Consider the following 72,089-nt stretch of genomic DNA (forward strand, 5'->3'; position numbering starts at 1 on the left):
TACTCACCAAATAATTGGTATCCGCGCAAGGGTAGATACAATAGATGGCGAAGTATTAATGCTGAACAAGCCGAACCCCAGGGGCAACCACGCCAGAATAGAAGTAGCTGCCCTGATTCTGAGGGAACCCAATGGTCCAGGAATCATTATTATGGGGCATCAAGAGATAGGCCCAGGGGTAGAGGCAACTTGTACAATCAGGTAGATATGCTTTTTACCCAGTTAAATCGGTTGCAATTCGCTAATATGAGTCAACCTTTTACGGCTCAGCAACCGAACAATACTTTTTTAGGGGTACAGCCAGTGGTCAGCAGTGGACCACAGGCACAGTTATAAATACTGCAGTATCACCTGAAAGGGAGGGGAGAGATATACAAAATGTAATGATAAATGTCAATGATACTAATCATGTTCTCTCCCCACGGACCGGAAACGGACGATTTAGCTGTGATGACGAGCAACCTCGACCTGAAAGCATTAACCAATCTTTCCCTTTGCAGTATTCTCTTAACCTTATTTCCACAGATGCAGTACACAAGAATCCAGCCGACCCTGTCATAAAGGAGAAATTTCTTCTGCATCGGAAAACATGGCGAATTCAGGTAACACGTGACGAAGCCCACAGATGTATAATAACGCCAATTTTATTTATGTAATGGTAGAAACTGCAGGGAGATATTATGTATTAGCTGAGCTGCAAGATTCAGTCTCCAACCCTATCATGGGATTAATTGATACTGGGTCTCAGGCAACTATTCTATCCTACAGGTACTACACACAGCTAAATGAGCTAACACCCCACAAACCTAAAATAAAAGAATTTGATGGTTCTCTAATAGGTGTTGGGGGTGATTCTCTAAAAGTCTACGGTACTGCCTGGTTAAAATTTAAATTGGGGAACAGGGTCATAAGACACCCTGTCATTATAGTGGATCTGCCAACTGATCGTTTAATTATTGGTAGTGATTTCCTGAAGCGATTAAGCACCATAATTGATTGCATAAATGACGTAATTTGGTCACAAGTTAAAAGGCCTATCAATTATGAGAAATCTGGTATATCTCGCCCCCGACATAACTGTCACGTGGTGGAAGAGAAACCAGATGCTGTGGAGATTCATTTCAGGAATAACTCTGTACCTGAAATCACTATTTTACAAATAGATGATCAGACTCCTTTAAGTGGCTCTGATGGTAATACTTTTAAAATTTCGCCTGGAAAGATAGCGAATATTTCCTTAGACGGCGATGTATTAACCATATCTCTCCACAAGGGGGATCATAAAATCCCTAAGGGGGGGGGGGGGTCACGCTCAATACCTTGCAGGGATTGAGAGAGTTAAAGAGGATCTATTTATCCCTATACAAGTGCATGACCTTGGTACAACAAAATATGCCAAATTGAACATAAAACAGGAAGCTAGCTATATAAGCGAAGGCTTATTAGCACAGATAGCGGAACCTAAAGGCAGTGGCGTCACTAGGGTTGGTGTCACCCGGTGCGGTAAGTTATGGTGTCACCCCCCCCCCAGAAAGCAGACACACACAAAAACACAGGCACACACACATACAAACACTCAGACACACTTAAAAACACACTCAGATGCACACACAAACACTCAGACACACACACAAAAACACACACATGCAAACACTGAGACACACACACACAAAAACACTGAGACACGCACCCACACATACAAAATATGTAAACTGCACTGCATTAATTATAAAGCTCATGCCTAGAGCTGCTCCCTGGCTCAGCAGAGCATCAAATGAAAGATAAACAGAGCACTCTAAAATAATTTACTGAAGAAAAGGTTTAGGCGTGCAAACTATGAAAATTCTGCTCTCTGACTCTGTTTCAAGTCTGTCAGTGCACAGCCCCGGGCCGCGTGCCTACTGCTTCTTATGGTCAATCACCTCTGCACTCTGCCCAACACCAGACCCCCGCCCACCCTCCCCTCCTACCTCTTCAGTGTGCACTTAGTGTACCGTAACCGTACCCCCGTACCGGTCTAGTGGGCATCATACGTGGCTCCACCTTAGAGATAGTGTCAGACAGTCATGCGGTCAGGTGCCAGGCATCCCCCTCACGATTTCCCAGTTCCCATTTAAAGAGACAGCACAGCAGTGAGTGACTCCACTGCTCCACAAGTCACTGAGCAGTGAGCGCAGATAGGCAGGCAGGTTTAGGCTAGCAGCGCAAGCAAAGCAGCCAGGAAAATTATTTGTTGAAATTGCAGTGCTGGCTCAAGGGGCAGAAAAATTAAGTGTCTACAACTTCCCCAGTACTACTAATGTTGATAAATGCCGGCCCCTCTAATAAAAAGAAATCTATGCATCTCTACATTGCATTTCATTGAATTTCAATAAAATGTAAAAAAAAAAAAATTTTTTGTCTTGTCACCCCCTTTAGGGTGTCACCCCCCTAGTGATGCCATTGCCTAAAGGGATTAAATATCTTTCTCTCCGAGACCACTGGGTCAACAGCCTGGATGACAGGTTTGAAAGCTATAACATCACAGGTAAGTGCTTATTATCTGTCTCTATAGGTAATAAGTCAGTGAAGCACCTGTTTTTAGTTTTAAATACTCCCCATAATCAAATATACATTGGCAATGATATCTTACATAGATATGCCATACAAATAGATTTGATTAACTCTTGCCTCTGGAGCAGGTTAAAGGGGGACCCTGAAGTATTTCAGGATGAAAATGCAGCCCTGAAATCAAACCAGCAATTGCCATATGCTGTGAATATGCAGGTGTCTAACGATGTTATAATTCCTGCCGGGGCTGATAAATTTCTTTTACCCTTACAGGTAAAAAGAGGTCAGAAATTAAAAACTTCTGAAACACTAATTTGCCTCTCCCATAGAATACAGAATCTGGGTGTCACAATGGCCTACACTCATTTGGTGAATATTGGAACTATTCCAATACATGTTATTGTACATAACATGACTCCACAGGATATAACATTATCCAAGAGGACTACCATAGGATACACGCTGGAATCAAGTTATTACACTTTTGGATTCCAGAATAATGTAATTGGGCTAATACCTGAAGGATACTTAACTGAAGAACAATTAATAGAACAATCCTTTACATCTATGCCAGAGGGTCTATTTAATATTCAGTCTATTTATCCCTTCAGCTCAGAGGAAGGCATCTGTAATTGAAGAAACCTCTCTAGTGTTTGATCAGCCGATCAAACAGCAAGATTACCCCAATACCCAGAGTCATGGGGGCAATGTAAACTATAATCAAGGGGATCTCACATCTAGGTTGGAAGAAGCCTATGAAATAGGACAGCCTGAAATCTTTCCAGGATTTCAGCAAATAGTCGAAGAGCAAATATCCTTAGCTAATGGCTGTTCCAGTGATGATGAACGCCAACAGCTGCGAGAACTCCTAATGGAGTAAAAGGATATTTTTGCTAGGGATTCTTATGACTGTGGGACTAAAGACTTGCACATCGCAAGAATACAAACAGATCCCAATACACCACCTGTCTTTGTTAAACAATACAGACTTCCTTTAGCCTCATATGATTCTCTTGCAGAAATCATAAGGAACTTGGAAGAAAGAGGTATTATCAGACAGGTGCACAGCTCTTATAATAATCCTATTCTAGGTGTTCTTAAACCCAATGGACAATGGCGTTTGTGTGCTGATTTAAGACAGCTAAACAAATTAGTGTACATGTCTGGCTGGCCTGTGCGATATATTGACCAGTGCCTAGCACAAATGCATGGATCCAAAATATTCACTGCCATTTATTGCGCACAGGGATATTGGACCATAAAAGTACACGAGGAGGACCAGTATAAGCTGGCATTCTCATTCCAAAAGGTCCAATATGCATTTCAGAGACTTCCTTTTGGATACATAAATTCTGGACATGAATTTGCTGTATTCATGCATAAGGCTATGTCTGATGCACTGGAAAGGGGGACCTTATCTTATGTTGATGATGTTCTGATCAAAAGCACAGACTTTGAAAAACACATCGCAGAGCTCAAACACGTCCTCAGCCAACTTAAATGGGCAGGTGTCAAATTATCCCTACAAAAAGCTCAATGGTGCCGCACTAGTGTAAACTTCTTGGGACATGAAGTTACTTCTGAAGGACTAAATCCTCAGAAGAAAAAAGGTGGAAGCTATAGTAAATTCTAAAGTCCTAACTAACTTAAAGGAATTGAGATCATTCCTGGGTATGACGAATTATTCTCGCAAATTCATTGACAATTATGCAAACAGAATAAAAAGAATCCAGTCGCACAGGGGCTTGCTGAGCTCCACGACTGTACTGCTAAAGATCCTGGGGAAGAATTGTCAGAAGATGATTTCCTGGAGGAACAATTGCTTTCCCCATATAAAATGTACAATGAGGACAATTCCCAAACATTACCTTGGGTGTATGTTGATGGTTGTTCTTACCATGCCACTATTGATAATGAGCGCAGATTAGTCACTGGCATTGGTATAACTTGGGCAAATGGATTCTCAAATATATCTGTAGGTTTCAACATTGGACCAAGATCCAGTCAAGTTGCAGAACTAACTGCTGTTCTAAAAACCATTGAAATGGCTATTGAACATAGTATTCATGAATTTGTGATCATAACTGACTCAAATTATGTGTGTGACAGTTTTGTTGAATACCTGCCAACTTGGAAAAGAAATGGCATGCATAAAAGCAATAGCAAACCAGTCAAGCATGACAAGTTGTTCTGCAAGATTGATAATCTGGTGGTATCCAATGATTTAACCATCCACTGGAAAAAGACCAAGGGTCATTCCAGGGTTCTAGGTCCTGATAAGGAAGGCAATGATCTTGCGGATTCATTAGCCAAACAAGGAGCCATAACTGGAGAACTCCTTAATATTGAACACTTAATGGGTGCAATTCAGATAGAAGCCATTACCAGAAACCAGGCAAAACAACAGAGTGAGCCTAACCTGGTGCAATGGAGTCAGGATTCTCCTAGCGAGGACCTGATCACTAGTCAAAAAGAAGACCCCATTGTAGGCATCTTCTATAAACACATAGAAGATCCTGAAAACAACCCCATCTCAAAAGTTAATTGTATTGGCAAAGAAGATCTTAGAATCTTAATGAAATCCCGATCACAATTCAACAATGGATAGTACCCACCAAATTCTGAGGTCTAATGCTTCAACATGCCCATGATGCTCCCACATCTGGTCATCGTGGTGCCAAACTCACATATGAAATATTGCGTGACTATGCTTTTTGGCCACACATGTTGAAAGATGTTCAAACCTACTGTCAAGGGTGTCTAATCTGTCCACTGCACCAACGCTTAAAGCGCCATTGCAGAAAAGGGGGATGGTAATGCCATGGTCAGATACACAAATTGATTTTATTGGTCCAGTAACAAGGTCATCAAGAGGTAACAAATACATGTTAACAGTGACATGCCTGTTCACTAAATGGGTAGAGTGCAACAGTGCACCTAACAATAGTGCTGAAACATGTGCAGCATTACTCATCAACCACGTGTTTTCCAGATTTGGTTTACCCCAAAGAATCGAATCAGATCGGAGAACCCACTTCACTAGGGAAGTGATGACACAATTTGGAAAATACTAGGGGTAAAAAGAAAGCTCCATATTGCTTATAGAGCTGCCTCAAGTGGTGGTATAGAGCATTACAACCAGTCCATTGTTAAAATCCTCAAAATGTTTGTGAGTGAAACGGGTAAAGACTGGGATGTAAAACTACCTCTAGTTTTAATGGCATTAAGAGCAACTCCAAGTAGTGCTACCAAGATGTCACCTTTTGAACTGATGACTGGTAGAAGAATGGTTCTACCTCAGCATCTGCTGTACCGTACATCAGACCAAAACTTGATAAATGCTGCCAATACACATCAATATGTGGAGAACCTAAGGAATCACCTGCAATATGCCTTTGCATTTGCTCAAAGGAATTTAGAGAAAGCGGCAACTGCCACTAAAAAAACTATTATGATATCAAAACGTCCAAAAAGGAATATGAAATAAATTATAAAGTTTATCTTTATAACTTTGGAAGAGATTAGGTTAGGGAGAAGACATGTCTTCCCTCATGGAAAGGTCCTTTTGTCATTACTGACAAAATATCTAGAGTGGTCTATAAAATACGGATCCCCAAAAATGAAAGTTTCCTAGATAAATGGGTCCATATCAATCAATTGCGAGCGTGTCATCCTAGGTCCCAACTACAAGTCATAGAGGGAGAATGAAGTGTCATATCCCCAAATGCACTAAAGACATACTGTAGTTTAAAGATGCCTCGCTGATGAACATGAAGGCTCAAAAATGACGGACTCTCTGCATTAGAGACTGTCTATGATGTATACGGCCAACATCCTCACCGAGTACCACTGACTTTGATCCAATTCAAATACATGTGCGCTACGTATATTTGAATTTGAAAGGGGGAATTATGTCAGGGTACGGGTGAATGACATTATATATATATATATATATACAGGGAGTGCAGAATTATTAGGCAAGTTGTATTTTTGAGGATTAATTTTATTATTGAACAACAACCATGTTCTCAATGAACCCAAAAAACTCATTAATATCAAAGCTGAATAGTTTTGGAAGTAGTTTTTAGTTTGTTTTTAGTTATAGCTATTTTAGGGGGATATCTGTGTGTGCAGGTGACTATTACTGTGCATAATTATTAGGCAACTTAACAAAAAACAAATATATACCCATTTCAATTATTTATTTTTACCAGTGAAACCAATATAACATCTCAACATTCACAAATATACATTTCTGACATTCAAAAACAAAACAAAAACAAATCAGTGACCAATATAGCCACCTTTCTTTGCAAGGACACTCAAAAGCCTGCCATCCATGGATTCTGTCAGTGTTTTGATCTGTTCACCATCAACATTGCGTGCAGCAGCAACCACAGCCTCCCAGACACTGTTCAGAGAGGTGTACTGTTTTCCTTCCTTGTAAATCTCACATTTGATGATGGACCACAGGTTCTCAAAGGGGTTCAGATCAGGTGAACAAGGAGGCCATGTCATTAGATTTTCTTCTTTTATACCCTTTCTTGCCAGCCACGCTGTGGAGTACTTGGACGCGTGTGATGGAGCATTGTCCTGCATGAAAATCATGTTTTTCTTGAAGGATGCAGACTTCTTCCTGTACCACTGCTTGAAGAAGGTGTCTTCCAGAAACTGGCAGTAGGACTGGGAGTTGAGCTTGACTCCATCCTCAACCCGAAAAGGCCCCACAAGCTCATCTTTGATGATACCAGCCCAAACCAGTACTCCACCTCCACCTTGCTGGCGTCTGAGTCGGACTGGAGCTCTCTGCCCTTTACCAATCCACCCACGGGCCCATCCATCTGGCCCATCAAGACTCACTCTCATTTCATCAGTCCATAAAACCTTAGAAAAATCAGTCTTGAGATATTTCTTGGCCCAGTCTTGACGTTTCAGCTTGTGTGTCTTGTTCAGTGGTGGTCGTCTTACAGCCTTTCTTACCTTGGCCATGTCTCTGAGTATTGCACACCTTGTGCTTTTGGGCACTCCAGTGATGTTGCAGCTCTGAAATATGGCCAAACTGGTGGCAAGTGGCATCTTGGCAGCTGCACGCTTGACTTTTCTCAGTTCATGGGCAGTTATTTTGCGCCTTGGTTTTTCCACACGCTTCTTGCGACCCTGTTGACTATTTTGAATGAAACGCTTGATTGTTCGATGATCACGCTTCAGAAGCTTTGCAATTTTAAGAGTGCTGCATCCCTCTGCAAGATATCTCACTATTTTTGACTTTTCTGAGCCTGTCAAGTCCTTCTTTTGACCCATTTTGCCAAAGGAAAGGAAGTTGCCTAATAATTATGCACACCTGATATAGGGTGTTGATGTCATTAGACCACACCCCTTCTCATTACAGAGATGCACATCACCTAATATGCTTAATTGGTAGTAGGCTTTCGAGCCTATACAGCTTGGAGTAAGACAACATGCATAAAGAGGATGATGTGGTCAAAATACTCATTTGCCTAATACTTCTGCACTCCCTGTATATATATATATATATATATATATATATATATATATATATATATATATATATATATCTATATATATATATATATATATCAGTCTCTGGTGAACTCTGCACTCACTTTGTGTTACATCCGCCCAGGGTGCATCCAAACAACATTCAGTAATAGCGACAAAAAAAAAGCACTCACTGGGTCTATCATTGATATAGCATAAAAATGCTTTTTATTTGTACAGGTAACGTTTCGGGGAATCCCCGAAACATTACCTGTACAAATAAAAAGCATTGTTATGCTATATCAATGATAGACCCAGTGAGTGCTCTTTTTTGTCGCTATATATATATATATATATATATATATATATATATATATATATATATATATATATATATATATATATATATATGAATAGGACAGGGGAATGTGTTTATGCATGAAACCATATTTTTATCAGATATTACTAAAATAGGGTTGCAATTCTGATGTCAGGATTTGATTCAAAACCCCCATAATTTGAATACACATCTAAAGACTTGAATACAGGCAGGATGTCTAAAGAAATTTCAAAAGGCAACATTTGCTCCTAAATTAGGAAGTGCAAACTTCAGAGCACTCTTTACCCCATGCAGTGAGTGAAGACGAAGTGTCTGGAAATTTTCTTTAAGGTAGGATGAGATTTGGGGGGAGGAGCAGTGTTGGTTGAAGAAATGACTGTTAACAGCCATGTGTAAATGATCTCCTGTGAAGTCTCCATGTGCAGGGAACAGACAAATTAACATTTACTATCCCTGTATAGCATAAATAAAAATATATTATTCTTGAAAAAGGAATGATGCAAATTTTTCATGTGTGTGTTTGAAATAATTAAAATAACCCATATATGTATATATATTGAGCCGGGACATATTATATTAAAGGGGTAATCACTGTATTGAATATATAGATCTGGAAAATAAATTCAAATCTGTAATAGATTGAATGGAAATTGTAATAATCCCATGTTTGAAAAAAAAAAAAATATATATATATATATAACAGGTTTTTCTGTTTTTCCAGATGGAGCTAAAAGATGATAAATACAAGATACTGCATTGAAATGAATGTGTGTGTATATATATATATATATATATATATATATATATATATATATATATATATATATATATATATATATAATATTATTTTAAAGCATAAAATAAAATGTCTTAGCATCTGTATTGTTTACAAATATTTGTGGACCTAAAAAGAAATGATTAATAACACTTATTTTTATTTCAGATGGACCATAGACAAGATTCATGCATGCAGAATTTGTTGGAGATGTAGAGCATGCTGTATTTGTGTGAATACATATATAACAGATGTATAAATGCCATTAATTTCAGAATAATTAACAGTATTAATTTGCTTTAATATAGTATGATGTTGGGGACACATGATGTTTCATATTGAAATAATCAGAGAAATGATATGATGCTGCCCCATCTATAATTAATATTGTGAATGATTGATGCAGGAAGTTATGATCCAATGAATAACCATTTCATAGAAATAATGAATTGTTAAAAATGTAGGATAGTAAATGTATTGCTGTGTTTGTCACGCTGCCCCCCGGTGTTATGATGTGAGAATTACAGCCAGAAGGCTTTTTGGCTGTTAAAAATGAAATTCCCAGGTAACCAATGGGATGAACAGATCCGTAAGGGCCAATAACAAAGCAGGTTTTCTGAAAAGGGCCTCCCATATTCTCACCCATGATGGAAACACATATAAGCTTAAAGTGTCAGTAAACCTTAACAATAATGTTATATAATTCTGCACATATTAGCGCAAACATTATAAAACATAATTTCCCCTTTGAACACAGACAGAGCAGGAGCGAGCTGCACTTAGTGCTATGGCGCGGTCGGGCCAGGCTGTGACTATACAGCTGGCCCGATGCGCTGTTTGAAAAAAACAGACCCGCTCAGAAGATCACAGAGAGCGGGTCTGTAAAACAGCATTTTTTTAAAAAAAATCAAAGGGGAAATTATGTTTTATAATGTTTGCGCTAATATAATGTTATATAATTCTGCACTATGTGCAGAATTATAATGCATTATTTTTAAGGGTTACTGTCCCTTTAATGCAAGATAGGAGAAGGACAGATTCTGCTGAGCTGACTTGTAACTGGTTGTTGGGCGTGAAGTACCATTACTCTAGCAAAGCTGGTCTACCTTTTCTCATTGATTACAAAATTATACTTATTGGTCTTCTGAGGTGAGATTAAACCTGCTGAGAGATATTGGATATCGATTGGTGTTCATCCTGGTAAAGTATTAAAAGATTGTTCATAGATTAAAGAGAGCAGTTTGTATTTCAAGCTAGTATTTCATAGCCTGTGTATTGTTAAACATATATCCTTGATACTAAATAATTCATCTGTGCAAAATATAGAATATATATATAGATATATCTTGGAATTGATTTTAATTATAAGTAACTAAAAATTTCTTCCAGTTTAAATAAATAGACATTTTAAAGTAACGGTTTACAGTAAGAATATATGTATTTTTAGTGTCCCAATTAGAATTGTATTATAATCAATTGCATCTAAATAGCTGAATATATATATATTGCCCTATTATTTATTAGCACTGTTAATTGTATTGCTGAATATTAGTAACTGTTATCTTAAGTCTCTCTGTGATATTTTAAATGCAACTCTGAATGAAAGGCTTAAGGCCAGTTCTAAAGGTAAACGTGTATGAACTCTGCATAGCATATTTTAATAGTTTTTAAACGTGTATAGTATTGACTCACATTCTGATCCATACAAATATATTAGATATTAACTAATAAAAATAATTCAGGTATTTATATTAATTTTGTGGTTTCTAGTAGATGCATATTGATTGAGGGTTTATTTTTAAAGGATAATTATTAAATATGTTGTATTATAACCCTGCCATGACATATTATTTGGAGAGCAGTACTGAGATTCTTATAAATATACTGACAGTAGGTTTGGTGCACACAGGTGAAATAAAAAAAAAAATACAAGCACTAATGCTGAAGGTTAAAAAATTGGATACAAAATAAAAATCTTCCAATTGATAGAAACAGTATTAGTTATTAAAACAAGCACACTTTGTATCAAAAAAATATAAAGAAAAATGTGTACTCATATAGAATGAATAAAGAATGTTACAATTAGGTTTCAGTTTTCTTTGTAGTATGGTGTGAAAAAGAGATTTAAAATTGTTTTCTTTTAGTAGTACACAGAGAGGTAGGCATATGAAAAAGTACCCCATGCCCACAATTAAATATGGTGTTGGCTCTTTAATTTTTTTGGATCTGTTTTTCTGCCAGAGGTCCTGGCCATTTTTTTAGGATACATGGCATCATGAACTCTATCAAATATCAACAAATATTAAATTAACACCTATAAGGCTAAAGTGATTTTACAGAAACATAAAAATAATTTAAAAACATAAACAATTTATTATACAGATCTATGTTACAAACAAAAAGTAGCACCAGGGTACCCTAATGTGAAAAAAAAAATAAAAAAAACATAATTTATGTAAGAACTTACCTGATAAATTAATTTCTTTCATATTAGCAAGAGTCCATGAGCTAGTGACGTATGGGATATACATTCCTACCAGGAGGGGCAAAGTTTCCCAAACTTCAAAATGCCTATAAATACACCCCTCACCACACCCACAAATCAGTTTAACGAATAGCCAAGAAGTGGGGTGATAAGAAAAAGTGCGAAAGCATAAAAAACAAGGAATTGGAATAATTGTGCTTTATACAAAAAAATCATAACCACCACAAAAAAGGGTGGGCCTCATGGACTCTTGCTAATATGAAAGAAATGAATTTATCAGGTAAGTTCTTACTTAAATTATGTTTTCTTTCATGTAATTAGCAAGCGTCCATGAGCTAGTGACGTATGGGATAATGACTACCCAAGATGTGGATCTTCCATGCAAGAGTCACTAGAGAGGGAGGGATAAAATAAAGACAGCCAATTCCGCTGAAAAATAATCCACACCCAAAATAAAGTTTAAATCTTATAATGAAGAAAACTGAAATTATAAGCAGAAGAATCAAACTGAAACAGCTGCCTGAAGTATTTTTCTACCAAAAACTGCTTCAGAAGAAGAATACACATCAAAATGGTAGAATTTAGTAAAAGTATGCAAAGAAGACCAAGTTGCTGCTTTGCAAATCTGATCAATCGAAGCTTCATTCCTAAACGCCCAGGAAGTAGAAACTGACCTAGTAGAATGAGCTGTAATCCTTTGAGGCGGAGATTTACCCGACTCGACATAAGCATGATGAATTAAAGATTTCAACCAAGATGCCAAAGAAATGTCAGAGGCCTTCTGACCTTTCCTAGAACCGGAAAAGATAACAAATAGACTAGAAGTCTTTCGGAAATTCTTAGTAGCTTCAACATAATATTTCAAAGCTCTAACTACATCCAAAGAATGCAATGATCTCTCCTTAGAATTCTTAGGATTAGGACATAATGAAGGAACCACAATTTCTCTACTAATGTTGTTAGAATTCACAACCTTAGACAAAAATTTAAAAGAAGTTTGCAACACCGCCTTATCCTGATTGAAAATCAGAAAAGGAGATTCACAAGAAAGAGCAGATAATTCAGAAACTCTTCTAGCAGAAGAGATGGCCAAAAGAAAACAAAACTTTCCAAGAAGTAATTTAATGTCCAGTGAATGCATAGGTTCAAACGGAAGAGCTTGAAGAGCCCCCAGAACCAAATTCAAACTCCAAGGAGGAGAAATTGACTTAATGACAGGTTTTATATGAACCAAAGCTTGTACAAAACAATGAATATCAGGAAGAATAGCAATCCTTCTGTGAAAAAGAACAGAAAGAGCAGAGATTTGTCCTTTCAAGGAACTTGCAGATAAACCTTTATCCAAACCATCCTGAAGAAACTGAAAAATTCTCGGAATTCTAAAAGAATGCCAGGAAAAATGATGAGAAAGACACCAAGAAATGTAAGTCTTCCAGACTCGATAATATATCTTCCTAGATACAGATCTACGAGCCTGTAACATAGTATTAATCACAGAGTCAGAGAAACCTCTTTGACTAAGAATCAAGCGTTCAATCTCCATACCTTTAAATTTAAGGATTTGAGATCCTGATGGTAAAAAAGGACCTTGTGACAGAAGGACTGGTCTTAAAGGAAGAGTCCACGGTTGGCAAGAAGCCATGCGGACAAGATCCGTATACCAAAACCTGTGAGACCATGCTGGAGCCACCAGCAGAAAAAACGAGCATTCCTTCAGAATCTTGGAGATTGCTCTTGGAAGAAGAACTAGAGGCGGAAAGATATAGGCAGGATGATACTTCCAAGGAAGTGACAATGCATCCACTGCTTCCGCCTGAGGATCCCTGGATCTGGACAGATACCTGGGAAGTTTCTTGTTTAGATGAGAAGCCATCAGATCTATTTCTGGAAGTCCCCACATTTGAACAATCTGAAGAAACACCTCTGGGTGAAGAGACCATTCGCCCGGATGTAACGTTTGGCGACTGAGATAATCCGCTTTCCAATTGTCAATACCTGGGATATGAACCGCAGAGATTAGACAGGAGCTGGATTACGCCCATACCAGTATTCGAGATACTTCTTTCATAGCCAGAGGACTGTGAGTCCCTCCTTGATGATTGACATATGCCACAGTTGTGACATTGTCTGTCTGAAAACAAATGAACGATTCTCTCTTTAGAAGAGGCCATGACTGAAGAGCTTCTGAAAATTGCACGGAGTTCCAAAATATTGATTGGTAATCTCACCTCCTGAGATTTCCCAAACCCCTTGTGCTGTCAGAAACCCCCATACAGCTCCCCAACCTGTCAGACTAGCACCTGTTGAGATCACAGTCCAGGTTGGAAGAAAAAAGAAGCCCCCTGAACTAAACGATGGTGGTCTGTACCACGTCAGAGGGTGTCGAACAATCAGTTTTAAAGATATTAAATGAGATATCTTTGTATAATCCCGGCACCACTGGTTCAGCATACAGAGCTGAAGAGGTTGCATGTGAAAATGAGCAAAGGGGAACACGTCCAATGCAGCAGTCATAAGAACCTAGAATTTCCATGCATAAGGCTACCGAAGGGAATGATTGAGACTGAAGGTTTCGATAAGCTGAAACCAATTTCAGACGTCTCCTGACCAACAGAGACAGAGTCATGGACACTGAATCTATCCGGAAATCTAAAAAAGGTTACTCTTGTCTGAGGAATCAACAAACTGATTTGATACTCCAACCATGTTCTTGAAGAAACAACACTCATAAAAAGCTGGAAAGGATCTTTCCATTGAAAATGAGCAAAGGGAATTGAATCCAATGCTGTTAAAACTTCTATGTATATATAGCAACTGAAGGAAATAATAGAGACTAAAGGTACCGACAGACGGAACCCAATACAAATTGTCCCTTGTCTGATAGAGACAAAGATAGTGACATAAACCATCTGGAAACCTAAAAAAAGGTGACCCTTGTATGAGGAATTAAGAGCTTTTGAAAAAAGATCCTCTAACTATGTCCTGAAGAGCAAGTGAAATATATGAGAATCCGCATCCTCAGGAAATAATCTGAATGAAAACAGAAAAATGAAGAATACGCATTTATTGTATCTAAAGAAAACAAATAATGCTATCAATGACCACAAAAAGGCAAAATAGTTTGAATAAAACTCCAAAACCCAGTTCCTAGAAAAGGAACTGGAATAAAAACCCCAGAAGATTCCAGGTCTGAGCAGCGCTTGAACCCCATGGGTACCCAGCCATGCCTCAACAGTATCCAAAATATATAGGACAGAAACACACTGAAAGAAAGTGTTAGCCTTACTGGAATAAAATCAAAGAAATTTGGACAAAATAGAACAAAATAAATTTCAAAGAAGTCTTAACCTGCCCCTTACCAGCCAAGCTGGAATACGGCATGTGCATCGCAACATTAGGGAGCTAATTTCGAACCCCAATTAAAAACATGTTACTTGGGAAAGAACTCAGGATTCGTTACTTAATAAGAACAACCAAACTAGTATAAGCTTAAAGTTTTAGTCTTGGAACTCAATCTTGAAGCCCATAGTAACAGTTAAGAATTGAATCCAATTATAATTGATTATCTTAGAACAAAAGAAATATGGATTTTCTTTTTTTTTTTTTTTTTTTTTTTTTAAAAATCACAGAATTCTTCTAGCTAAAATAGCTAACGACATAGATTAACCCTCATTTGCGAATATATTCAATAAAATGAAGACACAAATGAAATCATTAGCATGATAGTCCAGTTTAAAGGACCAGTCAAAACAGAGGACTTGCAAAATGCAAAACAACAAGACAAATGCAACGGCACCTAGTCTAGTAAATGTTGTCCCTTAACAATGCTAAAATAAATCATGATCTAATACTTGATCTTAAAGTAAACAGAAAAAATGAAGCAATTGCAATATCACAGGACCAAGAAAAGTACCTGAAACTAAATAATTTTCCAAAAATAAGATACAACTATATAAAGGAAAATAAATACTATTTTGCTATAAAAACAATAGCATAATTAGTAGGAGTAGAGATAGCTCCAATAAATTGGAGAACCCTCCAAATTGAATTTAACTGCTGACAAAGAATATAGTTTAAAAATAAAAGACAATTCTCAGCCTATTCCATTCCCTAGTATGGGGAATTGGAAAGAAAACCTCTGAAATCACAGAAGAAATAAAAAGGCAGAAATAGTGTCAGCTAGTCTTAAAGAACTAGTTACCTTAATATCCAAAATAATCAACGCCTCTTCAACAAAGAACAAATGTACTTTAATAATAAAAAAAAATATATAAAAAAGTAGATTTTTTAGTGTCAATATCTGATGAAGAGAATTTCTGAAAGAGAAAAAAACATCATCAGAGAAGGATAAATCAGTATGTTGTTGGTCATTTGAAACTTCAATATTAAAAAAGAAGTGAAAAAGACCTAAAAATCGTATTAGAAGGCACGAAGTCAGACATAGCCTTAATCAGAAAAAATATTTCTTATAAATCTTCTAAACATTTCTTGTACTTCAGAATGGAAATGTATAAAGCATAAATACTAATGGAATCTGCATGTAAAAGTATATCATAATAACTTATTACAAACCATAGCTAGAGATAAACATTTATAACATTTAAAATAAATGAACTTCGCTTTGGTAGAACTGAAACTCAGTTAAGCATTTTTCCAGAAGTGGCTTCTGACTCAGGGACAAACGGAGACATCTTGCAATATGTAATAGAAAAAACAACATATAAAACAAAATTGATCAAATTCCTTAAATGACAGTTTCAGGAATGGGAAAAAAAATGCCAGTGAACAAGCTTCTAGCAACCAGAAGCAATAAATAATGAGACTTAAATAATGTGTAGACAATAGTGACGCCCATATTTTTTAGCGCCAAAAAGACGCCCACATTATTTGGCGCCTAAATGCTTTTGGCGCCAAAAATGACGTCACATCCGGAACGCCGACACTTTTGGCGAAAAAAAAAACGTAAAAAAAAATGACGCAACTTCCGGCGACACGTATGACGCCGGAAACAGAAATTTTTTTTTGCGCCAAAAAAGTCCGCGCCAAGAATGACGCAATAAAATGAAGCATTTTCAGCCCCCGCGAGCCTAATAGCCCACAGGAAAAAAGTCAAATTTTAAGGTAAGAAAAAAATTGATTAATTCATATGCATTATCCCAAATATGAAACTGACTGTCTGAAATAAGGAATGTTGAACATCCTGAGTCAAGGCAAATAAATGTTTGAACACATATATTTAGAACTTTATATAAAAGTGCCCAACCATAGCTTAGAGTGTCACAGAAAATAAGACTTACTTACCCCAGGACACTCATCTACATGTTGTAGAAAGCCAAACCAGTACTGAAACGAAAATCAGCAGAGGTAATGGTATATAAATAAGAGTATATCGTCGATCTGAAAAGGGAGGTAAGAGATGAATCTCTATGACCGATAACAGAGAACCTATGAAATAGACCCCGTAGAAGGAGATCATTGAATTCAAATAGGCAATACTCTCCTCACATCCCTCTGACATTCACTGCATGCTGAGAGGAAAACCGGGCTCCAACCTGCTGCGGAGCGCATATCAACGTAGAATCTAGCACAAACTTACTTCACCACCTCCATAGGAGGCAAAGTTTGTAAAAACTGATTTGTGGGTGTGGTGAGGGGTGTATTTATAGGCATTTTGAGGTTTGGGAAACTTTGCCCCTCCTGGTAGGAATGTATATCCCATACGACACTAGCTCATGGACTCTTGCTAATTACATGAAAGAAAATATATCTATAGAACGTCCAAAAATGTTTTCTGAAAATAGTATCCCAAAAAAATCCAATTTGAAGGAATGAATCCTGTGATTCAATATGATAAGGAAAAAAAGTTCCAAAAGGACATATACAGTATCCCACAAAAGTGAATACACCCCTCACATTTTTTTAAATATTTTATTTTATCTTTTCATGTGACAACACTGAATAAATGACACTTTGCTACAATATAAAGTAGTGAGTATACAGCCTGTATAACAGTGTAAATTTGATGTCCCCTCAAAATAACTCAACACATAGCCATTAATGTCTAAACCGTTGACAACAAAAGGGAGTACACCCCTAAGTGGAAATGTCCAAATTCAGCCCAAAGTGTCAATATTTTGTGTGGCCACCATTATTTTCCAGCACTGCCTTAACCCTCTTGGGCATGGAGTTCACCAGAGCTTCACAGGTTGCCACTGGAGTCCTCTTCCAGTCCTCCATGACGACATCATGGAGCTGGTGGATGTTAGAGACCTTGCGCTCCCCCACCTTCCATTTGAGAATGCCCAATAGATGCTTGGCCAGTCCATCACCTTTACCCTAAGCTTTTTTAGCAAGGCAGTGGTCGTCTGGGAGGTGTGTTGTTATCATGTTGGAATACTGCCCTGCGGCCCAGTCTCCGTAGGGAGGGGATCATGCTTCAGTATGTCACAGTACATGTTGGCATTCATGGTTCCCTCAATGAACTGTAGCTCTCCAGTGCTGGCAGCACTCATGCAGGCCCAGACCATTACACTCCCACAACCATGCTTGACTGTAGACATGACACACTTGTCTTTGTACTCCTCACCTGGTTGCCGCCACACACGCTTGACACCATCTGAACCAAATAAGTTTATCTTTGTCCCATCGGACCACAGGACATGGTTCCAGTAATCCATGTCCTTAGTCTGCTTGTCTTTAGCAAACTGTTTGCGGGCTTTCTTCTGCATCATCTTTAGAAGAGGCTTCCTCTTGGGATGACAGCCATGCAGACCAATTTGATGCAGTGTGTGGCGTATGGTCTGAGCACAGACATGCTGACCCCCCACCCCTTCAACCTCTGCAGCAATGCTAGTAGCACTCATACGTCTATTTCCCAAAGACAACCTCTGGATATGATGCTGAGCATGTGCACTCAACTACTTTGGTCGACCATGGCAAGACCTGTTCTGAGTGGAACCTGTCCTGTGAAACCGCTGTATGGTCTTGCCCACCGTGCTGCAGCTCCATTTAAGGGTCTTGGCAATCTTCTTATAGCCTAGGCCATCTTTATATAGAGCAACAATTCTTTTTTTCAGATCCTCAGAGAGTTCTTTGCCATGAGGTGCCATGTTGAACTTCCAGTGACCAGTATGAGAGAGTGTGAGAGTGATAACACCAAATTTAACACACCTGCTCCCCATTAACACCTGAGACCTTGTAGCACTAACAAGCACATGACACCGGGGAGGGAAAATGGCTTATTGGGCCCAATTTGGACATTTCCACTTAGGGGTGTACTTAATTTTGTTGCCAACGGTTTAGACATTAATGGCTGTGTGTTGAGTTATTTTGAGGGGACAGCAAATTTACACTGTTATACAGGCTGTACACTCACTACTCACTACTATTTTTTCAGTGTTGTCACATGAAAAATTACAATAAAATATTTACAAAACTGTGAGGGGAGTACTCACTTTTGTGGGATGCTGTGTGTATATATATATATATATATATATATATATATATATATACAAAATTTGTTTTTTTAGCACACCTTACAAAAAGTTTAAATCCACATCTGGGACTTGGGTGGGGTGCTTAAAGTGACTGACCATCTCCCATTGGTTTAAGCACCCCACCCAAGTTCAGGTGTGCTCATAACAGTGTAATAGAGTTGTGAATAAAAAGCCAGGGAGTCTCATTCTATTATGAAGAGTAAAAGCAGGAATGATTCAGCCCTCTGTGGCAAAAGGACTGTAGTGTTAGGACCAGTCGAATTGGGGCACCTTGTAAGTGGTGACTAGCTAAGCAAAATATGGCCATATTGTGTGACTAAGTTCCCAATATTTAAAAGGAATAGTTGTCTCTTGATGTATTTGCAGGCAATTTTTTGCAGCAGTTTAAAAAATATATGTTGTGCTTTTCAAAATGGATGTGCGCTGATACCTTTTTGTTTGTGTAATTACTGGGTCATATTGGCAGTACTCCCAGATGTGGATTTAAACTTTTTGTAAGGTGTGCTAAAAAAACAAATTTTGGATTTAACATAACCAGGGAGACTGACCATATCCCATTGGTTTAAGCACCCCACCCAAGTTCAGGTCTGCTCATAACAGTGTAATAGAGTTGTAAATAAAAAGCCAGGGAGTCTCATTCTATTATGAAGAGTAAAAGCAGGAATGATTCAGCCCTCTGTGGCAAAAGGACTGTAGTGTTAGGACCAGTCGAATTGGGGCACCTTGGAAGTGGTGACTGGCTAAGCAAAATATGGCCATATTGTGTGACTATGTTATTTGATGTATTTGCAGGCAATTTATTGCAGCAGTTCAAAAAATATGTTGTGCTTTTGAAAATGGATGTGCGCTGATACCTTTTTGTTTGTGTGTATATATATGTATGTATATATATATATATGTATTTGTGAAACAATTATATAAATGTGAAAAATTTAAAATTATAGTGATTCCAAAAGACTATAATTCGTTGAGGTATAAGTGAAGACCTATAAGAAAAAATGTACCCAGTTCAGGGCCGGAACGCATTGATAAAGAACAGCTCAAGCTTCCAGGACACACTTATTGTATTATTTAAGTTCTAATCTCTCTGATTTATGCAATATTGCTAAGGGAGATAGTTACGTAGCAATGCTACTTTTTGCAAATACAATGTTTATATATGATGTTTAGTTACGATGTTAAGAGTATTCATGTTTTTGCAAAAACCCGAAGTGGCGTTATTGCACTTCCGGTTTCACGGAATGGTAGAATGCAAGTTTCCATTCCAATACAGTTGTCTGGCGCCACACTAACTGGAGGGGGGTAGGTACTGTGTTATTTGAGTGATTATGAGCACTATATATTTGTGTATTGCATACACTATTGTTATTCTAATGAAGCAGAGTTGACCCCCGAAAACGTTCAATAAATTGTGTGTTTTTTCTTGTGAAAGCCCTGAGAGTGCATTCTATGGAGGATATATATTTATAGTCCTTTTGGGACTTTTCACTGGATATTATTATTTAACCACGTCAACATCATATGGATTAAGGATGGACACATTTAATTAGAATCTTTTTTTTTCTTTATCATATCATTGGTATTGGACACATTCTTTTCACAGGATTCATTACTTCAAATTGTTTTTTTTGGGATACTATTTTCAGGATATTGTTTTGGACATTCTATACATTTTTTATTTTTTCACATTAGGGTGACCTAGTGCTACTTTTTGTTTGTAACATATCTGTATAATAAACTGTTTTTAAAAGATTTTTATGTTTCTGTAAAATCACTTTAGCCTTATAGGTGCTCCCTATTTGCATATTTAGCTTTCTTCATTTAGGTTTTTTAGGGGACCTTTATGGGAGTTTGTGATAACCAAGGTGTAGGTGCTTTAATATTTGCATATCTTTAAATGAACACCTGCCAGAAAGCTTAAAATGGACCATGATTGGATCTTCCTGCAGGACAATGATACAAAACATACATCAAAATCAACACAAAAATGGTTTACTAACCACAAAATCAAGGATCTGCCATGGCTATCCCAGTCCCCTAACTTGAACCCCATAGAAAACCTGTGGGATGAACTGAAGAGGAGAGTCCACCAGCGTCAACCTTGAAATATGAAGGATCTGGAGAGATTCTGTATAGAGGAATAGTCTCAGATCCCTTTGCATGTATTCTCCATCCTCATCAGGCATTATAGAAAACTCAGAGCTGTTATTTTGTCAAAGTGAGGTAGCACAAAAACAAAATTTATGCTTACCTGATAAATTTATTTCTCTTGTGGTGTATCCAGTCCACGGGTTCATCCATTACTTGTGGGATATTCTCCTTCCCAACTGGAAGTTGTAAGAGGACACCCACAGCAGAGCTGTCTATATAGCTCCTCCCCTAACTGCCACCCCCAGTCATTCGACCGAAGACAAGCAAGAAAAAAGGAGAAACTATAGGGTGCAGTGGTGACTGTAGTTTAAAAATAAAAAACACCTGCCTTAAAATGACAGGGCGGGCCGTGGACTGGATACACCACAAGAGAAATAAATTTATCAGGTAAGCAGAAATTTTGTTTGCTCTTGTAAAGGTGTATCCAGTCCACGGGTTCATCCATTACTTGTGGGATACCAATATCAAAGCTTTAGGACACGGATGAAGGGAGGGACAAGGCAGGAACTTAAACAGAAGGCACCACTGCCTGTAAGACCTTTCTCCCAAAATTAGCCTCCGAAGAAGCAAAAGTATCAAATTTGTAGAATTTAGAAAAAGTATGAAGCGAAGACCAAGTCGCCGCCTTACAAATCTGTTCAACAGAGGCCTCATTTTTAAAAGCCCATGTGGAAGCCACCGCTCTAGTGGAATGAGCTGTAATTCTTTCAGGAGGCTGCTGGCCAGCAGTCTCATAAGATAAGCAGATTATGCTTCTCAGCCAAAAAGAAAGAGAAGTTGCCGAAGCCTTTTGGCCTCTCCTCTGTCCAGAGTAGACAACAAACAAAGCAGATGTTTGATGAAAATCCTTTGTAGCTTGTAAATAAAACTTTAAAGCACGAACCACATCAAGATTGTGTAAAAGACGTTCCTTCTTTGAGGAAGGATTAGGACGTAATGAAGGAACAACAATCTCCTGATTAATATTCTTATTAGATACTACCTTAGGAAAAAAACCCAGGTTTGGTATGCAAAACTAGCTTATCTGCATGGAAAATCAGATAAGGGGAATCACACTGTAAAGCAGATAACTCCGAAACTCTACGAGCCGAGGAGATAGCTACTAAAAACAGAACTTTCCAAGATAAAAGTTTAATATCTATGGAATGCAAAGTTTCAAACGGAACCCCTTGAAGAACTTTAAGAACTAAATTTAAACTCCATGGCGGAGCAACAGGTTTAAACACAGGCTTGATTCTAACTAAAGCCTGACAAAACGCCTGAACGTCTGGAACCTCAGCCAGACGTTTGTGCAAAAGAATAGACAGAGCAGAAATCTGTCCCTTTAAGGAATTAGCAGACAATCCTTTCTCCAATCCCTCTTGGAGAAAGGATAAGATTCTAGGAATCCTGACTTTACTCCATGAGTAACCCTTGGATTCACACCAATGAGGATATTTACACCATATTTTATGATAGATTTTCCTGGTGACAGGCTTTCGAGCCTGAATTAAGGTATCAATGACCGACTCGGAAAAAACACGCTTTGATAGAATCAAGCGTTCAATCTCCAAGCAGTCAGACGCAGAGAAATTAGATTTGGATGTTTGAAAGGACCTTGAAGTAGAAGGTCCTGCCTTAACGGCAGAGTCCATGGTGGAAAGGATGACATGTCCACCAGATCTGCATACCAAGTCCTGCGTGGCCACGCAGGAGCTATCAAAATCACCGAAGCTCTCTCCTGCTTGATCTTGGCAATCAGACGAGGGAGCAGAGGAAACGGTGAAAACACATAAGCCAGGCTGAAGGACCAGGGCACTGCTAGAGCATCTATCAGCGCTGCCTTGGGATCCCTGGACCCGTAACGAGGAAGCTTGGCGTTCTGACGAGACGCCATGAGATCCAGTTCTGGTTTGCTCCATAGTTGAATCAACTGGGCAAATACCTCCGGATGGAGCTCCCACTCCCCCGGATGAAAAGTCTGCCGACTTAGGAAATCCGCCTCCCAGTTCTCTACTCCTGGGATATGGATAGCTGAGAGATGGCAAGAGTGAACCTCTGCCCATAGAATTATCTTTGAAACCTCCAACATTGCCAGGGGGCTCCTTGTACCCCCCTGATGGTTGATATAGGCTACAGTCGTGATGTTGTCCAACTGAAATCTGATGAACCTGACCGCAGCTAGCTGAGGCCAAGCCTGAAGAGCATTGAATATCGCTCTTAGTTCCAGAATGTTTATCGGAAGGAGGGCTTACTCCTGAGTCCATGAACCCTGAGCCTTCAGGGAGTTCCAGACTGCGCCCGAGCCCAGAAGGCTGGCATCTGTCGTCACTATAGTCCATTCTGGCCTGCGGAAACTCATTCCCCTGGACAGATGGACCCGAGATAGCCACCAGAGAAGAGAATCCCTGGTCTCTTGATCCAGATTTAGCAGAGGGGACAAATCTGTGTAATCCCCATTCCACTGATTGAGCATGCAAAGTTGCAGTGGTCTGAGATGGGCAAACGGAACTATGTCTATTGCCGCTACCATTAGGCCGATTACTTCCATACACTGAGCCACTGACGGCTGAGAAGTGGAATAAAGAGCACGGCAGGAAGTTAGAAGCTTTGACAACCTGACCTCTGTCAGAAAAATCTTCATTTCTACTGATTCTATCAGAGTTCCTAAGAAGGAAACTCTTGTGAGAGGGGAGAGAGAACTCTTTTCTTCGTTCATCTTCCACCCGTGAGACCTCAGGAATGCCAGAACAATGTCCGTATGGGACTTGGCGATTTGAAAATTTTACGCCTGTATCAGAATGTCGTCTAGGTAAGGAGCCACCGCTATGCCTCGTGGCCTTAGAACCGCCAGTAGGGACCCTAGAACCTTCGTAAAGATTCTTGGTGCTGTGGCTAACCCGAAGGGAAGAGCCACAAACTGGTAATGCCTGTCTAGGAAGGCAAACCTGAGAAACCGATGATGATCTCTGTGTATCGGAATGTGGAGATAAGCATCCTTTAAGTCCACGGTAGTCATATATTGACCCTCTTGGATCATAGGTAGGATGGTTCGAATAGTCTCCATCTTGAAGGATGGGACCCTGAGAATTTTGTTTAGGATCTTGAGATCCAAGATTGGTCTGAAATTTCCCTCTTTTTTGGGAACTATAAACAGATTTGAATAGAATCCCTGCCCCTGTTCCTCCCTTGGAACTGGGTGGATCACTCCCATAACCAGAAGGTCTTGAACGCAACGTAAGAATGCCTCTCTCTTTATCTGGTTTGCAGATAATTGTGAGAGATGAAATCTCCCCATTGGAGATGAGGCTTTGAAATCCAGAAGATATCCCTGGGAAACAATCTCCAGAGCCCAGGGATCCTGGACGGCTCTTGCCCAAGCCTGGGCGAAGAGAGAAAGTCTGCCCCCAACTAGATCCGGTCCCGGATCGGGGGCTACTCCTTCATGCTGTCTTAGAGGCAGCAGCAGGTTTTTTGGCCTGCTTTCCCTTGTTCCAAGCCTGGTTAGGTCTCCAGACTGGCTTGGACTGGGCAAAATTTCCTTCTTGTTTTGCAGTAGAGGAAGTTGAAGCTGCGCCACTCTTGAAGTTTTGAAAGGAACGAAAATTAGTCTGTTTGGTCCTTAATTTGTTGGACCTATCCTGGGGAAGGGCGTGGCCTTTTCCTCCAGTAATATCAGAAATGATCTCCTTCAATCCAGGCCCGAATAGAGTCTGCCCTTTGAAGGGGATGTTGAGAAGCTTAGACTTTGAAGTAACGTCAGCTGACCAGGATTTAAGCCATAGCGCCCTACGCGCCTGAATGGCAAAACCTGAATTCTTAGCCGTTAGCTTTGTTAAATGAAAAACGGCATCAGAAATAAATAAATTGGCTAACTTAAGAGCTTTAAGCCTGTCTATGATATCATCCAATGGGGTCTCCACCTGTAGAGCCTCTTCAAGAGACCAGAAAGCCACTGCAGCAGTGACTGGGGCAATGCATGCAAGAGGCTGGAGAATAAAACCTTGTTGTATAAAGATTTTCTTAAGGAAACCCTCTAATTTTTTTATCCATTGGATCTAGGAAATTACAACTGTCCTCAACAGGAATAGTTGTATGCTTAGCTAGGGTAGAGACTGCTCCCTCCACCTTAGGGACCGTCTGCCACGAGTCCCGTGTAGCGACATCTATGGGAAACATCTTTTTAAAAGCAGGAGGGGGAGAGAACGGTAACCTGGTCTGTCCCATTCCTTCGTAATAATTTCTGAAAACCTCTTAGGGATTGGAAAAACATCAGTGTAAACAGGCATTGCAAAGTATTTGTCCATTTTACACAATTTCTCTGGGACTACAATGGTGTCACAGTTATCCAGAGTCGCTAAAACCTCCCTGAGCAACAAGCGGAGGTGTTCAAGCTTAAATTTAAATGCTGTCATTTCAGAGTCAGTCTGAAGTAACGCCTTCCTTGAATCAGAAATGTCACCCACAGATAGAAGCTCTCCTGCTTCGGCTTCTGTACATTGTGAGGGTATATCAGACATAGCTACTAAAGCGTCAGAAAGCTCTGTATTTGTTCTAGCCCCAGAGCTGTCTCGCTTTCCTTGTAACCCTGTAAGTTTGGACAATACTTCTGTGAGGGTATGATTCATAACTGCAGCCATGTCTTGTAAGGTAAATGCATTGGATGCGCCAGATGTACTTGGTGTCACTTGCGTGGGAGATATAGGTTCTGACACATTATAAATCTTTAAAAGCCATAATATGGTCTTTATAACTTATAGAAAGGTCAGTGCATTTGGAACACATTCTAAGAGGGGGTTCCACAATGGCTTCTAAACATAATGAACAGGGAGTTTCCTCTATGTCAGACATGTTTAACAGACTAGTAATGAGACCAGCAAGCTTGTAAAACACTTTAATAAATGTGAAAAAGCAATTAAACAAAAACGGTACTGTACCTTTAAGAGAAAAAAACTACCACATAAACTGCAAAACAGTGTTAAAAAGTAGTAAACTCGAAAAATTTTAATAGAGAGGGGCGGAGCTTAGCTGTTCTGGAAAATGGCTGCGTGAGAGGATAGCACCCAGGCCCATGCCACCTAAGCCCGATAAATAAAATTAGCCAGTGACCTTTTTCTGTCCTACAAGGAGCCTTTATACATGTCAGGAGCAGGAGGACCGAACAGACTGCAGAGGGGATCAGCTGAGCTTGAGAAACACCGCAGGGAGTCGGCAGGCCCACGCCCTGTACTCAGGCCACAGACGGTGTAGTTGTGGGAGAGCGGAGGCATCCGTCTTAAAGACCGGGCAAAACAACAGGCCCGCATAGCAACCGGACACACTTTAGCCGGATGGTAACAGCAGGGAGCAGACGGAACTACGGCAAGTAAGTTCCGGGACCCTGGGGGCGCAAAGACACCGCGCTTAACCACACGGTGGGGACTAGCATAAAAATAAAACAGCCACAACACCAGCTAAAGGGCTCACAACACACCCGCAAAAGAAATTAGACACCTGGTATAAAAAAGGAAAAAATACAACAAAAAACAATTCAGCAAATAAACACAATGGCAGCCTAAAAATTAAAAAGTAGGGCCAGCGGAGCTGAACACTGAAAGTAAACAGAAAAGGGGCCCAAGCAACTTACAGAGACATTACAAATTGCATGAAAACAAGCTGCATCTTAGCACTAATCACCAAGAGAAGCTGCACAGATTACCAATTGCTGCAACAGACCTTGGACTTTATTAGAGGGGATCTTTTTTTTTACATTTGGCGGACAAGACCCACAACAAGGATAAAGCTACTACTGCCTGCACAACAGTAAATACATAGCTAACACCAGAGATATAGTACACCCTGAACCAGAGGGGTAGAACCCTGGGAAAACACAAAGAAAGGGCATTGCAGTAATTTGGTGACTTTATTAACACTGTTATACACTCCCAATCCAGATATATCCACACTGGGGAGACATAAGCTAAGATTGTTGCAAAACTGACAAGGCCTGCTCCCTACTCCACTGTATTAATTATTAAAAGCATGCCAGCACGTAAACAAGGCAAATCTGACGGCGCTACAAACACAAAAATGCTGCAGCAATATTTAAAACTAATAGACCCGCAGACACCTACTGCCACACCTACCCCCAAGGCCCCTACACCAACGGAGGACATGCAGGCAATACTGTCACATCCCACAAACTCTGATGGTCTTACAAAAGAAGATTTAAAATCTCTCTGCACTAAAGATGATGTAAAAGAGATCATGTCAGAAGTCAAAACCTGGTACACTGAGTTGAAACGTGATCTGACTAGAGTAACTCAAAGAGTAACCAATCTAGAAGAGAGTCACAATACAACACATAACGATATTGAACACATATCACGTCTGGCATACAAGCAAGAGGAGACCATACACCACCTATGGGAGAAAGTGGAGGACTTGGATAATAGAGGAAGGAGGAACAACCTCCGGATACGGGGCATATCTGAGACCATACAACCAGCGGCCCTGGAGGGCTGCCTACAAGATCTTTTCCGGACCCTTAAAGGGGACAGTGGCGCACCTGAGGTCCCAATAGAGAGAGCCCTGAGAGCCAAACCTCCTCCTAAAGCACCACCCAGGGATGTCATTCTTAAACTCCTACACTTTAAAGACAAAGAAGAAATCCTCAAATATGCCAGACAAAAACAGGACTTCACACACGCGGGTAAGCGCATTCAGATCTTCGCTGACTTGAGCCCAGCAACTTTACAAAAAAGGAGAGACCTCAGCTACATCACCATCGCTCAGAGATCACAGAAGATACCCTACAGGTGAGGATTCCCAGTCAGCATCATCGCTACAAGAGACAGCACCACTGCGGTATACAAAACCAGGGAAGACCTATCACACTTCTGCGAGTCCCTACGGATTAACATCCCACATCCAGAATATGCAGATGAAGAGAACGGGACAAATCTAAGATCACGCATCAGACCTTCATCACCTTCAGAGAGAAGGACAAGGACAGAATCTGAAAAACAAACCAACGTGCCAAGTGCATGCCCAAACCAAGCGGACTCTTGCAAGCACTCAGATAACGGTTGGCACTGGCACAAAGGGACTCTTAACGGTCAAAAATGGCTACAGGTTGTATATTTTGTATTAATGTTTGAGTTATCGGGCTTAGGGGTGGGGATATTGCCCTATCTTGTTATTTCATTTCAGCTTGTTCTTATTGCTTGTTGATTGATACTGTTACCTTACTGTTAACTCATCGTTATATTACAAGTTAATCTCATACTACTTTACTTTAGGTTCAACTGTGGAATGAACTGAGCCCTCCTTCATTGCTCTAACCACACAGACGCGACAACTCTGCCTATACGAACAAACGAGTCCTCACATCCACGACGTAAACACATCTAAATACCCGACTTGGACCCGACCAAAGATACGCATCTTAAAAAGGTACTAGACACCCTCCACCCACAGACGAAAGTTATAACATCGAACTGTCCCCACATACTTTAGTCTCGTGAAAACAGTAACATGACAGATCAAAGAGACTCACAGGGATAACCCCTCTCACTGATATCCATAAACGCCAAGGGCCTTAATAGCCCCGAACAAAGATCAATAGCGTTTCACCAACTACATAAAGCCAAAGGGGACCTACTCTTTATACAAGAGACTCACTTTAAAAAGGGAAGGGAACCTAAGTATATGAACAACAAATATAAGACCTCCTTCCTAGCCTCAGGGCTGTCTAAGAAAGGGGGAGTTGGCATATTCCTCAAAAACACTGTACTCTTCCAACCGAAACATGTCATTAAAGACCCCAAAGGAACATATCTAATAGTAAGAGGGCTTCTCTTCAACACATATGTCACGCTGGTTAATGTCTACCTGCCCAACCAGGGACAGCACCTAGTTTTTAGACAGGTCACACAGCTACTACTCGAACATATGAAAGGGGTGTTGTTCATCGCGGGCGACTTTAACCTGCCATTAGACCCCACACGAGACACATCGACAGGGAGAACAAGCACACCAATGAAAGTTATAAAATCCATAAACTCCCAATTGCAACTACTAAAACTACATGACATATAGAGAACGGAACACCCAGATGCCTCAGACTTCACATTTTACTCGCACCCACACCATACATACACCAGAATTGATTATATAGTGACGGATCAGATAGGACTGACTATGGTAGAAACAGCTGAAATTCTGCAAATAACATGGTCTGACCATGCACCAGTAAAGTGCTTGATCAAATGGTCAAGCGCACCGCTGCATCCCTTTATGTGGAGGCTGGACGAAACCGCCCTAACTGACCCATTAGTTCAGCTGGGCATTGACGAAACACTAGGACATTTATTTAGGGAAAATACACCCTCTGACACATCAACGACAATGACATGGGAAGCACACAAATGTGTAGTCAGGGGGGAGTTCATTAAACACAAAGCCAGAAAAATAAAAAATGACAGACAATTTGTGAACTCCACCCTCTCTCAAATAAGATATTGGGAGACCCAACACAAACAACACCCGACCTCCACACTCTTCCTAAAAAATTTAACCAAACCCAGACACGAGCTTAATAATCACTACATTAGGGAATATCAACACAAAGCCGTCATACTACAACAAAAATACTTTGATGTAAACAACAAATCAGGGTCCTCACTGGCCAAGGCGCTAAAACGTCAGCAACTAACAACACATGTGCACGAGTTAGCGGATACAGCAGGAGACATGCACAGAGATAAACATATAAAAATAGCGGAGACATTCAGACAGTACTATGGAAAACTATATAACATACAGAATGACTGTGACGTGCAAGATGTAGACAGATACCTGGAGGGGGTGACTCTACACACACTTGACATGGAAAGCGCCGAAGCTTTAGATTTACCAATCACAAAAGATGAAATTGCAACTGCCATTAAATCCATGCCAAACGGCAAGAGCCCAGGACCTGACGGTTTGGGGATTAAATACTATGAAACCTTTATCCACCACCTGTCTACACCATTAATATCCCTATTTAATTCATTATTAAAGGAGGGGAGTTTTCCAGACAGCATGCTAGAGGCCTACATCACAGTTTTACCTAAGCCAGGCAAAAGCCCAAATAAACCAGAAAATTTTCGTCCCATTTCTCTTTTGAACTGCGACATTAAAATATTTGCTAAGATCCTGGCCACTAGAATTAATAAATATCTACCCGTACTGATCCACCCGGATCAGGTGGGTTTTGTCCCTCGGAGGGAGGCGAGGGAAAACACATTAAAGTCACTGCAACTAATGAGCTATGTCCAGCAAAACAAAATCCCGTCAATCTTTGTGTCGACAGACGCAGAGAAAGCCTTTGACAGGGTACATTGGCCTTTTCTAAAAGCAGTTCTGCACAAAATGAAATTCAGCGATTCCACTATCTCCCAAATCTTCACACTATATAGGTGCCCAACAGCACGGGTCAAGGTAAATGGACTACTATCTGATAAATTTTACATTCATAATGGCACGAGACAGGGCTGCCCCCTCTCGCCGATCCTCTTCGCTATAACTATAGAGGTGCTGGCCCAGAAAATAAGAGAGGACACACTGATATCAGGGATCCCTGTAAGCTTGAGCGAACACAAGCTTGCGCTTTACGCAGATGATGTCCTACTCACTTTAACTAAAACTGAATCCTCTATGCCCAGGGTATTAGAGGTGTTCGGGGAATATGGGCGGGTATCAAATTTTCATCTTAACACAACTAAATCCGAGCTGCTAAATATTACATATGACCCCGATACTTTATCAGAGATACTTCAAGACTGTCCACTTCGCACACAACAGATTAAAATGAGGTATTTAGGCATACACTTATCACCAGACCCACAGGTACTATTTCAAGCCAACTACAAAGCACTAGAGCACACTCTGGTGTCAGAACTATCTAGTTGGAAAAATAAGACAATTTCTTGAGTAGGGAGAATTAACGTTGTCAAAATGAACGTATTCCCAAGGATATTATACTTACTCCAGACCACCCCAATCCCATTGCCAACAAATTACCTACATAAACTACAAAGCATTCTGGAACACTACATCTGGGGAAACATTAGGCCAAGGATAGCAAAGAGAACTCTATATCTCCCCAGAGACAGGGGGGCCTCGGAGTCCCCAACATTTATACTTATAAACAAGCTACCATATTACAGAGATTACTAGACTGGTGCTATAATGACCCCAACAAGAAGTGGGTGCAGCTAGACTGCGACATCCTTGCCACAAGAAATGCAGGCCTCCAGGCCTGGGTTTCAGAGAAACACAGATCCAAAGCCACCTCCACATACCCATTACTAATAGACTTCTACACGCACTGGGAGAAAATCCAACGCACCTCCACAAATATTTCTTCCAATCACACACCATTAACCCCGATGTATCAGAACCCTGAAATGCCTTGGAACTGCAAACCAAGGGATGTAGACTCAGGGTCTTCCTTCAGTGATATGACACTCTCATCCCTCTTAGAAAGGGACAAACTTGCACCACTAGCAGACATTCAAGAGACAGTGTTGGGGGCGCATATGAATTGGTTAGAACACTCACAGATTAACCACTTCCTCGCAATGCACCGTTCTAAGGGTTCATTTACGAGACAGAAAACGGCCTTTGAAAACTTATGCACACAAGACACCCCCTCGGCCCATGCTATCTCACTGACATATAAATTAATAATAATGGAGGATACCAATACACTCCCCACATATGTAAGGGCGTGGGAAAAAGAACTACAAATGGAGATAGAAAATACAGAGTGGCACACTGCGTTCCAAATCACCAAAAAAGCCTCAGTTTCAGTACGAGTACAGGAGGCAAGCTATAAGTTTTTATCAAGATGGTACCTCACACCTAGTAGGTTACACTGCATTTACAAGACAGCTTCGGGAAGGTGCTGGAGAGACTGCGGGGAAGAGGGTACACCAGCACACATTTGGTGGTTCTGCCCCAAACTTGACCAGTATTGGGTGGATGTCTTCCTCCACATAACACACATAATAGGCAAACCATTACAAAACAGCCCCAAAATGATCCTATTCCTGTTACTACCTAAACTAGAGACCAAACAGAGCAAAGCATTACTCATGGTTATGTTGATTAGTGCCAAAATGCTTATCCCAAAATACTGGAAAACACAGACGATACCATCCATAGAGGAATGGAGGAGACAAGTGGACACCCTGCTACAGTTAGAGAGGTACCCCCACATACAGAAGGGCACAGCAGACATACATGACCAAATGCTACAGCAGTGGGAGCAGAACAACACTGACCACTGACATCAGTCCACGTAGAAACACTACACCTCAGGGTAAAAGACGTGACCACTGACATACCAAATACACCCCCTGGCTGGGTAGGGGCAAGACAGAAAGGCGCGAAGTCTGCAATAACAAATATGGGAAGTGAGGGACCACAAACTATGTATAACCAATTACCTGTAAAAAAAATTTTTTTTTGTTGTAGATGAGCCTATGACTCTTTTAGCTCTAACGAGATTACCTCGAAATTACATAAGGTATTATCTCTTGCATGAGATTTAATGTATGTTTGGTTATAAGCAATCATTGTTACGCATCTCTGTTTATGTTTGTTTGGCTGAAGGGCCTACATGGACTCAGACTCTATAAAGGTGCTGCGAAACTTAGCAGTATCCTCAAACATGGCACAAGTTGCCTGGGACAACACTGAAAACTTGGAAAAATAAGAAAAGAAAGGAAAACATATATGTGAAATCTTACATGTTGTACACAATGTTTTGAGTTGTTCAATAAAATATATTTAAAAAAAAAAAAAAGTAGTAAACTCTACGAAATTTTTACAGTGTGTATAAGAGACTAAAGCAGCATTGCACCCACTTGCAAATGGATGATTAACCCCTTAGGCCCTAAACCGGATTAGAAAAATGGTAAAACCATTAAAAAACAGTCAAACACACTGCCACAGCTCTGCTGTGGCTCCTACCAGCCCTTAAACATGATTTAACCCTCTATAGTATTCCTAGATGCCAGAGGACTTCTTTAGGGAAGCTGGATTTCTCAGTCTGAATATCAACTGCACATAAAGTGCGCGAAAATAGGCCCCTCCCACCATGCACTCAATGTCAGAGGGCCTTAAAAAAGTACTCCTAGGAGTAATCTAACAAGCCATGTGGAAAACTAGGCCCCAAATAAATATTTATCACCCTCAGTGTAAAAACGTTTACATAACTTACAGAAAAAAACGTTTTTTCTCTAAGTAATATGAGAGTTAACATGAATATTACCCTTATCTTGTAAGCATGATCCCAGTCGTTGTTAAATCACTGTATCAGGCTTACCTCAAATATACCAGGCACTGTCAGCATTTTCTAGACCTTATCATCTCTCTAGAAAAAAATATACTGAACATACCTCAAAGCAGGTGATCTGCAAACCGTCCCCCCAACTGAAGTTTTCTTTTCATACTCTTCAGTTATGTGTGAGAACAGCAATGGACCATAGTTACAAACTGCTAAGATCATCAACCTCCAGGCAGATTCTTCTTCCAATTTCTGCCTGAGAGTAAAACAGTACAACGCCGGTACCGTTTAAAAATAACAAACTCTTGATTGAAGGTAAAAACGACACTATCACCACATATCTCTTGATACTTCCTTTCTTGTCGAGAGTTGCAAGAGAATGACTGGGGGTGGCAGTTGGGGGAGGAGTTTTATAGACAGCTCTGCTGTGGGTGTCCTCTTGCAACTTCCTGTTGGGAAGAATATCCCACAAGTAATGGATGAACCCGTGGACTGGATACACCTTTACAAGAGAAATACTGACTAAAAGGGTACCAATAATTGTGCCACACATATTTAAAGGGACACTGAACCCAAAAAATTTCTTTCGTGATTCAGATAGAGCATGCAATTTTAAGCAACTTTCTAATTTACTCCTATTATCACATTTTCTTCATTCTCTTGCTATCTTTATTTAAAATGCAAGAATGTAAGTTTAGATGCCGGCCCATTTTTGGTGAATAACCTGGGTTATTCTTGCTGATTGGTGGATAAACTGATCCACCAATAAAAAAGTGCTGTCTAGAGTGCTAAACCAAAAAAGAAGCTTAGATGCCTTCTTTTTCAAATAAAGATAGCAAGTGAACGAAGAAAATTGATAATAAGAGTAAATTAGAAAGTTGCATAAAATTGCACGCTCTATCTGAATCACGAAAGAAAATTTTTTAGGTTTAGTGTCCCTTTAACAAATATATTTTTTTTTTAAACCAGTGTTGTGTTTGCAATTGTTCGATATCCATGAGAGTAGAGTATTTTTGTGTATTTTTTTAACAAAAGATCGAAAGGTTAATAATGTCACAGCCTTCTTTGCTCATAATTACCAAGGGTTGCAATATTAGCGGTGGGCACTCTATATCTGAATATACTAAAGCATAAGAATTTCTTTGTGATTTACCTTATAGCATTATTATAACAAAACACAAGTAAATTGTTACTCACAGATTTGTCTTTGATAAATAAGTTTTATTATCCTAAAATATTTTAAAAATATTTAAGAACATGTATTGTTTCAGTTATTGACTGATAATAGTTGTAGAGGTATTGATCCAGTTGTGCATTACAGCTTTACATACAAAGTTATTAATTAGTTGCATTTCAGAACTCTATAGACAAAAATGTAAACATAAAAAATAATATTCTATTTACACACTATGGAAACAGATAGAAACAGGGTCTAAATACTGTACATACTAAATATATAAGCTGAGGTAACATTTTACCAAATGTTGGAAACAATAATCACCACATAAAAAAAAAAAAAAAAAAAGTATATGTAAGTCCTGAACATTGGAAGACCAGGAAAAAAAAAAAAAAAAAAAACTTTTTTGGTGGTGTTCACTAGGGAAATAATTATAAATAGGAACTTCTAAATATGGCAATAGGACTCAGTCTTTTTGTAGATGAAATAGACAGCTTCATAACTAATACTCATTACAAAATGAATAATGCATTTCATATACTCATTACAAAAAATAAATTAACTTAAAGGGGTATGAAACCCAAAGTTTTTCTTTTATGGTTGGAAGCATGCAATTTTAAACAACTTAGCAATTTGCTTCATTCTATTGGTATCCTTTTTTTGAAATGGATACCTACGTTGGTTTCAGAGCAGGACTACAGTACTGGAAACTAGCTGCTGATTGGTGGCTGCACATATATGCCTCGTCATTGGCTCACATGATGTACTCAGCTAGCTCCCAGTAGTGTGTAGCTGTTCCTTCAACATAGGATACCAAGAGAATAAAGCAAATTTGATTATAGAAGTAAACTGTAAAATTGTATGTTGTATCTGAATTCTGAATTTTTTTTTTGTGTTACATGCATGGTTTGTAGAAAATGTACCTTATGTCAAAGCCTCTTTGCTTCCATTAAATGACGTTTTGTGATAGATCACATTCTTTTGCTTCTATACCTGTCCTGTCTCTCTCCACTTTAATAACCATAAAATAAGACATCTTAACCATATTTTTGAACTAGCTTACAATGGGTAATAGTTTTTATTGTTAATTTATTATTGAAAGTGAACTAAACACACAATGGAATTCTAAAAGAAGAGTACAAAATAAAATAAAAATCCACACGTGCCTTATACCGTACTTAAAGGGACATAAGTCAACTAGTAATATGTATATAAATATCAGCAAGTAATGGGTCATTATAGTGCATTCCCTAATTTGTTAGAACATGTCATTTTAGCACTATACATCCTCCAGTCTGCCTGTTTAACCCCAGCAAAGGGGTTAAAATACAGCTAGGAAGCTCAACTGCTGGTCCCGAGCTGAAACAGCCAATGACCCAGCTAGTCACATAACACAGCTTCACGACTGCTGCTAGTGCTAAAATGAAATGTTGCAACAAATAAGAACTTGCAGTTTTTACACTATAATGACATTTAAAGGGACAGTCTAGGTAAAAAAAAAACTTTCATGATTCAGATAGAGCATGTGATTTTAAACAATTTTCCAATTTACTTTTATCACCAATTTTGCTTTGTTCTCTTGGTATTCTTTTTTAATTAATTAATTTCTTAGACCTTGAAGGCCACCTCTTTTCAGAATGCCTTTTAACAGTTTTTCACCACTAGAGGGTGTTAGTTCATGTATTTCATATAGATAACACTGTGCTCGTGCACGTGAAGTTATCTGGGAGCAAGCACTGATTGGCTAAACTGCAAGTCTGTCAAAAGAACTGAAATAAAGGAACAGTTTGCAGAGGCTTAGATACAAGATAATCACAGAGGTTAAAAGTATATTAATATAACTGGGTTGGTTATGCAAAACTGGGGAATGGGTAATAAAGGGATTATCTATCTTTTAAAACAATAAAAATTCTGGTGTAGACTGTCCCTTTAAGCACTGAAGTACAAAATAAATGTTTTTTAAGCAAAGTGCAAAGGTTTTCAAATCAAGAGCAGTCCAGGAACAAGTCACTTGAAAACCCAGAGTATGTTTATCTTAATTTACTGTGGTCAGTTAGGGCTGGATAAAATGGCTTTGTGCACTGCTGTAATCACTGTGTAGTATTTAATTGAAAAAAGTTTATTGAATTTTCCAATTACAAAGAATTCCATCAAGGTTACACTCTCTACAATTCTTCCCTCTATCTCGCTTGAGAACAGAGTTTATACAGTGCAAACAAATAGCATCCCAGCATGACATTTATTGCCAAACAATCATTTCTAAACAAGAAAAGGAGGGAAAGGAAAAACCCCTACCAATCCAATGTGCGGGCCCAGCCTAAAAAAGACCTGTGTATATATCAGTAAACTATCCTAAAGGCTCACCCCCTGCCTCTGGAAATATGGAATTCGAGCCGAAGGAAGGGGAAAAGGAAGTGTGATATGACCCACCCAGACAAGCTGGGCGGGAGCGGATGAGGCAGAGCACTGTAGTATTTAGCTGGTTCAGAGATAGCGCAGTATACTTACAAAAAAACTAAACTCAAGCTACTATCATCCATATGAAAGGTCATGATATATCTATCTATCTATCTATCTATCTATCTATCTATCATCACGTTTGTAATGCGTCCGTTGCCGTCATCAGTTGCGCACGCATCCTCAAAAAGAATCCAGATGGATTCTGAAAATGGCAGGGTGGTGAAAGAATCCACTGCAACCGCCCTCATGAAAAGCACGTAACCGCCTGCATGAAATAATAAAGAAACCTAACTAAAAAAAAAAAAAATGAAAAAAACTAACCGCCTGCACAAAGTATTAACCCCTAAACCGCCAACCCCCCACATCGCAATAAACTTAATTACCCTATTAACCCCTAAACCGTCAACCCCCCACATAGCAATACACCTAATTACCCTATTAACCCCTAAACCCGCCAACCCCCCACATCGCATTTAAACCTAATGACCCTATTAACCCCTAAACCGCCAACCACCCACAACGCAAATAACTAATTACCTAACCTAACACCCCCTAAATTAACCCCAATTACATAAAATAAAAAAAGAAATAAGTTACAATTCAAATAAAAAATCCTAACATAAATTTACAAAAATGTATCTAAAATTACAAAAAATATTAGTCTGAAAATTACTAGCACTAAAAAAAAAAACAACTAAAACTACCCATTGCCCCTATAGAGCCATTTTTGTATGAGTATTGCCCTTAAAATAGCATTAAGCACTTTCCCTGCCCTTAAAAGGGCAATCAGTTTTTTTACAGGCCGAAAAACGTAATAAAAAAAAAAAAAAGCCACCCCCCCAAAAAAAAGCCTAAGACTAAGCCCCAAATAGGTAGTCACCGTTCCTGAAGTCCGGCGGAGGTCTTCTTCCAGGCAGATCCATCATGTTCTATCTTCATACAGAGCAAAGGCAACGCGGAGCTGGCTTCCCCGATGCGCGGATCCTTAGCGGTGTGGAGGCTCCTCTTCATGCGATCGTCCCCCGCACTCTGAAGATTGAATGCAAGGTACCCCATTTATATTGGGGTCCCTCCATTCCTATTGGCTGAAATTTTGAAATCAGCCAATAGGAGAGCTACTGAAATCTTATTGGCTAATTTGAACAGCCAATAGGATTTCAGTAGCTCTAATCCTATTGGTTCATTTCAAAATTTCAGCCTATAGGAATGCAAGGTATGCTAATTTAAAGGGACACTGAACACAATTTTTTTCTTTCGTGATTCAGATAGAGCATACAATTTTAAGCAACTTTCTAATTTACTCCAATTATCAATTTTTCTTTGTTCTCTAGCTATCTTTATTTGAAAAAGTCATCTAAGCTTTTTTTTGGTTCAGATCTCTGGACAGCACTTGTTTATTGTTGGGTGAATTTATCCACCAATCAGCAAGAAGAACCCAGGTTGTTCACCAAAAATGGTCTGGCATCTAAACTTACATTCTTGCTTTTCAAATAAATATACAAAGAGAATGAAGAAAATTTCATAACAGGAATAAAATTAGAAAGATGCTTAAAATTGCATGCTGTATCTGAATCACGAAAGAAAAAAACTTGGGTTCAGTGTCCCTTTAAATGTGGTACTTTCTATTACATTTTTAGTGTACAACAAAGATTGGATGAAGAGGAGCCTTAACACCGCGGTAGACCACTCCGCACCGCCTTCGCTTCGGATAAAGATATTAGATAATGGAGCCGCCTGGAAGACCTTTACCGCCGGACTTCAGGAACTGTGAGTACCTATTTTGTGGTAAGACTTAGTTGTTTTTTTTGTTTGTTTTTTTGGATTAGGGATTTTTTTTATTTTAATGGGCAGTAAAAGAGCTGAATGTGTTTTTAAGGGCAATGCCAATACAAATGCCCCTTTAAAGGCAATGGGTAGCTTAGATTTTTATAGAGTTAGTTTTTTTATTTTGGGGGGTTGGTCAGGTAGGGGGATTTTACTGTTAGGGGGTAACTGGTAATTTTTTTTTAGGTGAAAGAGCTGTTTAAAGTGAATGTAAATGTTTATGCTAAAGTGCCCGGTTTTTAAAACTTCGATTAAAAACAAGGGCACTTTAATTCATCAAAATTTTCATTTCACTCCTGTTGTGAAAAAAAACTTACCTTTTAATCTTCACAGCAGCTCCAGCTACCTCCACCCATTTCAAAGCCTCTTCCTGGGTCTAAAATGAGGCATCTGGCTTCCTCCAATCACAGCAGTGAATCAGACACTGAATCCCCCGGGGGGGAAGCTGTGATTGGAGGATGACCTATCAATCATTTCTGACACCAGAAATGGCTTGTGAGACTGAAAGAAGCTGGAGCTGCTGTGAAGTTTAAAAGGTAAGTTTTTTTACACAACAGGAGTGAAATGTAAATTTTGATGAATTAAAGTGACCCTGTTTTTAATCAAAGTTTTAAAAACCGGGCACTTTAGCATCAAAATTTACATTCACTTTAAGTTAGGGCAATGCCCTACAAAAGCTATTGGTAGTTTAGTATTAGATTAAGAGGTTCTTTTATTACACACACACACATATATATATATATATATATATATATATATATATATACATACACACACACACTATACACACACACACACATATACATACAAATTAAAGTTTGTTTTTTAAGCTAACAGAAAGTGTATCGACCTTAAAGGGACATAAAACTAAAACATTTTCTTTCATGATTTAGGTAGAACATAGAATTTTAAACAATTTTCCAGTTTACTTTTATTATCAAATTTGCTTCATTCTCTTGGTATCATTTGTTGAAGAAGCAGCAATGCACTACTGGTTTCTAACTGAACACATGGGTTAACTAATGACAATCGGTATATATATGCAGCCACCAATCAGCAGCTAGAACCGAGGTTCTTTGCTGCACCTGAACTTTCCTAGATACACCTTTTAGCAAAGGATAACAAGAAAAGGAAGCAAATTAAATATAGAAGTTAATTGTTAAGTTGTTTAAAGTGGTATGCTCGGTCTAAATCATAATTATCTAATTATGACTTCACTGTCCTTTTAGGGACTGATGGGCACACAGGCTGCAAAGCAAGCATCCAATTGCTATATTGGTGGACAATGGTCAAACAGTTTTTCCGTTTATTTGCCTCAGTACAGGAATATCAATTTTACCAAACAGAGTTAATTTGTTCTCAAATTCCTGCTTTTAGTTTAGAAAAAAAAAAACTAACATCCCTTTAAGTACAGAATTTGAGCTCCAGATGGAAAGATGTAGAACAAGAATATTTTTTATAGGTATTTTACAATAAAAGCAAGCAAAATAACGACTGTATATTACAATTTTGTTATATTGTCATTAATTATACATTTTCAGAAAATTACATTTTCAGTCAAATATCCCTTTAAAAGGTGCCAACAAATCCTGCAGTTCTGATGCTTGTGTACAAATGGTGACCACAGGATGAAGAGAATCATCAGTTAAAGGGACATGAAACCAACATTTTTTCTTTCCTGATTCAGACAGAGCATGCAATTTTAAACAACTTTGCGAATTTACTTCTATTATCTAATTTGCTTCATTATCTCGATATCGAAAATCATAGCTAAATATGCTCAGTAGCTGCCGATTGGTGGCTGCACATAGATGCCTTGTGTTATTGGCTCACCCATGTGCATTGCTATTTCTTCAACAAAGGATATCAAAAGAATGAAGCAAAAGAGATAATAGAAGTAAATTGGAAAGTTGTTTAAAACAATATTGTCTGACGCATGACAGCATTTTTTTTAGGTTTCATGTCCCTTTAAGAGGTACAAGCATGTAAAACAGTTTGCTTTTGGAGTAGTATGTTATAGATGGGTTTTTCCAAAGAATTCAGTTTTAAGTGGCGTGGGAAGAAGTTACTGCAGAAGATGGTGGCAGTAAGTAATGAGATAAGTGGGATTCGTGAGTATACGTATTACACACATCATACTTTGATGAAATAATATCCATTTGAAATAGCAGTATGAGAAATTTAGCCCTTCAAATAAATTAACTTAATTTTTTTTTAATTAGGGAAAAATATATAATTTTAAATATCATTTTATCATACCAAGTCAAGCAACATAACTCAATTTTATTTACGTCTAGTAAGTTTACATGAGCAGCAAAAGTATAGTAAGTCAGAGATAGGCAATGCATTTCACTTGGAAGGCTATACTTTTGACCCCATGAGTCTGAAAACGGTCTTACATAGGTTATTAATTTCATTAAACACTATGGGTCAGATTACAAGTGGAGCAGTAACAAACGCTTCTGCTTGATTTTTTAACTGCGCTAGGTTTTTTGCTCACGTCGGGATGTGCTCGTATTATGAGTTGAAAGTAAATTGTTTTTGCTCACTCATTAACCCGACGAGCGCAAATTGCCGATATTGCGTGAGCGTTCACATATTCCCCCATAGAAGTTAATGGGGGAAAAACAAAAACGTGACAAACAAAAAACCCGACTGCATATTCTCATGTGTGCTAACCCGACATAAAAATATGAATATTTCACATTCCAATGTTCTTCACATACAAGAATATGTTCTATTTATTTATTTATAAATAAATATTTCTACATATATCTGATGTTGTTTGGTACAATATATTATATATATATATACACATACACACACATGATTATATATAGGCCCAGAGGCAGAACTTTTTTTCCTTTTCTGCAATGAAATGTATTTTTTTTTTTTTGGTGAAACTTTTTCTGCAGGTTAAATTAGGCGGTTACACTAAAGCACCAGTTCAGTTGCAATGTGTTGATTAAATGGAGAATAAAGCAATTTTAAAAGTTTTATAATATATTGCAGCAGCTGAAAATCGGATTGCAAATTAGCTGCATAAAAAAAAAAAAAAAAAAAAGAAATTGTAAAATGTCACTTGAATAAATTTGTTTCCTTTTCTCTTGGTCTAACATAGAAATGTAATAAAAAAAGGTGCATTGCTCATAAGAATGTCTTACATTCACAAAAAAACAGCTTTGCAGATTGGGAAAGGTTAGGGGGCGGGTTTGAAAAAAATCTGAGAGCCAGTCACTACTGCATATGCACTTTCCTGTGGAACTTACACAGTGCAGCCAGAGCAAAGCTCTGTTTGAAGAGAACAGCCTGATGTGGAGCAGCACTGCAAAGATAAAGCTGTAACGGTTCCTGCATGTGTCCTGTTCTTTCTGCAGACATGCTGCATTTTCTGCAATGGCATCTCAGTCATGTGAAAAATAAAAGTACACCCTGTTTGAATTATATGATTCTACATATCAGGACATAATCATCTGGTACTTTAGCAGGTCTTAAAATTAGGTAAATACAACCTCGGATAAAAAAAACCCAACACAATATATATTACATAGCGTCATGATTTATTTAACAAAAATAAAGCCAAGATAAATTCAACAGCTTGTAGAACCACCTTTAGCAGCAATAACGAAGTAATCATTTTCTGTATGACTATCAGTCTCTCACATTATTGTAGAGGAATTTTGGCCCACTTTTCTTTACAACTGTTAGGGTACCAGGAATCAGACAGAGATGTGAAATGCTAAATTAATCACACCTTTATTTAAAAAAATAACAAAAATTAAAAGCCAAATGACAAGCCAGAGTGGGTAGACAGACGAGTTAGGTCAGGAACCAAAGCAGGGAGTCAAGACAAGCCAAGGTCAGGAACACAAAGATCAGCAAAGTCAGAAACAAGCCAGGGATCAGGAACCAGAAGGCACATCAAACAAGGCAAGTAATACACAGAGTCAGGCACTTACAGAGAAGTCAGAGACCACACAAAGGCAATGGCAAACTGGACAGAGGCAGTTAAAAAGGAAGTGATAGGATCATCATCATTCTGAGACTGCAACCTGTCTCTCTCAGATGATGTTGCCCAACTTGGCCATAAGAGGGAGCCTGGGTGTAGTGAGCAGGGTTACACACTCTGCTACAGGCAAGGAGAAAACACAGGTGAGTCTAAAATGGCAGCCAATATAAAAAGCTACAAATAACTAGCGAAGTCAACGTGAAACCCTGACAACATCGTTGCTTTAGTTCATTAAGGTTTGCGGGCATTCATTTATGCACAGCTCTCTTAAGGTCCTGCCACAGTATTTTTAATCTGGTTGAGGTCTGGACTTTGACTGGGCAATTGCAACACCTTGATTCTTTTTCAGCCATTCTGTTGTAGATTTGCTGGTGTGCTTGGTATCATTGTCCTGTTGCATGACCCAATTTTGGCTAAGCTTTAGCTGTCGGACAGATGGCCTCACATTTGACTCTAGAAAACTTTGGTATAAAGAGTTCATGGTCGACTCAATGATTGCAAGGTGCCCAGGTACTGTGGGTGCAAAACAAGCTGAAATCATCACCCCTCCACCACTGTGCTTGACAGTTGCTATGCTGTGTTTGTTTTCCGCCAAATGTGGCGCTGTGCATTATGGCTTAACATCTCTACTCTGGTCTTGTCTGTCCAATGGACATTGTTCCAGAAGTCATGTGGTTTGTTCAGATGCAACTTTCCAAACCTAAGCCGTGCCGCCATGTTCTTTTTAGATACAAAAGGCTTTCTCCTGGCAAACCTTCCATACAAACCATACTTTTTCAGTCTTTTTCTAATTGTACTCTCATGAACTTTAACATGCTGAGACTTGTAGAGTCTGAGATGTTTTTATGCAAATTCCCTGAGCATTGCATGTTCTGATTTTGGGGTGAACTAGCTGGGACGTTCACTCCTGGGAAAATTGGCAACTGTCTTGGATGTTTTCCACTTGTGAATAATATTTCTCACTGTAGAATGATGGAATTTGAATTGTTTGGAAATGGCCTTATAACCCTTCCCAGATTGATGGGCAGCAACAATTGCTTCTCTAAGATCACTGCTGATGTATTGCCTCCTTAGCATTGTGTTAACACACACCTGAATTCTCCAGACCAGCAAATTGCTAAAACTTTGGCTTTTATAGAGGTGGTCACACTTGCTGATAATCAATTAATCAACGGCATTTGATTAGCAGCACCTGGCTGCTACTTAGCCTCTTAATTCCTCTGGAAGAAGAAAGGATGTACTTAGTTTTTCACACATGACTTTTCCATTTTGGCTTTATTTTTGTTAAATAAATCATGAAACTGTGTAATATGTCATGTTTTGTTGTTCATCTGAGGTTGTATTTACCTAATTTTAAAACCTGCTAAGGACCAGAAGATTGTTATGTCCAGATACATAACCATAGAATTCAAAGAGGGTGTACTTTCTTTTTACATGCCTGTATGTGTGTGTGTGTGTGTATGTATATATATATATATATATATATATATATATATACACATACATACAGACACACATATCTTTAAAGATGTATATGTATGTATCTCTATGATAAAGCCCTTTGCCTAACCTTTTTTTTTTCTAACACCTGATACCTCATTTCTTTGAGCCCTTATAACTTTTGTATGGAATATTTTTAAGAATAATTTGTATTAGTGTTATTATGAGGACTGTAACTAGAATTTGTAATGTATTTTTTGTGTGTTTTGTGCAACTTTTTGTTTTGCGAAACAGTTAACCAGAACTCTGAAGTTGCTGTAATCATTCTAGCATAAATCACAATTGCGCTCAAGTGATCGCGTTTACTTTCAATTCGCATTACCAACAGTAAGCCCAACGAGTGCAAAGACCCGCAATAAACCCCTTATCGCTCGGGCACAAATGATTGCGCTCTACTCGTAATCTGACCCTAAATACATTTAATTTCATGTACTTCCCTCTTATTACGGGTGCTGTCATTATGGAACCTAGTGTTCACTGCACGTATCTGAAGGAGGTGGCAGATAACTTGAATACTATGCTCAAAAATGTATTTAGGGTTTAATGTCCCTTTAATTCAATGCACTTTTCCATACAAACATTTTCAATAAAAGCTGTTTCAGCCCTTTTAACTCTGTGATGGGCACATTGTGCATATGTGTAGTCTCAGAATTTATCCATATACACACACTGTGTACTATTTTGCCTGCCAATCACGCTGGGTCACTGTGTACTTACAAATAAATGGATAAGCTTTCTTTGGAGATCAAGAACTGTGACATTTTAGAGGTTGCAGTGTTTAAAATAAGGTTGTTATAAAACTCCCAATAAACACTTTGTATTTCAAAGTGCATTTCTAAATGTTTCTTCTAGTTTGCCATGTATATACTGTTTGGCAAACTAACAGTGTGGATAGTATGTGAATACTTTTCCCATTATAGTTCAAATACAACATTTTATTCAGAAGTATTTATCTATTGCTATGAAACTACTTATAATTATTAAACACATATTTTCTTTGTGTAAAAACTGTGCTTTGTACTACATTCCCTATAGAGGTCAAAAAGCAATATCTGTAACTTAGGTCTTTAAAATATCAAGCTGCCAGCTATTGGATTGGCAGGTTACAAGACAAACTTTTTGCCCTCTCTAGGGACTGTAGAGAAAGTGCAATTTTTACACAAATATACAAGGTGTTTGATGTCCTTTTTAAAATCAGGCATAAAGCTTGCCTTTAGAATAGCATGTATTCATTTGCAAACATGGTATTAAATATTTCTATAATACTCTAGAAAGCATAAATAAAACCTAGATACATTGTGCAAATTGTTTTTGCTTTTCTTTTTGCAAATATCTGCTGCAATAGCCAAAGAGCTATCATTGACCATTATATGCAATTTATATTTTGGTGTCTTTCCAAAAGCTCCCTAACTAGCTTTTCTAAAGAGAAAAGATGCTCATCTGCCTCTTCTGGTACAAGATTTCTCAGCGAGTTTGCAAGTTCAAACAAATATTCTGTGTTTTTTCCACTTGGACCAACCGCTTTAAAAATCTGGTCTGCAATGTCTTCTAATGGAGCCGGGCCGAGGTAGTTAGGATTATCACATGTTCCAATATACAGCAAGACATTAAATGGTTTTATTGAAGAGTCTTTTGGATAAAAGACCACAGTTGTAGTCCGGTAGCCACCTTTTTCTCTGAAGTCGAGATAAGCTTTTACTTCATCCTCTTTCCCCTCTGGTAATCTGTAAGCAACACCCCACACACAACCCTGTAAAGAAATAAACAAGTTGTGTAAAAAAAAAACGAAGAGACTTTATATGAATGGTAGCAACAATTACATTCTGAAAATACTGCAGACATTAGTTAATACAGACTAAATGAAGCTATAATAACAAGTTGCATTATCATTTTCAAATATAAACTTATATACATACTGATTTTTTTTTTTTTTTTAATATGTTTACATTTACTTTTTTTTTACCAGCTGCAGAGTATTAAATGTATGAGATTTCATTTTTTTTAAAATTTTATTATTTTTATTAAGGATTAAAAATAAACATACAGGAATCCCATTGTGAGATAACAAAAATATACAGGCAATATGTTCCATAACAATGAAATGACATATAAAGCATTTAGGTACATAAATGCAAAATAAAGTGGAATACAATAATGTAGCCAACTATTTAAGTAGTACCTGTAGAATAGAACAAAAGAAAATAATCAAATTCTTATTCTCAGTTTTCCACCTCCATAACACAAGTGAGGCCACTTTTGGACCTTTAACACATCTATTATGAAGAATAACAGGAGGGTTACATTAATATAAGGTCACTTTTGGACCTTTTGAGTACTATTGAAACACATCAATTATAGATATGGCATATACATCTAGTTTGTATAGTATATATAACCAAATCTCAACTTGCAAACGTTACAAATGTAATTATCTCCTACTTGAGATGAGCATATCTTTAAACTATCTGTGGTGCTCGCATCATTGGGTGCACGTAAATTTTTTGATACACAGCTATATGAAGCCTAGTTATCATTCCTGAGTCTTTCTGGCTTATATCTGAAGGCAGTTAGAGAGCAGGACTCTACATAATAAATAAGTTATTATATTCAGTCAGAAACATATCTAGTATATATATATAGAAATATGTTCTGCCAGAATATCACTCTTAAATCTTCTGAGCCGTTAAGAGCCTATCCTGTAACCTTATCTGAAAGTAATGAGCGAGCTGGTCACCAAAAGTTAAGCTAAAAACACAATTTATGCTTACCTGATAAATTTATTTCTCTTGTGGTGTATCCAGTCCACGGATCATCCATTACTTGTGGGATATTCTCATTCCCAACAGGAAGTTGCAAGAGGACACCCACAGCAGAGCTGTAATATAGCTCCTCCCCTAACTGTCATAGCCAGTCATTCGACCGAAAACAAGCCGAGAAAGGAGGAACCATAGGGTGTAGTGGTTACTGTAGTTTAAATTTAAAAATTACCTGCCTTAAAATGACAGGGCGGGCCGTGGACTGGATACACCACAAGAGAAATAAATTTATCAGGTAAGCATAAATTGTGTTTTCTCTTGTAAGGTGTATCCAGTCCACGGATCATCCATTACTTGTGGGATACCAATACCAAAGCTAAAGTACACGGATGAAGGGAGGGACAAGGCAGGAACCACTGCCTGTAAAACCTCTCCCCCAAATATAGCCTCCGAAGAAGAAAAAGTATCAAATTTGTAAAATTTTGAAAAAGTATGAAGCAAAGACCAAGTCGCCGCCTTGCAAATCTGTTCAACAGAAGCCTCATTTTTAAAGGCCTAAGTGGAAGCAACAGCTCTAGTGGAATGAGCTGTAATCCTTTCAGGAGGCTGTTGTCCAGCAGTCTCATAGGCTAAGCGGATTAAGCTTCTTAGCCAAAAAGAAAAAGAGGTTGCCAAAGCCTTTTGACCTCTCCTCTGTCCAGAGTAGACAACAAACAAAGCAGATGTTTGACGAAAATCTTTAGTAGCTTGTAAGTAAAACTTTAAAGCACAGACCACGTCCAGATTGTGTAACACAAGGATGGAACCACAATCTCTTGATTGATATTCTTGTTAGATACCACCTTAGGTAAGAACCCAGGTTTGGTACGCAGGACTACCTTATCCGCCCAGAGGCAGAATTTTTTTTCACTTTCTGCGATGAGATTTTTTTAGTGAAAATTTTTCTGCAGGCTATTTTTAAATAAAATTCAATTTTAAATAAGGCAGTTACACTAAAGCACCAGTTCAATTGCAATGTGTTGGTTAACTAAAGAATAAAACAATTTTTAACGATTGATAATATAGTGCAGTAGTTGAAAATCGCATTGCAAATTAGCTGCAGACAAACTAAATTGAATAATTGAATTGAATAAATTTGTTTCCTTTTCTCTTGGTCTAACATAGAAATATAGTAATAAAAAGAGGCAATGCTCATAAGAACGTCTTCCATTTAGAACAAACACCTTTGCAGACTGGGAAAGGATAGGGGTTTGAAAAAAGCCAGTTAAAGGGACATTATACACTCATTTTTTATTTGCATAAATGTTTTGTAGATAATCTATTTATATAGCCCATAAAGTTTTTTTTTTAAATTAATGTATAGTTTTGCTTATTTTTAAATAACATTGCTCTGATTTTCAGACTCCTAACCAAGCCCCAAAGTTTTATGTGAATACGCTCGACTACATACTCCAGCTTGCTCCTGTTTGTGTAAAGGGTCTTTTCATATGCAAAAGAAGGGGGAGGGGGGGAGTGTCTTATTTGCCACTTGCAGTGGGCTTTCCAGCTACCTTTTCAACAGAGCCAAACTGACAGCTTCTAAGTAAGTTTTTAAACAGTTTTATACTGGATTTTTATATCAGTATCTGTGCATCTTATTCTTTATAGTAGTGTCTATTACATGCAGTTATATGAAAATGAGTGTATACTGTCCCTTTAATAATCAACGCACTGCTGCTTTACAGTGCTACTGCATATTTGTCTGTTAACTTCAAACAGCACTTTTCTCTTAATGCACTGGAACACTTAAACAGTGCAGCCAAAATACAGCTCTGTTTGAAGAGTAGAGCTGCAAAGTTAAAGTACTAAGTCTAACAGTTCCTGCATGTGTCCTGTTCTTTCTGCAGACATACTGCATTTTCTGCGATGACATCTCAGATCACTGTATGTTCTGCCTTGGGGCTTATCCGTATGAAAAATCAGATAAGGAGAATCACATTGTAAGGCAGATAGCTCAGAGACTCTACGAGCCGAGGAAATAGCTACCAAAAAAAAAAAAAAAAAATTTCCAAGATAAAAGTTTGATATCTATGGAATGAAGAGGTTCAAACTGAACTCCTTGAAGAACCTTAAGAACCAAGTTTAAGCTCCATGGTGGAGCAACATGTTTAAACACAGGCTTGATTCAAACTAAAGCCTGACAAAATGCCTGAACGTCTGGAACATCTGCCAGACGCTAGTGCAAAAGAATAGACAGAGCAAAAATCTGTCCCTTTAAGAAACTAGCTGACAATCCTTTTTCCAAACCTTCTTGGAGAAAAGATAAAATCCTAGGAATCCTGAACTTACTCCATGAGTAACCCTTGGATTTACACCAATAAAGATATCTACGCCATACCTTATGGTAAATTTTCCTGGTGACAGGCTTTCGTGCCTGTATTAAGGTATCAATAACTGACTCGGAGAAGCCACGCCTTGATAAAATCAAGCATTCAATCTCCAGGCAGTCAGCCTCAGAGAAATTAGATTTGGATGGTTGAAAGGACCCTGAAGTAGAAGGTCCTGTCTCAGAGGCAGAGACCATGGTGGAAAGGATGACATGTCCACCAGATCTGCATACCAGGTCCTACGTGGCCACGCAGGTGCTATCAGAATCACCGATGCTCTCTCCTGCTTGATCTTGGCAATCAGTCAAGGGAGCAGAGGAAACGGTGGAAACACATAAGCCAGGTTGAAAGACCAGGGCGCTGCTAGAGTATCTATCAGTGTCGCCTTGGGATCCCTGGACCTGGATCCGTAACACGGAAGCTTGGCGTTCTGGCGAGACGCCATGAGATCCAGTTCTGGTTTGCCCCAACGGAGAATCAGTTGTGTAAATACCTCCGGATGGAGTTCCCACTCTCCCGGATGAAAAGTCTGACGACTTAGAAAATCCGCCTCCCAGTGCTCTACACCTGGGATATGGATAGCTGATAGGTGGCAAGAGTGAATCTCTGCCCAGTGAATTATTTTTGAAACTTCTAACATCTCTAGGGAACTTCTTGTTCCCCCTCGATGGTTGATGTAAGCTACAGTCGTGATGTTGACCGACTGAAATCTGATGTACTATCTGAAATCTGAGTTGCTAACTGAGGCCAAACCTGAAGAGCCTTGAATATCGCTCTTAGTTCCAGAATATTTATTGGAAGGAGAGACTCCTCCTGAGTCCACGATCCCTGAGCCTTCAGGGAGTTCCAGACTGCACCCCAACCTAGAAGGCTGGCATTTGTTGTTACAATAGTCCAATCTGGCCTGCGAAGGTCATACCTTTGGACAGATGGACCCGAGATAGCCACCAGGGAAGAGGATCCCTGGTCTCTTGGTCCAGATTCAGTTGAGGGGCCAAATCTGTGTAATCCCCGCTCCACTGACAGCCTGCATAGTTGCAGCGGTCTGAGATGTAAGCGTGCAAACGGCACTATGTCCATTGCCGCTACCATTAAGCCGATTACTTCCATACACTGAGCCACCAAAGGGCGCGGAATGGAATGAAGAACCCAACAGGAATTTAGAAGCTTTGATAACCTGGACTCCGTCAAGGTAAATTTTCATTTCTACAGAATCTATCAGAGTCCCTAGAAATGAAACTCTTGTGAGTGGGGATAGAGAACACTTTTCCTCGTTCACTTTCCACCCATGCGAGCTCAGAAATGCCAGTACTACGTCCGTATGAGACTTGGCAATTTGGAAGTTTGACGCCTGTATCAGGATGTCGTCTAAATAAGGGGCTACTGCTATGCCCCGCGGCCTTAGGACCGCCAAAAGCGACCCTAGAACCTTTGTAAAGATTCTTGGGGCTGTAGCTAATCCAAAGGGAAGAGCTACAACTGGTAATGCCTGTCTTGAAAGGCAAACCTGAGAAACCGATGATGATCTTTGTGTATCGGAATGTGAAGATAAGCATCCTTTAGATCCACTGTAGTCATATATTGACCCTCCTGGATCAGTGGTAGGATGGTACGAATAGTTTCCATCTTGAACGACGGAACTTTGAGGAATTTGTTTAAGATCTTTAGATCCAAAATCGGTCTGAAGGTTCCCTCTTTTTTGGGAACCACAAAAAGATTTGAGTAAAAACCCTGTTCCTCCTTTGGAACTGGATGGATCACTCCCATAACTAGGAGGTCTCGTACACAGTGTAAGAATGCCTCACTCTTTATCTGGTTTGCAGATAATTGTGAAAGGTGAAATCTCCCTTTTGGGGGGAAGCTTTGAAGTCCAGAAGATATCCCTGGGATATAATTTCCAACGCCCAGGGATCCTGAACATCTCTTGCCCACGCCTGGGCGAAGAGTGAAAGTCTGCCCCCTACTAGATCCGTTACCGGATAGGGGGTCGTTCCTTCATGCTGTCTTAGAAGCAGCAGCAGGCTTTTTGACCTGCTTACCTTTTTTCTAGGTCTGGTTTGGTCTCCAGACCGTCTTTGATTGAGCAAAAGTTCCCTCTTGTTTATTATTAGAGGAAGTTGATGCCGCACCTGCCTTGAAGTTTAGAAAGGCACGAAAATTAGACTGTTTGGCCCTAGATTTGGACCTGTCCTGAGGAAGGGCACAACCTTTTCCTCCCGTGATATCAGCAATAATCTCCTTCAAACCAGGCCCGAATAGGGTCTGCCCCTTGAAGGGAATGTTAAGTAGCTTAGATTTTAAAGTCACGTCAGCTGACCATGATTTAAGCCATAGCGCTCTGCGCGCCTGTATAGCAAAACCAGAATTCTTAGCCGTTAGTTTATTCAAATGAACAATGGCATCAGAAATAAAATAATTGGCTAGCTTAAGTGCTCTAAGTTTGCCAAGTATGTCATCCAATGGAGTCTCTACCTGTAAAGCCTCTTCCAGAGACTCAAACCAGTACGCCGCAGCAGCAGTGACAGGGGCAATGCATGCAATGGGCTGTAGGATAAAACCTTGTTGAATAAATATTTTCTTAAGGTAACCTTCTAATTTTTTATCCATTGGCTCTAAAAAAGCACAACTGTCCTCGACAGGGATAGTAGTACGCATTGCTAGAGTAGAAACTGCTCCCTCCACCTTAGGGACTGTCTGCCATAAGTCCCGTGTGGTGGCGTCTATTGGAAAACATTTTTCTAAAAATAGGAGGGGAAGAGAACGGCACACCTGGTCTATCCCATTCCTTATTAATAATTTCTGTAAACCTTTTAGGTATTGGAAAAACATCAGTACACACCGGCACTGCAAAGCATTTATCCAGTCTACAAAATTTCTCTGGCACTGCAATGGTATCACAGTCATTCAGAGCAGCTAAAACCTCCCTAAGTAACACGCGGAGGTGTTCAAGCTTAAATTTAAATGTAGAAATATTAGAATCAGGTATCTTTCCTGAGTCATTAACATCACCCACTGACTGAAGCTCTCCTTCCTCAGCTTCTGCATATTGTGAGGCAGTATCAGACATGGTTCTTAAAGCGTCAGTATGCTCTGCATTTTGTCTCACCCCAGAGCTATCTCGCTAACCTCTAAGTTCAGGTAGTCTGGCTAATACCGCTGACAGTGTATTATCCATGACTGCCGCCATGTCTTGTAAAGTAAACGCTAAATCCCTAGATGTACTTGGCGCCATTTGAGCGTGAGTCCCTTGGGCGGGAGTCAAAGGGTCTGGCACGTGGGGAGAGTTAGTCGGCATAACTTTCCCCACGTCAGATTCCTCTGGTGATAATTTTTTTTAAAAACAGAATATGATCTTTATTGCATAAAATGAAATCAGTACGGGGGGGGGGGGGGCGTGTCCGACTACCGATCGTGATGGCTGCTTTCAACTTGGGCTGTGATATTAGTGCAATTAAAACCGCTGTTTATTGCCTATTCCACATGTAATTTTATAAGGGCTATAGTACTCTTGAACATTAGAGAAGCAGATTTATATTTGTTCTCTCTCCCACGGCAAGCCAGCCCAGCAGACCAAACTAGAGGAGGTTTACAGCGGAGGCCTTACCGCGGCCTAGACCTTCATCTACCCCCCCTTTTTTGTTCCTGTTTCAGGTTATAAGTGCGCAGACACTATTAATGTTCTAAATATATCCACTTTGATATAATAATGGAGGACTTACTAAATACTTTAATGCAAGCCCTATCGAACTTGGAGGAAAACTTATGCGACATGCTACAGGAGACATCTACTCCCCAGCTGTGCCCTGAGCGTGTAAGAGAGAATGGTGCTGAAACCCATGCTCCTGGTGTAAGACCTGAATCATGCTTAATTTCGACATGGCACATTGACAAGCTTAATTCTCCACCAGACTTTGAATACTGCAGACTCTTTGCTTGGGAAGCGGAACGTGACCCTTCCTGGCAACAGCCTGATATTGTTTGCCGCATGGTCAGGCACCGAGAATATAACCAGCCCCGACAACAAGAGGGTCTGAGATTTTGGTTGCACATACCCATGGCAGACTCGGTCGGTATGCACACTGCAAACCTAGCTATCTCAAAGAGAGGGGTTTTCACCCCAAGGCGAATCCTAGCCACTGCGATGTCCATGTGGGAGCCACTGCTGCCAGATATTGCATCCACTACGCAGTGCTACGGGGAGGAAGCGGCGAGAGAGATGACTAGCTCTGTTTACGGCTCACTACAGGGGAGTCCCACGCTTGTGCAGAGCGAATGTGTTATACCTACAAGACAAGAGATAGATATTGAAGGTGATGAGAGAGACAACGCTGACCGGTATGGGCTATCGGATAGCTGGCCTGAAACGGATGGCATGGCTCTACAGCTCACTCATGAAACTGCCATTGGGCCTCTGCTTCGGGGGGCTAAATGGATGTTTATCCTACTCTGGGACTCGCTTGGTTGGGAGGATAGTCCCAGTGATAATTTGATGCCGCAGCGCTGGTTTGAAGGAGCTATGTTTGGGATCATGGAATCCACTCCAGGAGGACCTGAACCCCTATTGGGACTCATCCTGTGGTACTACGATGTGGGGTGAGATAATGGTTTTCCAGCTAGCAGAGACTATTTTAGGCCGTGAGCTGGACATTGAATAGATCCTGCTTGAGACTCTCGTCAACTAGTTAAAAGACTTATATAGTTATGATAACAGTTTATGGGTAAAGTATCGATAAAGCGGTAGATGTAGCTGGACTCTGTGCACTGCATTTGTCGACTGACATGATATTGGCTTGAGTCCTGCTCCGTACTCTGCAATAAGTCAAGGTTCATATACTAGACATTATATCTGCCTGTAAGCCTGCTATATTGCTAGGCTTAATATTTTTCTAACCCCTCTATAGCTCCATCCGGGAATCTGGGCATGATATATTTGAATTGACTCTCCTCTATAGCTGGTTTGCTTTTCCTAACCCTTTCTATACATATATATATATATATATATATATATATATGCATGCTATGTTTCATTTATGATCTAGAGATCCAACAGTGACCCAAGTACTAAACTGTCCCTCCTCTATAGTTAGTTTACTGTTTTTTAGTTCTTAAAGTATATAAGCTGTGTTCTAGTCATGATATATTGGTCTAAAAGTGACCTAAGCATTTGAAGCATTAGACATAGTATTGATTGCTATGTTGTAATAGCCCTTACCAGATCTATAAGAGATCTGATATTTATATTATTCTCCTGTACTTGGCATTTTATGTTAGCAGATGTCTTAGGAGCCCAAAAGTGGCTTCCCTTTCGCCACAGGAGGTAGAAAATCTGAGGATTAGTATTTGTTAGTTTCATTTTTTTTTTTTTTTTTTTTTATGACTACATTTGATCATAATACATTTCTTTAGAAATAGCGGCAGCCATATATGTACTATTAATGGTATTTTATTTTATTGTTTAGGTGTCATTTCTCTACCTGCATGTTAATCCATTGCTATGGATTATGCTATCTGTAAATTTGTGATATCATATGCCAGAATTTCTGTATGCCTATATTATTCCTCAATAAAAATATTAAAAAAAAAAAAAAAAAAAAAAAAAAAAATGAAATCAGTACATTTGGTACACATTCTAAGAGGGGGTTCCACCATGGCTTTTAAACATAATGAACAAGGAGTTTCTTCTTTGTCAGACATGTTTATACAGACTAGCAATGAGACTAGCAAGCTTGGAAAACACTTTAAATCAAGTTAACAAGCAAATATAAAAAACGGTACTGTGCCTTTAAGAGAATCAAATTTTGTCAGAATTTGTAAAACAGTGAAAAAATGCAGTAAATCAAACGAAATTTTTACAGTGTATGTAATAGGCTAGCAGAGCATTGCATCCACTTGCAAATGGATAATTAACCCCTTAGTTAAAAAAAAACGGATCAAAAAAACGAAATAGACTTTTTTTTTTTTTTTTTTTAAACAGTCACAACCAACTGCCACAGCAAGCTGTGGTCCTACCTTCCCCAATAAACGACTTTGGAAAGCCTTTGAGCCCTTTAGAGATGTCCTATAGCATACAGGGGACTCCTGAGGGAAGCTGGATGTCACAGTTTGTAATTTTAACTGCACCAACTGTAACTTTTATACTATAACAGTGGAAAGCCTCAGTAAAACTGTTTCTAGTCAAAATTTAAGCCAGCCATGTGGAAAAAACTAGGCCCCAATAAAGTTTTATCACCAATGCATATAAAAAAACGATTAAACATGCCAGCAAACGTTTATATTGCAATATCATAAGGGTATTACCCCTGGGAGTAAGCATGGTACCAGTCGTTATTAAATCACTGTATTCAGGCTTAACTTACATTAATCTGGTATCAGCAGCATTTTCTAGTGTTTTCCATCTCTAGAAAAAAATATAACTGCACATTCCTGATAGCAGAATAAACTGCACGCCATTCTCTCGCTGAAGTTACCTCATCTGTGTAATCCCCTCAGACATATGTGAGAATAGCAATGGATCTTAGTTACAACCTGCTAAGATCATAGAAACCTCAGGCAGATTCTTCTTCTATTTACTGCCTGAGATAAAATAGCACAACTCCTGTACTATTTAAAAATAACAAACTTTTGATTGAAGAAAATAAACTAGCTATATTTAACCACTCTCTCCTACAACGTCCTAGCTTGTTGAGAGTTGCAAGAGAATGACTGGCTATGACAGTTAGGGGAGGAGCTATATTACAGCTCTGCTGTGGGTGTCCTCTTGCAACTTCCTGTTGGGAATGAGAATATCCCACAAGTAATGGATGATCCGTGGACTGGATACACCTTACAAGAGAAATATATAACACGTATGGGAGAGATATTATTAGGTCTTGAGAAGGTGCATGGACATCTAGTAGTTCTTAAACCACCTATAACAATTGTTGCCATATCTATGAAATTGGGAGTAGTTAGAATAGTAGCTAGGGGAAGATGCATGACAGACTATCAAGAATTAATCATATTTAACTCAATTAGGGACTGATCAATAAGCAGTCATATATGTGCAATCATCAGACCTAAGGCAATCTTATGTGGATATTTGAGTGTGAGTCTGCCACAAGAGTATGGGCCCTATAGCCTGCGGCAGTAGACTCAACATTTCAGCCCTTCGTCAATTATGCCGTTTAGTTATCATACTGAAATATCTAGTGGCAGCTAGCTTCAGAACTTCTATTTACCTATTTAAGAGTCAGCCTAGACATGCTGTATAGGGAAATAATTCCTGTTCCAGGACCATGGATTATATCAATAACTCCCTATACCATAACCAGGATCACAAAAAAAAAAAAAAAAAAAAAGTAAGTGGTCCTTTCCTCACCTAATTTTTAGCTGTATAGCTGCACAACCTATGACTCAAGATAAGTTTTGTCCATGAAACTTTAAAATAAAAAAGAGTCTTGTCAATATTCACCTTATTGTTAGGCAACTTTAATGTGTTAGTGTATAGTGAAGCATACCCCACCCCTTGTGAAAATGACAAAATTATATTGCAAAATACACTGCTATATTGTTATGCATTGTTTTTCTAGCAATGTCATTGAACACTAAATAACATCCTAAATAATACAACTTGTAGGTTAGGAATTTCAATATACTCTATATAAGCACGCATGTAGGGTGTTTATAGCAATATACTGACTAGTCCAACAATTACATAAGGAGATTTCTGCATGTAGTATATAAGGGCAACTTCGGTATGAGAATAAAGAAGAAATATGTTGGTTTGTAGTTAGAGATTTGCATTTTTAAGGCTTATTTGTGTATATGAATTAACTGATTTTGTGTTTTGAAGCCACAACCTTATAAAAATGGGTTGACCTTGTAGGTATAATCAGATCTCATTACTTTATCCCATTATGTACATATACCTGCTTCTTTAGCTTATATCTGTCCATAAACCAATCACCAATACTTGGAGAGAACAATGGAAAATTAACATTTTATTACCTTGGGATCAATTTATGTAAGTGTGAGTGGACATGATCCGATGTAGCGGATCATGTCCGCTGCACATCGATAATCTTGTAAACTGCTGGTGCAATGCTGCCCCCTTCAGATTAGCAGGGGGTGTCAATCAAACCGATCGGGTCGATTTCTGCCCGCCATCTGAAGGCTCGCCGGAAACACTGGGCATAAATTGACCCCCTTATCTCTTCTATAACACACTGAGAGTGTTATTTCTTCTACTGGCTGTGTTTACACAGCTTGACCTTGAGGCCAAAAACTTTCAGGATGGGTGGGGATACCACAGGCTAAATAAACTATTTCATATGCCAATATAAAAGGTAATGGAAATACTTGTAAACAATTTAATACACTCCAGCAGGTAAAGTGGATCATTGGGAACAAATTAAAAGGGGATAATTTTTTTGCGTAAACTGTCCCTTTAAAAGCAAAAAGTGCTGTAAACATTTCTACCCTTTAATGTTTTACCAATTATCCATTTTACCTGCTGGAGTGTATGAAATAGTTTACAAATAGCTAATTTACTTTTACTTTGGCATTTGAAACAGATGTTTTGCCCATGGTATCCCCATCTATACGGAAAGTTTCAATACTTAAAGGGACACTGAACCCAAATTTTTTCTTTCATGATTCAGATAGAGCATGCAATTTTAAGCCACTTTCTAATTTATTCCTATTATCAATTTTTCTTCGTTCTCTTGCTATCTTTATTTTAAAAAGAAGACATCTAAGCTTTTTTTTTTAATTCAGAACTCTGGACAGCACATTTTTATTGGAGGATGAGTTTATCCACCAATCAGCAAGAACAACCCAGGTTGATCACCAAAAATGGGCCGGCATCTAAACTTACTTTTTTGCATTTCAAATAAAGATACCAAGAGAATGAAGAAAATTTGATAATAGGAGTAAATTAGAAAGTTGCTTAAAATGTCATGCTCTATCTGAATCACGAAAGAAAAAATACAGTGTCCCTTTAAATATTAAATGTAAACAAAGAATAAACAGAAGTAAGTAAACTCCTGGTGAGAGGTAGGAGTAATACAGTGTTATTTTTCAATTATTCTAAGTATTAGGCTTTGGTATACAGACAGATATAAGATAAGGAAGCATGTGTGTGTATAGAAAGTGGAAAAAATAAGGAAATCTGATTACTCTGTAAGCTCAACCCATTTTAATGGGCTGTGGTGTCAAAGAACAAAAAAAGATTTCATATAGAAAATAAACATAGAGGAAGCATTTCTAATGCATTTTATGTTATGTAGCTGGTATAACAAGTTATGGGAAACACATTAAGGGGAAAACTATTTAACAGTGCAGTGTCCTCTTTCTAACCATGGGTGCTGACATTGTGTGACCTAGGTTACACTACCGGTATCTTAAGGAAATTTGCTGCACGGTGAAAACAAGTCAGCACTTGAATGTAGTGAAAAATAGATTTCAACATGGCGGCACCCATGACTTTAGGGAGGTGGGGAATACTTTCAGTACTGTGCTAATAAAATGTACATATAGTGTTTAATGGCCCTTTTTATTTTCTTAGTTTAGCTAGGTAAGCATCTTTCAGTTCAGAAACTATCTTAGGCTGATTGGGTGGCAGTTCAAAGACAGGGCTGACAAATGTGTCCAAACGATAGAGAAAAAATAATATATATATATATATATATATATATATATATATATATATATATATATATATATATATATATATATATATATATATATATTTAAAACTATATTACAAGCAATGTACTTTCATTACCAAAAACGCTTCTAGTAAAAGTTATTACTGTTTTTCAGCGGCATACGGACATATCCTGTGTACTTGTTTGACAAAAATTATGTCTTCAGATGCTACACAAAGCACCGGCAGCTCTCTGAGCAGGCATGGTCTTTGAATACTGGCTGATGAAACAGTTTGGATACTGAGAAACGCGTTGCTGTACGATATATGTGTTTAAAAAAAACAAACACTTGTTTTATGCAACTTGCTACGTTCCTCTGTCCCACTACCACTTGCTAGTTTGGAGTAGTTTTGTATGACCTAAAGGTTACACATACGCCGACGGAGGAGGGATCAAGGACAGCTTTATTTCCTGACTTGAGAGGAGAGTTTACCGGACAACTCTGAGGATCAAGTCTGCTCAGCTTGCACTACGTTTTAGTGCTTCACCAAATGTGAGTGTATATTATTCTGCATTAATAGAAATATATACACACTACAGAATTATGCTATGTGGCACCTTCTCTACTCTCTTATAGGATAACTTGGAAGTGGATGGCCTTATACCCTGAGGAGAGCTGCCTGTGACACATATTTGTCACTTTTTGGACTTTAACCCCTTAGTGACCAGACCACTTTTCAATTTGTTGACCATCTGGGACCAAGGCTATTTTTGCATTTCTGCGATGCTTGTGTTTAACTGTAATTTTCCTCTTACTCATTTACTGTACCCACACATATTATATACTGTTTTTCTCGCCATTAAATGGACTTTCTAAAGATATGATTATTTTCATCATATCTTATAATTTACTATAAAAAAATATATAAAATATGAGGAAAAAATGAAAATAAAATGCACTTTTTCTAACTTTGAGCCCCAAAATCTCTTACACATCTACAACCACCATAAAATACCAATGCTAAACATTTTCTAAATTTTGTCCTGAGTTTATAAATACCCAATGTTTACATGTTTTTTGCTTTTTTTGCAAGTTATAGGGCAATAAGTACAAGTAGCACTTTGCTATTTCAAAACCATGTTTTTTCAAAATTGGCGATAGTTACATTGTAACACCAATATCTGTCAGGAATCCCTGAATAACCCTTCAAATGTATATATTTTTTAAAAGAAGACAACCTAAGGTATTAAACTTGGGGTATTTTGTTTTTTTTCATGCAACCATTTTACCACCAATCTATGCCAAAGTTTGGGGGGAAAAAAAATAGATTTTTTGACAAAATAGCAATTTAAGAATACATTTACTGATAATATTAAGGGTTACTGCCAAATAACACCCTAATATGTCTTCAGCAGCATCTCCTGGGTACAGTGATACCACCCATGTATAGGTGTGTCGGGTTCTCGGGGGGCTAAAAGCTCTTATTTTTAGAGAGCGCATTCCAGTTTTTCAACTTGGAATTTTCACATTGGTCATCATGCACCCATGTCCTATTTGGGACATTTCTGAAGCTGGCCAATGGAATTTACCCCCATCAAACCATATATTTTTGAAAAGTAGACACCCTAGGGTATTTCAAATGCTTTTATTTTAACACTTTCCATGCACTAATTCAACCACCAGTCTTTGTCAAACTTTTGGGTAGTCATTTTTTTGTGTTATTTTTCACACACATTGTACTTTAGGCATGGATTCTCAGTTCCTGTTATGTGTTACTGCCAAAAAAACACCTCAATATGTGTTCAACAACATCTCCTGAGTACAGTGATACCACCCATGTATAGGTGTGTCGGGTTCTCTGGGGGCTAAAAGGCCTTAATTTTAGGAAGCACATTCCAGTTTTTCAACTTGGAATTTTCACATCGGTCATCATGCACCCATGTCCTATTTGGGACATTTCTGAAGCTGGCCAATGGAATTTACTCCCATCAAACCATATATTTTTGAAAAGTAGACACCCTAGGGTATTTCAAATGCTGGTATTTTAACACTTTCCATGAACTTATTTAACCACCAGTCTTTGTCAAACTTTTGGGTAGTCATTTTTTTGTGTTATTTTTCACACACATTGTACTTTAGGCATGGATTCTCAGTTCCTGTTATGTGTTACTGCCAAAAAACACCTCAATATGTGTTCAACAACATCTCCTGAGTACAGTGATACCACCCATGTATAGGTGTGTTGGGTTCTCTGGGGGCTAGAAGGTCTTATTTTTAGGAAGCGCATTCCATTTTTTACACTTCCCATTTTCACATCCCATGCACCCATGTTCTATTGAAGACATTTCTGAAGCCGGCCAATGTAATTTACCCCCATCAAACCATATATTTTTGAAAACTAGACATCCTAGGGTATTTCAAATGCAGGTATTTTAACACTTTCCATACACTAATTCAACCACTAGTCTTTGTCAAACTATTGGGCATTCATTGTTTTGTGTTATTTTTCACATACATTGTACTTTAGACATGGATTCACAGCTCCTGTTATGTGTTACTACCAAAGAAGACACCAATATGTGGTCACCAACATCTCCTGAGTTCAGTGATACCACCTATGCATAGGTTTGGTGGCTTGTTTGGGCGGTGCAATGCCAAATGTCTGACATGTGTTTGTGATTTTTTTTCACATTTAACATTTTCTTTGCCTATCGTCTTTTTTGGGGGTCTTTTAACATACCCCAATTTATTTGTTTTCCATAAATGTGATTATATTTAAAAAGTTGACACCCCAAGGTATTATACATGGAGTGGTTTGATGACTTTGATGCAACCGTTTTAGCCCAAAAAATTGGAGAAAGTATATGGTGGTAATTTTTCAATTTTCATTTTTACAGACACATTGCTTTTTGACTATGATTTATGAGAGACTGTTGTAAGTTATTACAAAAACATACTTCAGGTTGTTTTCTGCAAGGCACCCTGAGAACACCTATGTCCCCCATGCATAGGTTTGACAGGGGTTTTGGTTAAAAAAAAACAGGCCCAATTTTAGAAAAAAATAGGAGTAGTGAAATGTAAAAATCTGGCACAGTAAAAGTAAAAAAAAACAAAAAAACATCTAACTGTAATCATAACCAAAAATATATATAAATGTATTTATTTTTTAAAAAATTGACCATTGTACCGCTTGAAGCAGTCCCCAATGCAGAGTGCAGGCTGTCCAGGGCAATCAGGACAGTGATATATGGTGTCCCTTCTCTTCCCCGTCTTGGTACAGACTCTGCATTTTTTTGTGGTTTCTGCTTTGCGGCAGTAGGGGGGATTTTAAAAATAAAATGGGTAGCCCCAACTCTGCTCTCTCCCATCACCGCCCGGGGAGCAGGTGCATCATGGTACAAAATCCCCGTAATAATCTGGAGCTGAAACTGTAAAAAAGTCTTTTTAACTCTGGGGTTTGCTTTTTTGAACAACAAAAAAGCGTTGTGGGTTGCAATCTGCATTAGGTAAATTGCAACCTTTTTGTACCAGGCCCTTGTCTTCCGCATAATTAGGTAGGGCTGCAGCAGCTGATCAGCCAGATCAACCCCACCCATATGTCGGTTATAAGACTTGATGCACACTGGCTTCCTTATGATCTCAGCTCTGCCACGTACAGAAACCGCCACCGTCCTCTCTGTGTGGATGGTGGTAAGAAGGTATACATCCTTCTTGTCTCTGTACTTAAGTGCCAACAGCTCCTCTTTGGAGCAGAGCTGAGGTCTTCCCCCTTCGTAGCCGGGTGCGTACAAGCTGTCCTGGGAAACCTGCGCGGTTCTTTTTAATTGTACCGCAAGCTACTGTATCAAAGCAATACAGTAGCTTGAACAAAAGGACACTTGTATAAAAATTGTCTAAGTACAAGTGATACCCTTTGTTCATTAGGGGTAATATCAGGTCCCAGACAATCTTGCCAGTGGTTCCCATATGTTCTGGGCAACCTGGAGGGTCAAGTTGGCTATCCTTTCCCTCATACACCCGGAAGGCCTGAGTATACCCATTCTCGCTGTCACAGAGCTTATACACCTTTACCCCATATCTTGAGCGCTTGGAAGGAATAAACTGCTTGAATCCCAGCCTTCCCTTATACTTCATTAGGGATTCATCAACGCATATATTCCTTCCAGGTGTATAAGCCTCTGCAAACCTGGCAGAAAAGTGGGTTATCAGGGGGCGGATTTTATACAGCCTGTCAAATTGGGGATGCTCCCTAGGGGGGCACAGGCTGTTGTCGCTGAAGTGCATGAAATGCAGAATCATTTCATACCTCTTCCTCAACATAATCTGGGAGAAAATGGGAGTAGAGCAGATGGGGCTAGTACTCCAGTAGGAGTGAATGGAGGGTTTCTTTATGATGCCAATCAGCATGGTCAATGCCCAGAATTTTTTGAATTCTGGCACATTGATGGGGGCCCATTGCTGCTTTGCCAAATATGTTCCAGGCTTTGCAGCACGGAACTGATGGGCATATAAATTAGTTTGGGCGACAATGTTCCCCAATACATCATCGCCCAGAAACACTTCCAGAAACTGCTGGGGGCTAAAACCTGCCACATTTATATTTATGCCAGCATTTGCTGTGAAGGGTGGGATATCTGGCCTCTGGAGATGAGGTGTTACACACTCTTCAGCAGCAATGGCAGCAACACGCCTCCTTCTGGCAGGGGGGCTGGTAGGGGGTCTAGCAGCCACAGATACATCACTATCAGTTGAGACTGCATCTAGTGATGTATCTGAGCATATGGCAGGGTCAAAATTGGAGTCTGAGTCAGACATAGAGGCATCTGACTCTGACGCAAGGATGGCATACGCCTCCTCAGCACTATATATTTTCTGTGACATTTTTGTATCTGTCACAGAAAAAATGTACTAAATTTTTTTAAATTAAATTAACTAAATAAACTAGCAAAAAAGTACTTCTATGCTACTGCCAGTGATTTATAGCGATCACTGGCAAGCTAGGGGTTAATGGCTCTGAAAATTAAATTAAATTAACTAAATGGTTCTGAAAAGAGCCTCTGGATTTTTAAAAAATTACAACAACAAAATTAACCCCTAAAAAAATGCACAGACAGCAAAAAAGTACAACTATGCTACTGCCAGTGATTTATAGCGATCACTGGCAAGCTAGGGGTTAATGGCTCTGAAAATTAATTTAAATTAACTAAATGGTTCTGAAAAGAGCCTCTGGATTTTTAAAAAATTACAACAACAAAATTAACCCCTAAAAAAATGCACAGACAGCAAAAAAGTACAGCTATGCTACTGCCAGTGATTTATAGCGATCACTGGCAAGCTAGGGGTTAATGGCTCTGAAAATTAAATTAACTAAATGGTTCTAAAAAGAGCCTCTGGATTTTTAAAAAATTACAACAAAAAATTAACCCCTAAAAAAATGTGCAGCTATGCTAATGCCAGTGATTTATAGTGATCACTGGCAAGCTAGGGGTTAATGGCTCTGAAAAGAGCCTTTGGTTCTATATTTTTTTTAACAAATAAAAGAATTAAATCTCTCTATTCAAAAAAACAGGTCTCTCTCTCCAACAAAATCGCAAGTGAGGAGAGGGAGGGAGATCCACACTGATCAGTGTCAATATTTACAAATATTGACATGATCAGACAAATGGGGTCTTATTATTATTATTTTTTTTTGGGTGGGAGGCTCAGATTGGGTGACCCTAGCTTGCCCCTATGATGAGGCAGGCTAGGGACACCCCCAGAGGCCCCATGATGCACTGGGCATCGCCATCTTGGATGCCTAGTGAAGGGGGAGGGGGGGGGCTATTTAGGGCTTTTTTTATTTTATACGTTTTTTTTTTTTTTTAACTTTTATTTTATAACTAACTAAGTGCCTCGACCCACCGAGGCACTTAGCACACAAGCAGAGCATCGGAAGCGTGTCCGATCGCTTCCGATGCTCTGAAACACTGCCGGGCTCCACGTGGAGCAAAACCGGAAGTGGTCACTCGTGGGGGAGTGATCAATGCGGTCCCGGCACTCGAGAACAGTATTGCAGGATGCCTAGACATCAAGGCAAGCCTGCAATACTGTTAGAGCAGCTGGAAGCGATTTCGATCGCTTCCAGTGCTCTGTTTAACCGACGACGTATGCCATACGTCCTCGGTCGTTAAGTGCTTTTTTTTTTGAGGACGTATGGCATACGTCGTCGGTCGTTAAGGGGTTAATGATATTTTGTAGTTTGTATATAAAACATAATTTATGCTTACCTGATAAATTCCTTTCTCCTGTAGTGTAGTCAGTCCACGGGTCATCCATTACTTATGGGATATTAACTCCTCCCTAACAGGAAGTGCAAGAGGATCACCCAAGCAGAGCTGCTATATAGCTCCTCCCCTCTACGTCATACCCAGTCATTCGACCGAAAACCAGACGAGAAAGGAAAAACTATAGGGTGCAGTGGTGACTGGAGTATAATTTAAAATTTAGACCTGCCATAAAAAACAGGGCGGGCCGTGGACTGACTACACTACAGGAGAAAGGAATTTATCAGGTAAGCATAAATTATGTTTTCTCCTGTTAAGTGTAGTCAGTCCACGGGTCATCCATTACTTATGGGATACCAATACCAAAGCTAAAAGTACACGGATGACGGGAGGGACAGGCAGGCTCTTTACACGGAAGGAACCACTGCCTGAAGAACCTTTCTCCCAAAAACAGCCTCCGAAGAAGCAAGTGTCAAATTTGTAAAATTTGGAAAAAGTGTGAAGTGAAGACCAAGTTGCAGCCTTGCAAATCTGTTCAACAGAGGCCTCATTCTTAAAGGCCCAAGTGGAAGCCACAGCTCTAGTAGAATGAGCTGTAATTATTTCAGGAGGCTGCTGTCCAGCAGTCTCATAGGCTAAACGTATTATGCTACGAAGCCAAAAAGAAAGAGAGGTGGCCGAAGCCTTTTGACCTCTCCTCTGTCCAGAATACACGACAAACAGGGAAGAAGTTTGTCGAAAATCTTTAGTTGCCTGTAAATAAAATTTCAGGGCACGGACAACGTCCAGATTGTGCAGAAGACGTTCCTTCTTTGAAGAAGGGTTAGGACACAATGATGGAACAACAATCTCTTGATTGATATTCCTGTTGGTAACTACCTTAGGTAAGAACCCAGGTTTAGTACGCAGAACTACCTTGTCTGAATGGAAAATCAGATAAAGAGAATCACAATGTAAGGCCGATAACTCAGAAACTCTTCGAGCCGAGGAAATAGCCATTAAAAACAGAACTTTCCAAGATAACAGCTTGATATCAATGGAATGAAGGGGTTCAAACGGAACACCCTGTAAAACGTTAAGAACTAAGTTTAAGCTCCATGGTGGAGCAACAGATTTAAACACAGGCTTAATCCTGGCCAAAGCCTGACAAAAAGCCTGAACGTCTGGAACTTCTGACAGACGTTTGTGAAAAAGGATGGACAAAGCTGAGATCTGTCCCTTTAACGAACTAGCGGATAAACCCTTTTCTAAACCTTCTTGTAGAAAAGACAATATCCTAGGAATCCTAACCTTACTCCATGAGTAACTCTTGGATTCGCACCAATGCAAGTATTTGCGCCATATTTTATGGTAAATTTTCCTGGTGACAGGCTTCCTAGCCTGTATTAAAGTATCAATCACTGATTCCGAGAATCCACGCTTTGAGAGAATCAAGCGTTCAATCTCCAAGCAGTCAGCTTCAGAGAAATTAGATTTGGATGTTTGAAAGGACCCTGCACCAGAAGGTCCTGTCTCAGAGGTAGAGACCATGGTGGACAGGACGACATGTCCACTAGGTCTGCATACCAGATCCTGCGTGGCCACGCAGGCGCTATTAGAATCACCGATGCTCTCTCCTGTTTGATCCTGGATGGACAAAGCTGAGATCTGTCCCTTTAACGAACTAGCGGATAAACCCTTTTCTAAACCTTCTTGTAGAAAAGACAATATCCTAGGAATCCTAACCTTACTCCATGAGTAACTCTTGGATTCGCACCAATGCAAGTATTTGCGCCATATTTTATGGTAAATTTTCCTGGTGACAGGCTTCCTAGCCTGTATTAAAGTATCAATCACTGATTCCGAGAATCCACGCTTTGAGAGAATCAAGCGTTCAATCTCCAAGCAGTCAGCTTCAGAGAAATTAGATTTGGATGTTTGAAAGGACCCTGCACCAGAAGGTCCTGTCTCAGAGGTAGAGACCATGGTGGACAGGACGACATGTCCACTAGGTCTGCATACCAGATCCTGCGTGGCCACGCAGGCGCTATTAGAATCACCGATGCTCTCTCCTGTTTGATCCTGGCAATCAATCGAGGAAGCAACGGGAAAGGTGGAAACACATAAGCCATGTTGAAGACCCAAGGTGCTGTCAGAGCATCTATCAGAACCGCTCCCGGGTCTCTGGACCTGGATCCGTAACAAGGAAGTTTGGCGTTCTGGCGAGACGCCATGAGATCCAGATCTGGTTTGCCCCAACGCCGAAGTATTTGGGCAAAAACCTCCGGATGAAGTTCCCACTCCCCCGGATGAAAAGTCTGACGACTTAGAAAATCCGCTTCCCAGTTCTCCACACCTGGGATGTGGATCGCTGATAGATGGCAAGAGTGAGACTCTGCCCAGTGAATTATCTTTGAGACTTCCATCATCGCTAGGGAACTCCTTGTCCCTCCCTGATGGTTGATGTAAGCCACAGTCGTGATATTGTCCGACTGAAACCTGATGAACCTCAGAGTTGCTAACTGAGGCCAAGCCAGAAGAGCATTGAAAACTGCTCTTAATTCCAGAATGTTTATGGGAAGGAGACTCTCCTCCTGAGACCAAGATCCCTGAGTCTTCAGGGAGTTCCAGACAGCGCCCCAACCTATCAGGCTGGCGTCTGTTGTTACAATCGTCCAATCTGGCCTGCTGAAGGGCATCCCCTTGGACAGATGTGGCCGAGAAAGCCACCATAGAAGAGAATTTCTTGTCTCCTGATCCAAATTCAGCATAGGGGACAAATCTGAGTAATCCCCATTCCACTGGCTTAGCATGCACAATTGCAGTGGTCTGAGATGCAGGCGTGCAAAGGGTACTATGTCCATTGCCGCTACGATTAAGCCTATTACCTCCATACATTGAGCCACTGACGGGTGTGGAATGGAATGAAGGACACGGCAAGCATTTAGAAGTTTTGTTAACCTGTCTTCTGTCAGGTAAATTTTCATTTCTACAGAATCTATAAGAGTCCCTAAGAAGGGAACTCTTGTGAGTGGCAATAGAGAACTCTTTCCTTCGTTCACTTTCCACCCATGTGACCTTAGAAATGCCAGTACAAACTCTGTATGAGACTTGGCAGTTTGGAGACTTGACGCTTGTATCAGAATGTCGTCTAGGTACGGAGCTACCGATATTCCTTGCGGTCTTAGTACCGCCAGAAGAGAACCCAGAACCTTTGTAAAGATTCTTGGAGCAGTAGCCAACCCGAAGGGAAGAGCTACAAACTGGTAATGCCTGTCTAGGAAGGCAAATCTTAGGTACCGGTAATGATCTTTGTGAATCGGTATGTGCAGGTAGGCATCCTTTAAATCCACTGTGGTCATGTACTGACCCTTTTGGATCATGGGTAAGATTGTCCGAATAGTTTCCATTTTGAACGATGGAACTCTTAGGAATTTGTTTAGGATCTTTAAATCCAAGATTGGTCTGAAGGTTCCTTCCTTCTTGGGAACCACAAACAGATTTGAGTAAAACCCTTGTCCGTGCTCCGACCGCGGAACCGGGTGGATCACTCCCATTAGTAAAAGATCTTGTACACAGCGTAGAAACGCCTCTTTCTTTATCTGGTTTGTTGACAACCTTGAAAGATGAAATCTCCCTTATGGAGGAGAAGCTTTGAAGTCCAGAAGATATCCCTGAGATATGATCTCTAACGCCCAGGGATCCTGGACATCTCTTGCCCAAGCCTGGGCGAAGAGAGAAAGTCTGCCCCCTACTAGATCCGTTTCCGGATTGGGGGCCCTCACTTCATGCTGTCTTAGGGGCAGCAGCAGGCTTTCTGGCCTGCTTGCCCTTGTTCCAGGTCTGGTTAGGTTTCCAGCCCTGTCTGAATCTAGCAACAGATCCTTCCTGTTTTGGAGCGGAGGAAGTTGATGCTGCTCCTGCCTTGAAGTTACGAAAGGCACGAAAATTAGACTGTCTAGCCCTTGGTTTGGCTCTGTCTTGAGGCAGGGCATGGCCCTTACCTCCAGTAATGTCAGCGATAATTTCTTTCAAACCGGGCCCGAATAATGTCTGCCCTTTGAAAGGTATGTTAAGCAATTTAGATTTAGAAGTCACATCGGCTGACCAGGATTTTAGCCACAGCGCTCTGCGCGCCTGAATGGCGAATCCGGAATTCTTAGTCGTAAGTTTAGTTAGATGTACTACGGCATCAGAAATAAATGAATTAGCTAGCTTAAGGGCTTTAAGCTTGTTTGTAATCTCATCCAATGGAGCTGATTCAAGGGTCTCTTCCAGAGACTCAAACCAGAATGCCGCCGCAGCCGTGACAGGCGCAATGCATGCGAGTGGTTGTAATATAAAACCTTGTTGAGTAAACATTTTCTTAAGGTAACCCTCTAATTTTTTATCCATTGGATCTGAAAAGGCACAGCTATCCTCCACCGGGATAGTGGTACGCTTAGCCAGAGTAGAAACTGCTCCCTCCACCTTAGGGACCGTCTGCCATAAGTCCTGTGTGGTGGCGTCTATTGGAAACATTTTTCTAAATATAGGAGGGGGGGAAAAGGGTACACCGGGCCTATCCCACTCCTTGGTAATAATCTCTGTAAGCCTCTTAGGTATAGGAAAGACGTCAGTACACGCCGGTACCGCATAGTATCTATCCAGCCTACATAATTTCTCTGGGATTGCAACCGTGTTACAATCATTCAGAGCCGCTAATACCTCCCCTAATAGTACACGGAGGTTCTCAAGCTTAAATTTAAAATTTGAAATGTCTGAATCCAGTCTATTTGGATCAGATCCGTCACCTACAGAATGAAGCTCACCGTCTTCATGCTCTGCCACTTGTGACGCAGTATCAGACATGGCTCTAACATTATCAGCGTACTCTGTTCTCACCCCAGAGTGGTCGCGTTTACCTCCAAGTTCTGGCAATTTAGATAAAACTTCAGTCATAACATTAGCCATGTCTTGTAAAGTGATTTGTAATGGCCGCCCTGATGTATTTGGCGCCACAATATCACGCACCTCCCGAGCGGGAGATGCAGGTACTGACACGTGAGAAGAGTTAGTCGGCATAACTTTCCCCTCGATGTCTGGTGAAATGTTCTTGACATGTACAGATTGGCTTTTATTTAAAGTAGCATCAATGCAATTAGTACACAAATTTCTATTGGGCTCCACATTGGTCTTAGAACATATTGCACAAAGAGATTCCTCTGTGTCAGACATGTTTAAACAAACTAGCAATTAGACTAGCAAGCTTGGAAAATACTTTTCAAACAATTTTCAAGTAATATAAAAAACGTTACTGTGCCTTTAAGAAGCACACAAAAACTGTCACAGTTGAAATAACAAATAACCGGATTAGTTATAGAAACCAATTTTTTACAGTAAATGCATTGATTTAGCAAAGGAATGCACCCACTAGCAAATGGATGATTAACCCCTTAATACCGGAAAAACGTATAACAATAAAATATAAACGTTTTTATCACAGTCAAAAACACAGTCTCACAGGTCTGCTGTGAGCGATTACCTCCCTCAAAACTAGTTTTGGAGACCCCTGAGCTCTGTAGAGACGTCCTGGATCATGCAGGGAGAATAATGAAGACTTGTGACTGAATTTCTACTGCGTAGAAAAGCGCCAAAATAGGCCCCTCCCACTCATAATACAACAGTGGGGAAGCTCAATAAACTGACTTTATTTAAAATAAACGACAGCCAAGTGGAAAATAATGCCCATAAAATTTTTCACCAAGTACCTCAGAGAAAAAAAACGATTAACCTGCCAGTAAACGTTTTAATATAAATATATGAAATGATATTAAAAGCCTGTTGCTAGTCGCTCTCACTGCAGAAAGGCTATAAGTTATATGTATACAGTATTTTCTTAGTGAAGTGCCATTCCCCAGAAATACCTCAGTGCCAACATACATACATCACAGCCTGATACCAGTTGCTACAACTGCATTTAAGGCTGTACTTACATTTTAACGGTATTAGCAGTATTTTCTCAGTCAATTCCATTCCTTAGAAAATAATATACTGCAACATACCTCTTTGCAGGTGAACCCTGCCCGCTGTTCTGAAGTTACCCCGCTCCTCAGAAGGCCGAGAACAGCAAATGGATCTTAGTTACGTCCGCTAAGATCATACACAAACTCAGGCAGATTCTTCTTCTAATGCTGCCTGAGAAAAAACAACACACTCCGGTGCCGTTTAAAATAACAAACTTTTGATTGAAGAAATAAAAACTAAGTTTTAATAACCACTGTCCTCTCACACATCCTATCGATTAGTTAGGTGCAAGAGAATGACTGGGTATGACGTAGAGGGGAGGAGCTATATAGCAGCTCTGCTTGGGTGATCCTCTTGCACTTCCTGTTAGGGAGGAGTTAATATCCCATAAGTAATGGATGACCCGTGGACTGACTACACTTAACAGGAGAAACAGCCAATATACCAGTCTATTGTGGGAAACCTTGTAAGTGGTGACTGGCTTAGCAGAATATGATCATATTGTGTGACTAAGATCCATATTTTAAT

At 39.4% G+C, this 72,089-nt stretch overlaps 1 protein-coding gene across 1 annotated transcript; it reads right to left on the reverse strand.

Annotated features, from left to right (window-relative positions):
- Positions 1–40,344: 40,344 nt before the first annotated feature.
- Positions 40,345–53,457, reverse strand: CHAC2 (ChaC glutathione specific gamma-glutamylcyclotransferase 2). Its single transcript, XM_053712694.1, has 2 exons — positions 53,413–53,457; positions 40,345–46,314 (listed from the first exon to the last, which is right to left on the reverse strand). The coding sequence occupies exons 1-2, from the start codon at positions 53,455–53,457 to the stop codon at positions 45,931–45,933; spliced, it is 429 nt and encodes a 142-aa protein (XP_053568669.1). The 3' UTR covers positions 40,345–45,930.
- Between the last annotated feature and the right edge of the window lie 18,632 nt (positions 53,458–72,089).

Source organism: Bombina bombina, chromosome 4 (assembly GCF_027579735.1).
Source record: "Bombina bombina isolate aBomBom1 chromosome 4, aBomBom1.pri, whole genome shotgun sequence".
Classification (NCBI taxonomy): Eukaryota; Metazoa; Chordata; class Amphibia; order Anura; family Bombinatoridae; genus Bombina; species Bombina bombina.

What these genes read in the sequence shown, in the direction of transcription:
- CHAC2 (XM_053712694.1), bottom strand. Translation starts at nt 53,457, where the DNA reads ATGTCGCATAAGTTTTCCTCCAAGTTCGATAGGGCTTGCATTAAA. An exon ending in TCGATAGGGCTTGCATTAAA is followed by an intron (nt 46,315 to 53,412) that starts GTATTTAGTAAG and finishes ATTTCTTTACAG; the next exon opens with GGTTGTGTGTGGGGTGTTGC.